The 68670-nt window shown below is 38.2% G+C and overlaps 10 protein-coding genes and 1 non-coding gene across 14 annotated transcripts in view; 3 read left to right on the forward strand and 8 right to left on the reverse strand.

The window, feature by feature from the left end:
- The window catches only part of LOC131769203 (5'-tyrosyl-DNA phosphodiesterase-like), a 2089-nt gene extending 815 nt beyond the window's left edge, over positions 1-1274 (reverse strand). The window contains exon 1 of the mRNA XM_059084962.2: positions 1-1274. This exon is cut by the window's left edge and continues 815 nt beyond it. Coding sequence (XP_058940945.1) covers positions 241-1200 — 960 coding nt within the window. The 5' untranslated portion in view covers positions 1201-1274 and the 3' untranslated portion in view covers positions 1-240.
- A 225-nt stretch (positions 1275-1499) lies between these two features.
- LOC131769267 (bis(5'-adenosyl)-triphosphatase enpp4-like) lies at positions 1500-4242 on the reverse strand. The gene has a single exon (XM_059085003.2). The coding sequence runs from the start codon at positions 4172-4174 to the stop codon at positions 2654-2656; it is 1521 nt and encodes a 506-aa protein (XP_058940986.2). The 5' UTR covers positions 4175-4242; the 3' UTR covers positions 1500-2653.
- Positions 4243-5963: 1721 nt separating this feature from the next.
- Positions 5964-7998, reverse strand: LOC131769075 (translationally-controlled tumor protein-like). Its single transcript, XM_059084814.2, has 3 exons — positions 7934-7998; positions 7378-7451; positions 5964-6581 (listed from the first exon to the last, which is right to left on the reverse strand). The coding sequence occupies exons 1-3, from the start codon at positions 7959-7961 to the stop codon at positions 5964-5966; spliced, it is 720 nt and encodes a 239-aa protein (XP_058940797.2). The 5' UTR covers positions 7962-7998.
- Positions 7999-11159: 3161 nt separating this feature from the next.
- Positions 11160-11238, reverse strand: LOC136282071 (small nucleolar RNA R12). The gene has a single exon (XR_010718074.1). It is a non-coding gene; the product is annotated as a small nucleolar RNA R12 (small nucleolar RNA).
- Positions 11239-16072: 4834 nt separating this feature from the next.
- On the reverse strand, positions 16073-21767 carry LOC131769213 (translationally-controlled tumor protein homolog). The gene is made up of 4 exons (XM_059084968.2): positions 21645-21767; positions 19333-19406; positions 18078-18491; positions 16073-16462 (listed from the first exon to the last, which is right to left on the reverse strand). The coding sequence occupies exons 1-4, from the start codon at positions 21670-21672 to the stop codon at positions 16460-16462; spliced, it is 519 nt and encodes a 172-aa protein (XP_058940951.1). The 5' UTR covers positions 21673-21767; the 3' UTR covers positions 16073-16459.
- Positions 21768-21841: 74 nt separating this feature from the next.
- Positions 21842-35296, forward strand: LOC131769236 (serine-rich adhesin for platelets-like). Of its 4 annotated transcripts, XM_059084983.2 has the most exons (24): positions 21842-21927; positions 22128-22191; positions 22323-22376; positions 23281-23376; positions 23781-23882; positions 23996-24045; positions 24706-24739; positions 25918-25973; positions 26329-26404; positions 26852-26870; positions 26986-27086; positions 27428-27484; positions 27619-27702; positions 28292-28375; positions 28791-28890; positions 29001-29078; positions 29884-29924; positions 30646-30889; positions 31173-31227; positions 31618-31855; positions 32091-32411; positions 32533-34354; positions 34744-34892; positions 35024-35292. In XM_059084983.2, the coding sequence occupies exons 2-24, from the start codon at positions 22135-22137 to the stop codon at positions 35066-35068; spliced, it is 3963 nt and encodes a 1320-aa protein (XP_058940966.2). In that variant the 5' UTR covers positions 21842-21927; positions 22128-22134; the 3' UTR covers positions 35069-35292. The 4 variants fall into 4 exon arrangements, with proteins under 4 accessions (XP_058940966.2, XP_066024895.1, XP_066024896.1 ...); XM_066168798.1 differs by having other exon boundaries at positions 21855-22191; positions 35024-35293; XM_066168799.1 differs by lacking the exon at positions 23781-23882 and having other exon boundaries at positions 21855-22191; positions 35024-35296.
- A 125-nt stretch (positions 35297-35421) lies between these two features.
- On the reverse strand, positions 35422-38513 carry LOC131769612 (uncharacterized). The gene is made up of 3 exons (XM_059085342.2): positions 37911-38513; positions 37072-37116; positions 35422-35977 (listed from the first exon to the last, which is right to left on the reverse strand). The coding sequence occupies exons 1-3, from the start codon at positions 38439-38441 to the stop codon at positions 35867-35869; spliced, it is 687 nt and encodes a 228-aa protein (XP_058941325.2). The 5' UTR covers positions 38442-38513; the 3' UTR covers positions 35422-35866.
- Positions 38514-39787: 1274 nt separating this feature from the next.
- On the reverse strand, positions 39788-54001 carry LOC131769342 (propionyl-CoA carboxylase alpha chain, mitochondrial). Its single transcript, XM_059085068.2, has 26 exons — positions 53920-54001; positions 53354-53431; positions 52720-52767; positions 52552-52620; positions 51648-51761; positions 51207-51260; positions 50428-50559; positions 49960-49996; positions 48808-48886; positions 48553-48655; positions 48230-48256; positions 47844-47911; positions 46863-47083; positions 46263-46336; positions 46021-46095; positions 45581-45649; positions 45147-45222; positions 44642-44752; positions 44251-44353; positions 43737-43842; positions 43018-43116; positions 42885-42935; positions 42520-42585; positions 42011-42085; positions 41371-41448; positions 39788-41139 (listed from the first exon to the last, which is right to left on the reverse strand). Exons 1-26 carry the CDS (start codon positions 53983-53985, stop codon positions 41056-41058), a joined length of 2163 nt encoding a protein of 720 aa, XP_058941051.2. The 5' UTR covers positions 53986-54001; the 3' UTR covers positions 39788-41055.
- A 3116-nt stretch (positions 54002-57117) lies between these two features.
- LOC131769310 (LHFPL tetraspan subfamily member 6 protein) lies at positions 57118-60208 on the reverse strand. Its single transcript, XM_059085039.2, has 2 exons — positions 59598-60208; positions 57118-57790 (listed from the first exon to the last, which is right to left on the reverse strand). Exons 1-2 carry the CDS (start codon positions 59977-59979, stop codon positions 57540-57542), a joined length of 633 nt encoding a protein of 210 aa, XP_058941022.1. The 5' UTR covers positions 59980-60208; the 3' UTR covers positions 57118-57539.
- Positions 60209-62573: 2365 nt separating this feature from the next.
- LOC131769319 (mannose-P-dolichol utilization defect 1 protein-like) lies at positions 62574-66601 on the forward strand. Its single transcript, XM_059085048.2, has 5 exons — positions 62574-62788; positions 62937-63002; positions 63660-63792; positions 64579-64783; positions 65320-66601. Exons 1-5 carry the CDS (start codon positions 62659-62661, stop codon positions 65551-65553), a joined length of 768 nt encoding a protein of 255 aa, XP_058941031.1. The 5' UTR covers positions 62574-62658; the 3' UTR covers positions 65554-66601.
- Positions 66602-67439: 838 nt separating this feature from the next.
- The window catches only part of LOC131769538 (mannose-P-dolichol utilization defect 1 protein-like), a 5168-nt gene continuing 3937 nt past the window's right edge, over positions 67440-68670 (forward strand). The window contains exons 1-2 of the mRNA XM_059085260.2: positions 67440-67608; positions 67911-67976. Coding sequence (XP_058941243.2) covers positions 67512-67608; positions 67911-67976 — 163 coding nt within the window. The 5' untranslated portion in view covers positions 67440-67511. The remainder of the gene's footprint in view (positions 67609-67910; positions 67977-68670) is intronic.

Here is a 68670-nt window from a genome sequence, read left to right on the forward strand (position 1 = left end):
GTTGAGCTTACACAATTAAAACTGCTTCTTTATGTTGAACAATAAAATATATTGTGGCCGAAACATTTTAAGACAGTGCTTGCCTCTGCCCCAGCCCTCACCTAGTACAAGGGTGGAGAACTGTGGCCTGATAAGGGTACCTCTACCAAAAACTCTACAAAGCATCTGCCTTAAGGTGTACCCTGTTTTTTCTTTTCCATCTACATGGGTGAACTACAGATTAATTAACTTTTCCCATCCTCATGGCCTCTTGAAATAAACCCCCTTTTCAGCCTGGGAATTCTTTTTATTGTAACTGGTTTTCTTTGATGCTTCAAGAACAGTAAAAATACCAAAATGATCACTTGGAAGGACACCAGATTTTGTCATTCTATCATCCACAACTGTTACCTCTTTCACTTTAAAGCCTGAAAGTTTGCAAAAGACACGATCCAAGCGATCCTTCAAAGTTGATTCTCTCTCTCTCACAATGAACGGATTTCTCCTCTCGTCCCAAGTGTAACCATTACTGTCTGTATGTCCAGGAATTGCAAGCCACGCGTCAATCCACTGCACAGGAAGAACGACATCACCATCAAATTGACGTTCCAGATTCATATCACCCATCACACAAACATTTTCAAGCGTAGAAAGCATTTTCACGGTCTCCTTTAGATGTTTTTCTCGCAATTTGGAAAATCTGCCAGAATGCTCCAAATGAGTTGTTGCAATCACAAACTTCCGTGTCTTTGGTGCCAAATTGAACTTGATTTCTGCGGTCAAAAGTTCACGCTGATATGGAGAATCTTCAAACGGGTAGGTCTGCCATTTTTCGATCGGAAATCTGCTTAAAATAACTACAAAATACCCAGGGTGTCTTTCAGCATCAGGCGGTGTTAAGTGATATCGAGAAAACCATGGCTGTTTTCGGAGTAATCCTAAGTTTACGCGAGTAACTTCTTGAAAAGTTAAAATATCAGGTTTGAGATCTTGCACGATTTTCCCCAGTGCTTCCATCCTTTCGGCCATTTTGTCCGGAGAAAACCAAATATTAAATGTAAGCATCTTGATTCTGATGGATCCAGCAGGTTTGTGAACAAAATCTGCACTATATTTCCTCCCGAATTTAGGAACACCGAAAAAAGAACGAAGCACAAAAACAGCAATAATCAGTACTGCGAGTATCAGCAATGGTCCACGAGGGATGTAATTCGCCGACATCTTTAGTAGTTCGACCCTTTTTGAGGAGAAAGACTTAGATAAAATGGTTAGGCTAGCTGCTGCAGTCGTGGCAAAAACCCCCAGGCATTCTTGTTTGTTTTCTCAGTCCACTAACCTCTGTTCGACACGGGGACCTGGTAACTGTTCACAGCCTTGTCATTGCGTGACGTAACTTCAGGTTGTTTAAGCTTGTCACGCAAAACGATTCTTCCAATTCTAATTAAAGCCAATTAACAAAAAGATTAAACGACAATTGCTTTAATGATTTGACATTTCTACTGATTGATTTGACATGTACAAATGGTGAAGGAGGGAAATCAATATTTATGTCTCGTTATGATAATACGAAAAAAATACGATATTGAATATTTATTTCAAAATTCTTCAACTCCAGGGAGATTTTTAAGCTTTGACAGGCAGAAAAAGAAGCAAATAAAAAATATACTCCTAACAACAAAAAACAACCACAACCAAAACAGCAATGAAAACTCAAGAGTGGATTTATCTCATTGACAATGTTCATTTTAAAACACTGGTAAATTTATGTGAATTTCAAACTCCAAGACGGGCTGGTAACATTATTAATTTTTTATGTACATTAAGTGTATTTAAATTGGACTAACTTAATATGCTATCAATTTTTCATGTCTATAATAAACGCAACCAACATTGACAATTAAGTTCTATGAAATAGATAGTTACATTTTAATATTATTGATTTATTTCATCCCAGGAAGTCAGACTACAGGTGCGGAAATGTTTTCTAGCTTTCACAATACGAGATAGATGTTCTGACAAAAACATACATGTTTGTTTTCTCAAAAACATGCAATATTTTCATGGTAATCCGACAGTTATTACAACATCAGCAATCAACACTAACTCTTCACTGGCTAGCAAGAATTACACAATTGACAGTTCGAAATGTACAAGTGACAGTTGAATGGTATTACTTACAAACAAAGCCAGCGATTTGACTCGCTTGCTCTATTAAAATGATAATTTTTTCACTCTTTTCATAATGCCCCCTCTATGTACACATATCCTTTTTCAAATTCTACCCTGCTGGCAAGCTTTTTCTATCCAGCCTGTTAAAACACTCTTTACACAAATAAATTATCGGCACCTAAAGAAAATTTAAAATAGTACTGTCAAGTTCATTATTAATCACTGCAAAATTTGCATGATTCATTACCGGTACACCATTTGAAAGCAAAAATTATTTTCCATGATTGTTATTTATTGTCAGTTGTCGATATTTATTCCAAAAGCGCCGATAATCCTGAAAAACGAACTCTGTTTAGATCCAAAAATTATAATCTTTGCGCTAAAGAATATCAGCTCTCTTGCACGTTAATCTTTTTTAACACTCAGGAACACAAACATGAAACGTGTCGCAGTTGTATCTTAATTCTTGAGTGTAAAAGGCGAGGCAATTTTTCTGCGGTTTTAATTACACTGTCACACCTTCGTCGTGATCTTCTTGCAAGGCTTGTGTTTCCTCAGCTTGAATCGCCGGTGTCTCTTCGCTCTCCATCCACGTTTTTTTAGATTCCTTGTCTCGCTTGCACCAGCGTACCGTCAATAAAATCGATGCAACCAGGAACACAACAACCGCAAAACCGACAGTCGCAAACCCGACAATTTTCACAATATTATTCCCATCTTTTTGTTTTGATGTGGAGCTTTCGGTGGTTTCTCTAGTCGTAGTGGGTGTGGCGAAAGGTTCCCCAAAGAGCTGTTTCACCCTGGCCATGGAGCCATTATTCGGTGCAGGTTTAATTCCGAGAATTTCACAGATCATGGGGTAAATATCCAGGAGCTTAAAAGAGTCTGAACTGAAGTTCTTTTTGAACGCCGGTCCGCGAGCGATCAAAAATGGGTACATGTCCTCGTGTTCAGTAGAGTAACCTTGTCCTCCTTTTATCATACCTTCCGTCAAGTTCGTCGACATTTTAGAGCTACGAGCGTACCAACCTTTCTTCATCAATACCAGAACAGAGCCAATTCTTCGATTCTTTTTGAAATGCAGTTTTTCCGGAACATGTTCCTTCCTGTACACTTTGAAACGGTCCAGGTTTCTTTCCCCTTCCTTTAACTTATCGTACACATATCTTTCTTGCCCTGAGTGAGGTTCCAGGGTTAAAAACGCTCCATTTCCCGCCCAAAGTTCGTAACTACTTGCGTTTACAATGTCATCGAAGTTGACAAAATAACTCGTGTTGTATTTTGCCAAACCATGATCGGAAGTAAATATAACGTTAACTTTATCGAGTAAGTTAGCCTTTCGCAGCTTTTCCACGAGATAGCCAACTACAGCAGTGTCGGTTTTCTCAATGGCATTCGCTGTTTTAGGTGAATCAGGCCCGTATGTGTGACCGGTTCTGCCAGGTTCCGCGAAATACATCGCTATAAAGTTTGGAGGCGCCTTCATGGTTAGCCATTTCATAACAAGGTCAATTCTCTCCTTTTCTGACATGAGATTGTCCTTAGAAACGAACGGTTTGGAATATTTCGCATCATCGCTGCTGAAACTGGGCAAATAGCCTCCAATGTTCACATCGTATCCCGGCCAGTAACTCAAGGCGCTTTTAAAACCTTGTTTCTGATTTGACACCCAGATTGGCTCCGCTCCATCCCACCATCTTGTTTCGTTATTACTGCGGAGAAACGTTGCGTTAAAATCCGGATCAAACATCTCGTTCGCAATAATCCCGTGGCTCTCAGGGTACAGACCTGTTACAATTGTGTACAAATTCGGCATGGCAACCGTCGGGAAAACGTTTTCAACGTACTTCGCCTTCACTCCGCCGCCAGCTATAAAGTCAAGATTTGGTGTGGATGCTTTCGACATGAAATCCCAGCGAAAACCGTCTAATGCAATCAAAATAACAGTTGAATTGCTTGCTGCTGTGCTCGACACGAAGCAAATATGCCAAGTGAGGTACACAAACAGCAACCTTTCAGCGAGCATTTTGCAGTCGCAGGACGGTTCACAGGTCTGTCAAAACCTAACCCACGCGTATAACACTTACTCATTAATTCACTTTGCAGAAAACAGCGACGCGCAACAAAAAAAATTTGCATATTTCAGTTGACTATTTCGTTGTGGTCAAAGAATTTGTTAAAGCAGCATGAGAGATGAACAGCTGGGTATGCAAATCATATATCACCTTCATGAAATCAAATCAAATCCATCCCAGAACCCCAGCTGAGTTAATAACTCGACAGATCCTGCAGTTAAAATCGATAAATTCCTTATTTCCTTTCGTATAGTTCATGTTTTTGCTAAATACACTTCCTTCTTCGATAGAGCGAGACATCGCGAAAAAGCGAATTAAATTTTACAAGGTTACGCCACTTGCGTCTGCGCATAGACGTTATGTAATTTTTCAGTTAGACACTCCAGGCATCAATTCCCATACCACTGTTGCTGCAGACTTAAGCACGTATTTTTAGCTTCGCGAGACAAAGGTTGTTTTCTAAAGTCAATCGAATGCAAATTGGTTGTAATTTTATTGCAATCACCTTCCCTGATAGCGCAGACATATATTCCATTAAGGTTCTAGTACATAATTTTCAATGACAAGGCTATCTATGAAGTAAAATGAAAAATCAATATTGCGTGTATACGTGTAGTTTTAGCCAGCTCTCGTACGTACCAAGCCTATATTTTCGCATACTCAAAAAGGGTCTGGGTAAACACACATTTTTACATCAATTTGCATAGTTTACTTCAAAGCCGATTATAAGCACTGAGTTAATTAGCACATGACTTAAACTTTGCAAGGGGTACTAAATCGATCAATGGGCACGGGCACCCTAGCTTAGGTTTGACGGGAGGGGGGCCTGGGGTTGAATTGGTATCATTCGTAAGCGGTTACCAAAAAATGTCTCAGAGAAAATCGGGCAAAAACCCCACCGAAAGATAGGGCAGAGAAAAAAACCTCGCGAAAAAAATCTCAAAATGCGGCTCCAACTGGAAAAACACTGCTCATCATACTTGTCATAATCTTACTCGTCATTTGCGCACGAAACCTAAATTTGAAGATGTTTGTTTGTCACGTGTCACGCCAGTTGACAAATGTCTCGTGGAAAAGATGACAAAACAGTGTCACAATTACTCTTCACTTTATTAGCTTATGAAATGATCGTGCAAAGTGAAAAACAAATAAAATGATTGTTGGAATACGGTGCCTGTATGTCGTCCTCTTGCTAACTTGAATTTGAATTACTGCAAAAAAAATGAAAAGAAGGAAATCTCATTCATTATGGTAGGGAACGTTTCACTGCACATAGATGAATTCAGGAAAATTAAACATAAGTTATCTTTGCTCGGCTGAGATTCTGTGCGTGCAGAATCCAGTCTCCTCAAATCAAAGACTTAAATCAAAGTAACCAACCAGAAAAAAAGGTGATTAAGGAAAAAAACTGGGTCGAGACAACCTCACTCATCGATGTAAACGAAAACCCAATGCAATCGCAGATGACTTTCCACGTGCAATTAAAAATTACTTCAACCAATGACAAGGCCCTTTGGGGTCGGTCATCATTTATCGTAGGGGGGTGGGTGGGTGGGTGTCGAGGGATTCTGGGGGATCACATAGTTTTCAGGGGGTAACGGAGGGGAGATCAATCGTCTCTAACAGAGTTTAAAGGGGTTCTATGGGAAGTTGACCGCCAATGAGGGGACTACAGAGTTTTAAGGGGTTAGTTAAGTAAATTTTATTGTGACATAACCGAGAGCATTCACCCCCTCCCCCTCAAGCGATAATTCTTGCCTGAGGGGGATCGAATCTCCGAGGAAGAATCCTCCAGAATAATAGAAAAGGCGGTCCAAAACGCTCGTCAGCGGACTTATCAATGAAAGTAAAACAGGAATGAAAGTAAAATTCCAAATATACCCCCCGGTAGATGAAAAGGAAATACGACACTCCCGCAAATCTCACCGCTTCCTCCTTGTAAAGACCATCTTTGAAGAACAGCATATAAGGTGTCTCGCCATCTTCACGAAATCCCAAGAAAGCAAGCATTCCTTCGCATTCATAGCCATCGTCCTCCCCGCGATAAAATTTCCAGTTTCCAATTTTAAGAATTCTCTGCACGGCTTTACTAACATTGACTTTGAATGTGGGCACATAATCGGGTCTGGTCTCTTTAATTTTTGTCACTAGCTTTTTTACGTAAGTTTGAATTGCCTTCTCAACGTCTCCTTTTTTCGGCGGAACCTTTAGCGTCTCGTCCTCTTCAAGGTTGCTACCTTTTACAAGGTTGACGACTTTCTGGGTTTGTTTTTCTTCAGTTCCAGAATCTTCCGGCTCCTCTGCGGATTTATTTCCGCCAATTAAATTATCGTCTATCGAATCACCTTCAAGTATGAGCTGAGGAAAGTGAAAAATCCATCTCAATAACAACCCTCATTGGTAATCTTTCATTTCCGCAAATGAGATTGGTGTATTAGTTGCTTTATTTTGTACTAATTATTCTGTAGAGGTGTAATCGGACAGTTGACGGTGATAATAGGACAGTTGGCTGTAATCGGACAGTCTAAGCCGCCAATCATCCTCAGCTAAATCCATCAAACACAGTATTAATTATAATAACCATGGCAACAATCACTTACATTAAAAATTTGGAGAATTTCCAAAATGGAGGGAACTTTTTACTTTAGATTATGTCTCTACAGGAGATATTTTCTCAGATAAATTTATTGTTTTTTCCCTAAGTTGTAATAGTTATGATCGATTGACATATATCAACATTCCTATCCTCGCAGTACGCAGCAAGTTTATCACCACGGACCTAAACGGCTTGGCCTGGTACGAATCTCTTACAGCACAGTGGTAGAGCATGCGCATCCGTAGCACAAATCAAAGGGTCGTTGGTTCGACTCCTTATGGGAGCATTAAGACTTCTTTTTTCTCCGAGTATGATTGGATCATTCACCGAGTAACATCATCTTTCATACAAATATCTTATTGATCCAGTTATGAGCTGGTTGGGCCATTTTTTTTGTTCTTACCGCATTTTCATGTCATTTGTGATCTCTTACTAAACAGACGCAAGGCATCTGGCATAGTATTTGTCAAGGGAAAAACAGTAGCAATTAGAGGCCAAAACTGATGGCACACAGAACCGAGAGCTTTAGTTCAGAAAAGTTTACATTTTGTTTCTTACCTTGCCTTCGACTTCATAGAAGATACCATCGTCTACTTCTTGATATTTGTAAGCGTCTGAAAACATGTCTTTCTCTGTTTAATTAGAGATCATAAAGTTACGTCAAAAAGAAACTCCGCAAGCTGTTAGCACAGCTACATCGTAGCGGCAGTGGTGACACGAGAGAAAAAAATGTCTGCATGGAACCCCTATTATTCGAAAACAATGCTGTTGACCCACAATCTATTGTGGGCCTAAATTCTTTGGTGTTGTGTTTCATGATTTGAATGCATAATAACGAATGGGTTCTACGAAAATCTTAGCATCAAATACTGCCACTGAAATAATTACACAGAGGGTGAGCTGCAATTAAAGAGGTCGCAGAAAAGAGGCCGGAAAAAAATTAGGTTGTAATGCAATTCGAATCCAGGCATTCCTAAAAGTTGGGCACTTTCACCGACAAAGCGACAGAGACAAATGTTGGGAGGACACAAATATTCCACTAGCTGTCCGAAGTCATCTTTAGAGAGCAACTTGATTCATTTCTTTCTCTATGTAAGTTCTGAACAGCACATACCTGTAATTATGTCCTTAAAGAGAATCATGTTTGTTCAATTGCTCAACCACGATGCTAGAAGATTAATACAACGCGTTACACACACAGCGGCAATGGTAATGAAAGAGAAAAAATTTTCTGCATGGACCCCCTTTTCATTCTAAAACAATGCTGTTGGCCTACAATCTATTGTTTTCGCATTTATTTTCTTTGTTGTTGTTTTTTTCTTTCATCCAAGATCTGAATGAGTTCTACGAATATCTTACCATCAAATGCGACCACTGAAATAACTGTAAAGAAGATAAGCTGCAATTAAAGAGAATCATGAACTTCGAAATAGATCTCGCTCACCGTGGAGTCTCTGTGGCTCAGTGGTAGAGCATCGGAGCGCGGAATCAGAAGGCCTGAGTTTCGATTCTTCATGGGGACTCAGAATTTTTTCTTTGTCCCACGTTCGTGACGAGTTGATAATACATCTTTCCCTATTTCTTTCCCGAGCTCAAAACTTACCATCTCCCTTGTTCTATTTACAAAAAAAATTATGTTTGTTCGATTGTTTGCTAATTTGACTGGAAATTTATCCAACAACGATGCTAGAATATTAACACTAGACGTGATTTAAACATTTTAGGCCTTTTTATTATACCCTTGGGATGTAAAAGTGAACGTCAACAATTATTAGCCTGCAGAATAGGCGTGCTTTTTTGGCGTTTTTCAGTCCTGTAAAATGCAAAAAAATTATGCCTTTTCTGCAGGTTTTTATTCGAGAAGCCCTTCGTTTAATTACGAACGAGCCAATTGTAAACGATAAGTAGAGGAAATACATCGATGATATACTGACAAGCACAAAAGGAAATAATAAATTTTGGATAAGAACACTATCGACCATAAATTAACGACAACTGCAAACACCAGGACGCATCCATGTCATTTATGAGATTTAAGTCCGGGGTCGTATTAGAGCTGCTTTTTGTTTGGTTAAGTGAAAAATCTCTCTACAAGTAGCGTAAAATAAGTTCCACTCCCAATTCCAAGAACTTGCCAAACTTTTGCAGATCGCCAAATTTTCGCCAATCTTCAAAGGACCCGACGTCCTGCCTCGGAGGCCTCTAAATTTTGGCAGAACAAACAATCATATTATTTTTTAACCATCTGAGTCAATGCGCCAGAAACGTTCCAAATCAAATTCCTCTTGTTGGGGTTCGGCCATGACATGTAGGGTAGAAGTGCTGGGGCTTCTTGAAGGGTTGCACATGGAAAGGGAACCCAATAAGAGGTATCCAAGGTTGGAATTGGCTGCTGTAGGACCTGGACCCTTTATTATCTCGTCTTCAACTTCATCCCACTAAGGATCTGCACCTATTAGAATGTCAACTGTGAAAGGCGAACCGTTGATGGTAGGATGCCCTAAGATCAGTCTCTCTAGTTGTGGTAAGTCCCTTACATTGGTACCAGTGTACTAACATTGGTACTAGGCAACGAGAGGTGCAGCTATGGTTGGTAAAATAATTGCACGAATGGATATGATCTCCCGTTGAATGGTTTTAAGGTGGACTGTAACAGTGTCAACTTGCTTTAGAGATATGGCTTCTTGTGTTTCAGTTTTTAGAACAAGCTTGACTGCGACATTTGATGTATTAAAGGAGCGTTGAGAACCCTCGTCCGATAGAATATGTGCATTGATATGGTTATTGTGGCTGTTTTAAGTAGAATGGGAGGGTAAAGGGGGTAAGTTTCTAAAGAAACTGTGGTGCTGCGTCAGTGGGAGAGTATAGCAAGTAATTTAGTGTTAACAGCTGAGTTGAAAACGTCAATTAGCCATCGTAAAGGGTAAAAAAGCTGACGTTTCGGGCGTTACCCCTTCGTAAGAGCGATTGGAGGAATTGTAGGTTGTGTGTGGGTTCATATACAGAAAGTGGAGCTACGCCATTGGTGGGAATATGGTGACGAGAAAACAGGAATAAATTAGTTGAATGAAAAGCGTTCGTTGATTCCGTGGTGATTAAGGGTGTCGATTTGGAAGATAAATTTTTGTTCTAGTGTTTTGCGGCTTTCCGAACTGCCTAGATGTAAGGAAAGGCCGCAGACTGCCATATGCTGTTTAGAATTTTTAGGGAGATTAAAGTGTCTAGCGACTGGTTTGGATGCGTCCTTTTCATTTCTTTCTACGTGGCGAAGGTGTTCTCGGAATCGGTCACCTTGTCGTCTTCCTGTTTCGCCGATGTATAATTTATTGCAATAAGTGCAAGTTATGCAGTAAATAACATTGGCGGAAGTACACGTTAAGTGATCAGTGATCTTAATGGATCTCTTGGGTCCCGATATTTTCTCTACGTTATGAATGAAAGAACAAGTTTTGCATTGTGAACGAGCGCATTTGAAAGTTCCAGATTGGTCACTGGTTTGAAATGAACTCCTGACGAAAAAGTTGCCTATGTTTTTGTCACGTTTGAATGAAATAAGTGGGGGTTGCGAAAAGATAGTGCCAGTCTCTCATGTCTCTGAATCGTTTTGGAGTAATTTAAAATTTTTAAGAATGATAGATTTAAGTGTGTGGTTGTGAGCGTGAAATGTAAGAGTAAATGGAATGGGAGGGTGTTTGAAAACATCATTACCATATCAATATGGCGGACGGTCACGTTTTTAGAGCTCTTAGATGCTGGATCATTCTGCTTTATTTCTACGTTTGTTTCTCTGGTGCACTCCTTCCCAAGGCTAATCCTGACCTCGATATATCTGGTGATACTCTTCTCTTCATTTCTCACGGTCTGACGACAGTGAGAATTCAACCTTTTAACCATCGGTCACCGAGCTCGCAACATGCAAAGAATCTCCAGTTGCCGAATTCAAGACTTCTACTCCTTGGATGCCGTTTTGCGATTAATTCCTCTCTTTCCTTACTACTCATTCGTCTCGCAAATGATGTTGAACTTCAACCTGGTCCTGTTGGCTCCTCTAGTTCACATGACATCCTGTCTGATCTTCGGGATTTGTCAACGAAAAATGGGCTTACAATTATTCATTATTCAGCGAACAGGGATAGTCTATGCCAAATGATCGATGATTCCAAGCATATAGACATCATATCCCTCAGTGAGACTCATCTATCGGACAGTGAAGAGGCTCAAGTTCAACTGGATGGCTATACGTTCATTAATAGACCAAGGAAAACAGGCAAAGGTGGAGGTGTGGGAGTTTATATCTCCTCTTCTGTCCCCTTTCATAGAAGACTAGACCTGGAACGCGATGGGATCGAATGTATCTGGATAGAAATTCTATTTCCAAAATCTAAGGGTATCCTTATTGGTTTTATTTATCGCCCCCCGAGTTCTTCAAAGCATCTTTGTGCAGATTTTGAAAATAAACTGGAGTCGATGCTTTCTGCTGTATCATCTGAAAACAAAGAATGCATTTTGACAGGCGATATCAACTGCAACTATTTGGTAAGCTCAGACAACAAAGAACTGAAGGCAATGCTATTGTCTTTTGGCCTTAAACAGCTAATCAAGGATCCCACGAGGGTAACGCAAGTTTCAAAAACACTGATAGATGTGATTTACACAAATCGCCCTCAGAATGTTTATAGTGTTAAAGTCATTCCCGCCGGCTTAAGTGACCATGATATGATTGGTTGTGTCCGGAAGCTGCATAACCATAAATTCCAGCCAAGAACCATCACCTGTCGAAACTATGCTAATTATGATCCTATATCCTTTTGCAATGATTTACGGTCCAATAGTTTCACACCTATCTTTAAATCCTCCTGCGTTAATGAAGCATGGTCTTTTTTGAAAGCCATTCTGAAAGAATGTATTGATAAGCATGCGCCAGCTATAAAGAAGAGGATCAAAGGGAAACTCAGCCCATGGCTTACACAGAAGGTAAAGCAAGAAATGAATACCAAAGATCAGCTTTTGAGAAAAGCGAGAAAGACAAATCGTGAAACTGACTGGTCTTCGTACAAGCGCCAACGAAACAAAGTTAACGGTATGGTAAAAAATTGCAAAAGCAGGTATCACCGTGAACTCTTAGAGGAGACTGTGGGTTCACCTAACAAATTTTGGTCAGCTATTAAAAAACTATACCCTACAAAGTCTACAAAGGAACCAGGAGCAGCTTTTCTCGTTAATGAAGCAGTAGAAACCGACAAAGAGGTTATTGCAAATTTGTTCTGCAAATTCTTCACTGATGTTGCGCGATCTCTAAAAAGAAAGATCTTCCCTCTTTGCAATTTTGTCTGGAAAAGGCCCCTTACAATAGACACCCAGCAGCCGCTAGAGAACTTTGAGTTTAGATCAGTCTCGGAAAAGGTTGTCCTTAATGCATTAAAGAGCCTTAAGAGAAATAAGTCCTCTGGCCTTGACAACTTTCCTTCTGGAATGTTAAAGGACTCTGCTGATATAATAGCCAAGCCTCTCACGCATATAATTAACCTGTCTCTCGCAACAGGGTCTGTACCTACTGACTGGAAAGCGGCTAAAATTGTACCACTTTTTAAATCTGGTTCAATGGCCGAAATCGACAATTATAGGCCTATTTCAATACTTCCTTCAATGTCAAAGATCCTGGAGAAAGTGGTATATAAGCAGCTGATGGCTCATTTTGAACAGAATGGTCTACTTTCTCATTTTCAGTACGGCTTCCGTCGCATGCGCTCTACTGAACTGGCCGTTACTCATCTTACCGATGCTATCAGAAGAGAAGGTGAGAATGGTAACCTGACAGGCTGTGTTTTCATCGATCTATCCAAGGCGTTTGACACCATCAGTCACTCTGGCCTCCTGAGCAAGCTTTCAACTTACGGAGTTCGTGGAACAGAACTCGCATGGTTCACTGATTACCTTTTCTGCAGATCACAAGTTGTCCAATATAAAGGCGTGCTATCAGAACCTCAACCCATTCTCACAGGTGTTCCTCAGGGAAGTATCCTGGGTCCTATCTTATTCATTATCTTTTTCAACGATGTACATAAACCGCTTCAACACTCGAAGATTATCACTTATGCCGACGATTCAGTCATCTATACCTCTTCTAAAGATATTGATACTATACAGAGAAGCCTTAGCGAGGATATGAACAACCTGTGCGAGTGGTTTAAAGACAACGAACTGATCATTAACCTAAAAAAGGACAAGACGGAGTCTATGTTATTTGGAACAGCTAAAAGAATCAACCTTCAAGACAAGGAACTTAAACTTTCTGCTAATGGGTCACTCATCAATAATACCTCTACCTATAAGTACTTAGGTGTTCACCTTGACTCATCACTAAACCTCGCATCACATTTTGACCGAATCTATAAAAAAGCTGCAACCAGAATCAATCTCTTGCGATCAATTCGTCCTTTGATCGACCAAAAGTGTGCAGAATCGATCTATAACACTATGATCGCACCTATCTTTACCTATTGCGGAACACTTGGTCTTAGCTTTCCGGATTACCGAAAGGAAATGATAAAGAACATCGAACGACGAGGCTTTAAAGTTATCGGCAATAGTTCTTTTAATCCCCCATCCGTGAACAATTTGATCAAGCGTAAAAGCTGTCTGTTTGTTTTCGACTGTCTCCTGAATAATGTTTGCACACCCTTTAAGAACTACTTCGAAAGGCTGGTTCATTCTAAGGCCACTAGGAATAACGGTATATCAGTGAAATTACCCAAAGTTCGTTTAGAATTTGGTAAAAAGAGCTTCTATTACCAAGGAGCAAAGACTTTCAACAACCTGCCTGCTGAACTAAGGTCGTTAGATTCGAGACTGAAATTTAAGAACAAATTGCGAGATTATTTTAGTTAAATTCTATCTAAACGTGGTTATAGGTATCCTTTTCAGAGCATTTTTATTTAATTTTTAATTTTTTTTCATTTTATTGTATGCTTTTCTAGACCTTAAGATCAATGATTATATCTTGTTAAATTTTATTTTATTTATTTATTTATTATTTTTGACAGGACCCCAAGGACAACAGTGTTACACACTGATGGGTTTTTCAATCCTGTATAAAAATTCGTTATTATTATTATTATTATTATTTGTTTGCACTGCCAATGTGAATAGGCTCAATTACCAGCCGCTGTTCGGGAATATTAGCCCGCGTTCCTGCCCCTGAACCCACTTCTCTCGGGAAGGAGCGAAGACCGGACACAAGAAAGCAGCGGAAATCGAGCCTACAATGTGTAAGGGTGAGATTGAATGCAATGGAGCCTTATCTGTGACAGGTGGACTTGAAGTCTTGTTTGCAGATGTTAGGTCACTGGTTTTTGCTGTAGGAGGTTTCTCGACATTCTGACAAAGGGCCTTGGCATTACGAACAAAAGAAGCCTCCTTTCCTTATCTGTCACAACATTAAAATCAGTTGAATTGTATTCATCTTTGCAGAGAAGACATGTTATTTGGTGCGTGATTGATCAGAGTTTGGAGGTAGATTTGACCTTGCACTCATGGAAAATGCAGCGGTGGGTGTTATCTAGTGAGCTGTCGATAACTTCAAAATCATTACAACTATTCTTTCCAGCCTCCAAGATATCAAACTCATTTAATATTGCCATGCGTAAACTGTCGAAATGCCACTCCTTGTTTCCGTTCTGTCTTGCTAGATTTCTCTTGATCTCATTCGGTAATTTCTTCTTAATTGAGACAAGAATGTCTTCGTAAGTTTCTGTTTTCTTCCCTAGCATCTCAAGTCCCTGGATGTGAGATTCTATCGAGTCGTAGAAAGCCCTCAAACCACATAATTGATCAAAGGGGGCAAGTTTCTAAAGAAACTGTGGTGCTGCGTCGATGGAAGAGTATAACAGGGTATTTTGGTGTTATCAACTGAGTTGATAACGTAAATTGGCCACCGTAAAGAGCTTTAAAGCTGACGTTTCCAGCATTAGCCCATCGTCTATTGCCCTGACGAAGGGCCAACGCTCGAAACGCCAGCTGTTTACGATGGCCAATTTACGTTGTCAACTCAGTTGATAATGCTCAATTACCCTGCTTAAATGATCAGTTGGAGATGGTAAGTTAAGAAGGGCTTCCATGTGAACGAATCTCTCCTTTAATAATTCAACTCTCTTAAGGGCTTGTCATTCCACTAAACACTAGTTCAGGTAAACGATTAGCTTAAAATGAATGACTCGTACTCACCGGCGGCGATGTCGAGGAATTTAGTGATGAGGTGAGTGAATTACCAGAGTTATCATTACCTGCTACTTCGGCTGTCGAAGGGAACGACTTGTTCATTTTTCCTTTCCTATTTGTGGTGATTCTGGCGAAGGAACGGCGGTATCTTGAGGAGGACATGACGCATGTACATGTTGATTGGCATTCTTGTTTGCGAGCTCGACTATCTTCTCAGTGACGCATACTTTCTCTAAAATAAGTCCATTTAGTTCTCTCTGCTTCAATAACTTCTTTTTCAAGATTTCCAGGCGTTTCCAGCAAATCTATTATTTTGGTACTAAGTTCCTGAAAGGGTTAGCTTCCTCTGTTAAAGCTAAGCGACGCAGGAATCGAATAGAGCAATCTCAGTAGTACCGGTGATTGCCTTTCGTCGCATCATCGATTTTCTGCTTTAGCTTTGTTAGGTGCGACTTGCGTGCTCTCCTCGACGCTAACAGTTTCGTGAATACAAGGGGTAAGTTTCTAAAACCACCAACAGTGGGCTAACTAGAGGCCAAAAATCGGTCGACACACAACCAACAGCTTTTTTGGGGAGCTCTGCCTCGAAACTACCACAAACGGCAGTCAAGCGGTCATGCGTGCGGTGCACACTTCCCTGTGGCCGCAGATCCAGTGCAAACAGTGTACGGGCTGTATTTCCTCGGAGGGACTAAATAACGGGTCATATTGTGTGGCCCTAGAGATGTCTCTTTTCGTATCGCGTATTGATAGCCAGGCAGGAATTTTGGTTGTTTGGATCTAATTTAGCACAGGTTTTTATTGAAATTAGTGCTTCTGAAAATTTTCAACACTCCGCAATCTCCCCGTTTCTCTGGTCCCACCCAAACAAAACGACAACAGAAATGCTCGTAAAAACACAGAAACCAATGTATGCAACTTTTCTCGCAGTGTCTGTTCTCATCCTGCCCCGTGGAACAAGAGAAAGAAGGGAGACACACGCAAACTATAAACACTAACTTGGGCTTCCAATAAAGTCTTCACCACACTGTAAGTATTACTGAGAATGACCATATTTATTGTTTTGTCCTGTCATTGCCAAGCAAGAATGTTACTTACAGTACATTTTAGCGATTCAACCAGTGATTGCTATGAGCAATAAAATTCTTACTCTGCAGAGAAGAAAAGCTCCACCCTACGCCAATTTTTTGATGTTAAAATAATGGCCTGTGACAAGAAAACTTCACTCCTTTACGATGATTTTGGACAGGGTACAAATAAGCTACATCTGATTTAAGGGAAACACAACACAAGTGTACAACACAGTGTTATGATGACAATTATTCTGACTTGTTCAAAATAAAAATTCCTCTTCAAGTGGAAAGAAAACTGAAATTCTCATGCGTTATAGATATATTTGGGTAATCTCCTTGTCTGGATATGGTTACTGCAGGAAATAAAAAGAAAAAAAAAACAGTTTAACATCTTGTTCTGCAACATAGAACATTAAAAGGTACAAGTTAACCCTTTACCTCCCATGAGTGACTAAGAAAGAATTTCTCCTTACAATATCAAAACAATATCAAGCATAGAAGTGCTGAGAATTAAATGAAATATCAGTTAGGAATTATTAGATGATCTAATACCAAATTCTCCAAATTGACATCATAAGAATTGTATGGCAGACAGTAAGGAGAATTACTAATGAGATCTTGGCAGTTAAACGGTTAAGGCAATTCATCAACAGGTAATGACAAGTTGGACAGTTCATGTCAAGCTGTGGAGTCAAGTATCACTCTCTATATGACTAGTTCCACTCAAAACTAAACAAATCCAGGCAGAATAGCTGGAAAGATTGTTTGGGTGAAAGTCTGCACCCAAAATCCAAGGTGTTTAACCCTTTCACTCCTACATGTGACCAAGACAGAATTTCTCCTTACAATATCAATACAATATCAAGCAGGCAGGTGATTAGAATAGAGAAGAATATCAATCATGGGATTATTAGTTGATCCAATACCAAATTCTCTGAACTAATGTCATAAAAATTGTATGGCAGATAGTAAGGAGAATTACTAATTAGATCTTGGGAGTGAAAGGGTTAAATTATCTGTTACACATAGGAAAGGAAACTCTGATCATTCATCCTTGTAGTACTGCAAATTAATCCTTAACCTTTTCACTTCCAAGATTTCTTGAGCAATTCTCCCTACTGTCTGCCATAAAATTCTTCTGATGTTGGTTTGGAAAATTTGGTATGGGATCAACAAATAATCCCCTAATTGATATTTTTCTCAATTACATCCATTTTAAAATCTCTGTTGATCCTTACAATTTGATTGGCTCTCATGAGTGCCATTAATACACAAATTGCACCACATTTTGGTCTTAATTGTATCTTTTCCCAGCCAATGAGAGAGCTTTACTAAAACACAAGCAATCAGATTTCAAGGCTTGTTCAAAGTGACTAAATATAAGATAAAATTCTTGAGGAGTTTTGTGCAACAGTTTATACAAAAAATGGGGAACATTATGAGCTCAGTAACTATTGTGAAAATTACTGCAGTTGACAAATACCTGACAGAGAAAGAATACAAATGCTCAATGATTCACAAGAGAGGTTTTTAAAGCTTGAAGCAAATTCTTGAGGAAAAAGCCCGACTACTTTGGCAACAAGGCAAAGGCAAGTGACCAAACTGGTGAACCACGACTTGAAATAAAGACATTTAACTGCTACTAATTACCAGTAAATCACATGATTTTCTTTGTGCCATTTGGGATAAATCAGCACTCATTAATTTTTCCAGGACTACAAATTGCACCTGCACTATGGGCTTGTGCAATTTGGTTAGCCTTTGATGGTTTCTTGACCAAGACTCAATACAACTGTGGCCATGATCAAGTTCTAAGAGATGGATAGGTTCCCCTTTGGAATCTCAAAATGCTGTTGATGTTACAATTTTTCATATTTTTTCAAGGTTGAGAGACAAAATATCATTTGCATAGTATCTAGAGAAATCTTTTAAAGTTGACCTCTCATATCAAGCAAACAAAAAGCCTACCACTTTCTCTTCAAGAAGTCCATCTTTGAAAAACAGCAAATAGGGGGTTGTTTGATCCTCACGATATCCCAAGATGCAAAGCATTCCGTTTGCCCCTTCAAAGTCAGTCTCTCCACGGTAAAAGTCCCATTCCTCAAAGTTATCGAGAATCCTCTTCACTGCTGGTATAGCTTTTTTCTTGAACGTAGCCACATAGTCTGGCTTGGTCTCGGTAAGTTTTTCCACAAGTTTGGCCACATATGCCTTGATATACTTCTGGTATTTTTTTTTGTCCATGTCTACCCATGCTAATCTGTTTTGGAGGACAATGTCGACCCCACTTGTGGATGCATCGGCAGATTCTTCCTCAAAAGATTCGGCAGACTTGTTCCCACCAATCATAGCATCATCAACTTTGGTGCACTCTGTAGTATGCTAAGGAAGGCATAAAAACTTCACCATCATTCAACACAGAGTAAAAGAAGATGGTACATTTTCAATATAATGGTTTTATAAAGAGAGATTTTATACAGTAACACTTGTAAGTGAGTATTATAGTTTGTCTTGCTTTGAACTGGTACTCGCTTCAGATGAAGCCTTTCACCAAAAAAAATTAAGACAACTTTTTAACTAGCTTTAGTATAATAATTATACTAAAGCAATTATTGCTCTGGTGATTATAAAGATGCATGCACTCTTACTGGTTGAGGATTGCATCATATCTGGTTGTGATTGCCTCGTGCAAAGTGATTACAACAGGAGCATTAAATTTCAAAATGGCAGCCTTGCATTTCTTCAACACTCCACAGGACATGATAATTGTGACAGAGGAAAATACAAGTTTGAAAAGCACAAAAGATGCTAAAAAGTTTGGCATGACACTTTTCAAAGGAGAGCTATGAAGGTTTTGTTGATGGAATTAAGATGTGCCAGCTAAATACTAGTGGAAACTTGCTGCTAATGTCAACTGTTGCAATTATACTAAAACTAATTATTTCTCTCAGGCTCAGTGAAGATTGTTGAATAATCCCCCAGACTATTCTTTAATATTCACTTTGCCTTTGGCAAATAATTGTTAATTAACTCTTAAACCCATAGAAGTGACAAAAAATCTAACAACTCCTTACACTACTGTAGTTAAATCAAATCTTGATGTCACAAGAGTAAAAGAAATGATTGCCGACAACGAAGCTTTTGATTATTAAACATGGTTTGATGATTTTGTAAAAAAAGAAAAAAAAAGAAAAGAAAAAAAAACCAGATCAATTTTACTTACTTTGCCTTCTACTTCAATGAATACACTGTCATCTACTTCTCTCATTTTGCAACTGTCAGTGAACAACTCATCATCTGTAAAAGAGATGGATTATTGACAATGAAGAATTAAAAAATACTGAAACATTCAACACATGATTTTAGTTTCAAAAAAATTTAATTTCCAGGAAGTACTAATACAGTTGCATCCTGATAACTCAAACCTTGGAGGTAAATTAAAAGAATTTTTGAGTAATCAGGAGTATGAGTTGCTGGGAGTTGAAAACAAAGGACTAGAAATAAGAGAAAAACAGTGTTCACTGATTTTTTTTCTACTCATACAGTAAACATTTTCATCAAATTTGATTATAGAGAGAAGTTGAGTGAAAATGGAACACTAAATTACTGCAAAAATCACAATGTAATGTAGATGTTTTGAACTGCAGTACACTGGTACACTGTTTGTTTTGATTTGCCACATATTGACAGACATGGTTTGACCTGGCTCAAGGTTTCAAGAGTAAAAAAATGCTCCAGGTAAGTGGGAGGTTCAATATCTAGGGTTTGAGTTACCATGAGTAAAATCACATTTATAAATGATGAAAATCCAGAGGAAATTGGATTTGGTTTGGGTTTGGGTTTGGCTATGGGTTTACAAGGCTGAAGAAGGATACACAAATCTGAAGTTTAGTGATTGAAAATTCAATTTGTAGCTGAGAAGAACAGTTCACTTAGAATTGTTTACAACACTAATAGCGATTACAGCTTGTGAATAAAAATATGATCAACTTCTGATAGATTAAATGCCTGTCAATCCATCAACCCTTATGACTGAGGACTGATAAGCATCTTATTTCTCCCAACTGCTTCACCCCTGAATCAAAGATTAGGGCTAAAGGAAATTATTGCCACTTCAAAGGCTCTTGATTGCCATACAAATTCTCCATGAAAGTACCATAGGAAATATATTGAAAACATCATGGAGAACTTGCAAGAGCGACCAGGTTTATTATCCACCAAAAAATAAGTTATATAAGAACAAAAAACCATTTGCTTAATTGTGTAGAAATTACAACATATTACAAAACTGAGGACTAAGGCCAATCAGTTGTGTCAGTTTACACATAAATCGGCGTCATGCAAAGTTTCCCCTTTAACCCTGTAACTCCCAGATCAAATTTGTAATTCTCCTAACTATCAACCATGTGATTTTTGTAATGTTAATTCAGAGAACTTAGTATTGGATCAACTAGTTATCCCCAAATTGATATTTTTCTTTATTCTCATCACTTATCTGATTGATATTGTATTGATATTATAAGAAGAAATTCTGTCTTGGTCACTCATGGGAGTTAAAGGGTTAATTTGACAAAATTCCCATTAAAGTAGGTATACAGTTTAAGAATTGCCTGATTCAGCAGGAGAAATCAATTTGATAAAAGGATTTACTGAAATAAGTTGACTGGTTGTTTGACCTGTTTGTTCACATCAATGGCACACAATGTCTCATGTGCTAGAAAATAGAAATCACAATGGAAGTGCCTATAACACAAAAATTTTTTTTTGCAAAAATATTTAGCTTACCATGTGTACAAACGAATTCAGATAAAAGAAAAATTTCAAAAAAATTAAAACTCGGATTTTTGGGGCCCTAAAGTGCTCTTATTTTGTCTAAATAGTGTTACGAAGTAGTTGGTGATAACGCAGAAAACTGTGGAAACTCTCAGTTGAGACTTAGAAATCTCTCATAATTTTGTATCAGTCAGCATTGACATGGTCAAGGAGAACTCACTAAGGGGTAAGGTCCATCATTTCTAATTTTAAATACACCTATGAACCAGAAAATACTAAAAAAAAATCGTGTCATGGGCACTTTACGTAAGCCTGTCTGTCTTTTTAACTTTGATGTTAACTTTAATCTGGAGCATTTATTATCTCTCTACTCTTGAAATCCCCACGTATACGAAGAACAACGACAAAATACGATTAAAAGTTTTCTTTATCGAATGTTCGTGACATTTGAGGCAGGATAAGTAACTTTAACTGCTCTGTGTAGTTTGTGAAATCGTCAGCCATTTTGTTTCTGTTTTTTTCTTCTTCTATGGAATGATTGTACTGTGATTGATAAAAACTCGACTAGGTATAGCCATTAACCTTCATGATACAATTAATGAGCCTATCCAACAAAATTATTCTTGTTTCACAGACTAAAGTCGTGTACCAAAAGATCAGAAATACCGATGAAAGTCAACTCAACATACACTGTTTCTCGGGACAATTCAGGGAAAATAGAACTTTCAAGACAGTCACACGTGGTTGAGACCTAGTACTTACTGGATAGAAGGTCCCTGTAAACAATCATGATGTCGATGGGTCAGGATTTCGCGTTACAGTATAGTGCTGTAAAACCCGAATACAACAGATCGAGCCGAAAAAAGGAAGAATTTTGTGATCTTGCGCAATATATTAACAGCAGTCCCAGTGATCACGGTCAGTATGAGAGGCGAGAAGGACTCGGTAACAACGACAAAATCAAAATGGCGCGCGAATTAAAGCAAATCAGAATTAACGAAATTTAAAGCAGAATGGAGTGATGTAAAAAAATTAGTCAAATCAGGTACTGAAAAATATTTTTTCAAAGTAAAAACTGCAGCTGATTGTTGATTAAGAGCCATCTGGATCTTAAGGATTTAGCCTTTCAACTACCTGTTGGATTGGTTTTGTTTGCAAAACTTTGTTATGGATGGTTGTGGTGTCGATCTATTGTTTAGAATGTATGATCACGTCATTTGCTAAGGAAGTTTTACTCAAAAAAAGGGAGAAAATGAAGAAGCAAGGGAATGAAGGAAGGAAAGTGTTGAAACCAAGTCCCAATGAAGAGGTTTGTTAAAATTAGCGTTAGTCAGTAGTAACGACCAAATACTTCTGTATAGATATAGCTTCCATATGCGTCTGGTAGTTTGATTGTAGACAGAATGTTTAATATCAAATAAACGGAATTTAAATTTTCAGGCGAATATACTCCAAGATGAGAAAGTCAAAAGGAAGAAGCAACGCTTAAAACAGGTACGAGAGTAAGATTGATACTAGTATCAATTTTAGTTGACTTTTTTTTCTTCTAAGTATTCTTTGCTTGACGTTTCACCCTTTAACCCTCAAGAGTGATTCGCATCTAATTTCTCCCAACAATATCACCGCTGAGACACACGTTCAGGTCATGAGAATAAAGAAAATGATCACTTACTAAAGAAGTTCTTGATTGTTAAACAAATTCTCCTCGTCAGCAACTTAGGAATCGTGTAGAGAACAGTATGGAGAATATGCATACTGATGTTAGGGAGTAAAGGGTTAAAACTTTGAGAAAATTTTTTGAATTTGATCAATTAAGAGGACACTACCTCATTAAAGCTTTAACTCCCGAGATCTGATTATTAATTCTCCTCTCTAGCTGCTGTGTTTTCCTTATAAATGACGAGAATTTAGTTTTTGATCAAGATAACTTCTATCTGATAAGTTTGAGTATTCTTACTACCTGTTTGCCGGATAGCATAAGGATATTAGAGAGAAGTTATATTTTAATCTCTTCAGTGAGTTAAGGGTTTAAGTCAACCACTTCTGCTTACTTATGAATGTCAATAACTAATTACAGTTTACAAATATATAATCACAGTTGTAAATATTTGTTTGGGTTAAAAATTAAATTTGACATGACTAAATGACTTGATATAACTCCTCAAAAAAAGTCGCAGGACCAGTAATTCCTTAATTGCAGATTTTAAAAAATTATTTTATATACTAAAAGTGACTTCATCAGGGTTGAAATATGACAATCTGTAAAATATTTTGCTTTTGAGTAGGGTAGGGTCAGGGATTGGGGATCCACAGTAGTAACATACCCTTAAATTCTGTCTCCCTTCCCCCTCCCTCTCCCCCATAGACACTGAATTGATCTTACTTGCTGAATGCCTAGATCAGAGAACAAGAGAAAGCATTTTCTCGTAAAGTGCTAAAGGATGCCAGAAAAAGAAAAAATATTGGGCTGAAACAACTGACCTCTCATCTGAAGGTATGTTACAGAACTTGTGATAGCATTACACAGAACCTTTTCTTAATAAAATGATGAGCTTGTTACGTTGATATTGACAACTATGTCATATTGAGGTTAACCGTGTAACTCTCAAGAATGATGGGCTTGTAGTTTCTCCTTACAGTATCACCCTTGAGTCAAATGTATAGGACAGAAGAATAAAGGAAACAATCACCAATTTAAGAACCTCCTGATTGTTAGACAAATTCTCCCTCTCTATACCATAGGAAAAGTTGACAGAACAGATTGGAGAATTTAAATACTAATCTCAGGGTGTAAAGAGCTGAGCCTTTTTTTGGTATTTTAGCGATGTAATTTTACAAATAAGGCAATTGAACTGCTCAAAATCCTTCAATAATTTTTTTACCATTCACTGAATTAAGGACCAATGGGAGATTGCACAAGAAAAGCGGAAATCAGATTTGGAGAAAAAATATCAAGAAAATGTGGCAGAGTTTGGATTGGGACACAGGACTGCTTCTGAGGTACTTTATAGAAAACAATTCAATTTACAGATTGATTTTTTTCCACATCACTGATAATGATGATGTTTTTAATGAAGAAATTGAGATGATTTAATTTGCTTCTTTTTTTTAAGGATCAAACAAACTATTCTAAACCAGATATGACTGTGGAGGAAAGACAGAGGTACTCTTAGTGTTTGTTGTCAGAAGCTCATTGATAAGTTTTTTTCAGGGAGACTACATGGCTAGGAAATAGCATAAAGGACTCTGAATGAAGGGGACTGGTTTCAAGGCCTCACTGGGTCTTTGTATTGAATTCATCTGCAAATGCTTCACTCTCACCATGTCTCTCTCGACTCAGGAGTATATGGTAGTATGGAAGCTTGATGGATGCTGAAGGGTGGTCTGCTGTGGACCAGCAACCCACCCAAGAGGGGGGGGGAGGGCAGTTGTGGCCCTCTTGACTTCTTACACTTACCTCTTAAACTCTGACCCATGAGTGACTAAGAGAGATTTTCTCCTCACAATATCATTACAGTATCAAGCAGATAAGTGAAGAGAATATAGAAATATATCAGTTAGGAGATTATAAGTCAACTGAATATCAAATTCTCAGCACTAACATGAAAGGAATTGTATAGCACACTATAAAGAGAATTACTGGTGGGATCTTTGGGTCACTTTCTTTATAAGAGAGACTTGCATGAATTCTATGTACTAAATTCTCTATACAAAGAACGTTTCTTCTAAATAATGTATCACTGAATGTCTATTCTTTTTATGAGAGGTCTCTAACTTCATCCAGCCTGATCTAATTTTATTTTGCAATAATTTTATATTTCAGGGCATCAGAGAGGTACAAGAAAGCACTAGAACAGGTGAAGGGTGTAATAGACCAGAGTGCGGCATCTCTTCTTTGGTGGTTTTAAATAATTCTTAACAGTAATAATTGTTTTAATTGTTTTTCGAGACTTGTTTAAAATCAGTAAGGAGGAGGGTAATGGGTGGATAAAGACCACAGATTTGACAAACAGGCTCTGGTCGTTCAAAGATTGGATAACACTATTTACTGGATAAATCTCTATCTGGTGGATAATGCAGTACGTTTTGCTATCTCTTATCTGCTGGATAGCGATTTATCCATTGGATAGAGTTGTCCACCCTTTATACAACTGGTCTCGGGATCACAGATTTTCATGCCCTTTATAAAGGGGAGGGGGGGGGGTCGTGAATAAAATAAAAGAAAATGAGGGAGGGGTAATTGTCTTTAAGCCACTGTGATCAACAGGAGATTTTTATATGTTACATTAGCCCTTTAAATCACATGAGTGACCAATTCAAAATTTCTCCCCATAATATCAATACAATATCAAGCAGACATGTGATGGGAATAAAAAAAATATATCAGTCATGGGATTATTAGTTGATCCAAGACCAAATTCTCTGAAATAATAGGTGATCAGGGGGAAAGTATGGCAGACATTAAAGAGATGTACTAAACAATGAGATGTTGGAAGTTAAAACAGTTAAAATAAGAGCCAATAATTTTGAATCTTTTGTCCTCTCCTTTCCAATGAGAAGATCACTTGTATATTCTTTGCATTTTCCAGATCAATTTTTTAACTTATTTTTCTAAGTAAATGAAATGTTAATCATCTGACTGGTTTTCATGAATTGAAAAGCTAAAAATATAATCAGTAAAAGTCTTTTGTGATAGTGTAGTCTGATCATCTGGGTGAGTGTAGTCCTGAGAAGGACTGTTGTCATAGTGATGACTGACATTGTGACCACCTGAGCGGAAGTCATCATCAGAGTGATGATGATGACTCTGACGACTCCTCCTCAGGTTGTCAAAAGGTCAGTCACCACTACTGACAACAGTCCTTCTGAGGACTACTCTCACCTGGAAAATCAGGTGATAATATCGCATGTGATGTCACAGTGAAAGTCATTATGTACTATTAATGGTCCTTAGTGAAAATTAACGACATGTGATTCCTACCTGCATGTGGCAATCAACATTCCAATGAAGAGTAATGATATCCTTAATTTTTAGCTCATGTATGAAAGGGACAAGATGACTCAGCCAGAGAGAGAACGCTTGGAAGGGAGGTAATAATCTACCTGTGATTTGCAATATATGTGTTTTGAACAAGGCTTTTGATTCTTGTAATTATTACTTTGATCCATATTTAATTTAACCCCCTCTGATGTTCCCAAACATTTTTCTACTATAAAATTTTTTTTAAGCTTCTTTCTCTCTCCCCCTTTCCCTCCCTCCCTCCCTTCCCCTCTTCCTGTCCATCCTCCTCTCCCTCCCCCTCCCTCTCCCTCTCCCTCCTCCTCTCCTATGTGTTATCCCACAGGGTGTATTTTAATTGATGAAAGAAACTTTTCATGGTGTCATATTGTTTGGTCACTTAAATTATTGTCAGTTATAAAAATTTTATTTTCTTTCTCCTTCTAGGAAGCTAGCCTTGGAGATTGAACGTCAGCGAGCAGCAAGGATTGCGTCTTTACCTCCAGTAGTTGATCCCATTAAGGTACAGGAACCTTTGTGTACCAAAGACCTTGAAATTCACTCAAATTTTTGATTAGTGTGAGTCACCGGTAATTTGTCTTGAGTTCTGGATCAAAGCTAAAATTATGGAGTAAGCACTCAATTAAAATAAAATGAACCAACTTATTATCAAGTAATCTAATGATTGCTGAGGGAGTGTGAATTTTTCAGAATACAAATTAAAACTATTCAAGCAGCTTGTATTAAGTTTTCAGTCATGAAAATAAAAGCCTTAAATCATTATCAGTATATATTTTTGTACATGGGTCCACAATAATATCATTCTATTAAGCAGCTAATTAAAAGATAAATGTCTGTCTGAGATGAAAACTTAAAAATATGTTGTCTCATGGCTGTTGAAGAACTTAAATTATTGATAATAAAGAAATTACTTTTAAAATTAAGAAGTTCCACTATACATTTTTTTCAGGACTTAAGTCAGGAGAAAGGTGCAGGAGAAAGTTTGTTTGTTTGTGGTTCTCAATATTTCATCCATTCTTTTCAAATTTGTATATTCATGGTTTTTATTTGACAATGTTTTTCTCAAACTTGTTATTTACCAAGACCTACCACATTCTAACAAGAAGAAACTTGACAACTTTGGTACATCACGTTTTCACTTGAAACCTGCTGTTCATGTAGAGCGAGATCTGGATCTAAGTCAGGTAAACATTGTCATGATTAACAACAATTTATTTTTTCAAGAGGCAAGCGTGAGGTGAGTGCAAAAAGTGAGTCATGGGTGAAGGAAGAAGGGTAAAAAAATTATTTTGCACTCCTCATATGGCTTGCACTTGCTACTGTGCGCCTGAAAAATGCAAAAAAAATAGGCCTGTTCTGTAGGATACCATTTTTCGAAGTTGAGGAGGCAGAGCAATCTGCCTTTGAATAATTCTCGTACCAATGGGATTTCTCATCACTTTAAGTAATTAATTATATTCTAAAGGGGAAAACTTTACTCTACTGAATCAGATTGCTTTAACATCTAAATGTTTTACTCCCTCAGGAAGATGCTAGAGAAGCTGCAAAAGATGAAGAAGAAAGAATTCAAACAATCATAGAGGTTTTTATTCCAGTGTTTAAATTTTCATCTACTGAGAGTCAAACAAAAATCACTGTGACATTGAAATCTTCCCCAAAAAATTGGGAGTGTTTTTCATAATGCTTCATTCTGTGTCTTGTTTTCTTTTGCGGTAGGAGGTTCAACGAGGTAAAGCTGAACAAAATGAGAAGGCCAGACTAAGACACAAACATGCTTTGGCTCAGCTACAGTTGGAAGAAGTGAGAACTTACTTAAAACACTTTTTGCTTTTGAGAATTGTTACCAGGAGACATCTCTATTCATTCACTGAGACTCAGACTTTGGTCCCAACCAAACAAGCACTCTTACAACCTTTGCAGAGTGCACCAAAATATTCATTGGATGGTCCAAGTGACTAACCAAGCACATCTTTGTGATGACTTGTCTATGGAACACATACAGTTTTGCCACAATTGGCAGTAATGTTGCTATCTGATTGGACAATTTGCTATTGTCAAACAGAGTGCAGACAACGCTGCTCATGCCAACTTGTCACACAATGGTTATACACTAAAAGAATCGTTTTAATAGATGTTGATATTGTCAGTGGTAAAAAACAAATTGACAGTGATTTAACATGGTCTGTATTCATATCAACAACAATATTCGTCATCACAGTGGTCAAAATTTGTTGCAGACTCATGAGGAACAGTAACAAATTATTTTTGTAGATAAGAGTACAGACCACACTTGACCACTGTTGATTTGTTGAGATCATTTACTGATCACCAAACAGCAACATTGCAGAATTTATTGATTTGTTTGCATTACTGGTATGTGTTTTGGTAGGACCATGAAAGGTTGATGAAAGAACTGGAGAGTTTGGAGAGACATGATCGCCAGCGAAGGCAAGAAGCTGTGGCTCGGATCCCTGTAAGTGTTCCTGATCAAATATTATGATATTGTTGTAAACTTCCTGAATTTTCTTTAACACTCTAATGAGTGACCAAGACAGATTTTCTCCTTACAATATCAATACCACATCAGGCAGGCAGGTAATGAGAATAAAGGAAAATATAAATTAGGGGATTATTATTGATCCAATACCAAATTCTCCAAACTAGCATCTTAAGAATTGTATAGCAGACAGTAAGGAGAATTGCAATGGAATCTTGGGAGTGAAAGGGTTTAAAACCAAGTTTTCTGAAACAAAAGTCAGAACACTTATGGTCACTGGTTGAACTACATTTCACATAGCCGGGTATGCTTTGCAAGCAGTGCATGGTTTGCCTTCATGCTACTCCACAAAGGAGAAGTTTCTTTGGATGACAAATTTGTATCCCTGTAGGTGCGCATATTTCAACCTCCACATAAAAGGTTGGAGGATGCAGAGGATCGCCAAAGAGACTTAGAGCAAGCATTTGAAGACATGTACATGATGCACACAGGTTGGAGTCATTGATTTCAACATTAATTTTTTTTGTGTTTGAGTGTGTGAAAGTTTCTGGGTGCTTTTTGTTCTGCAGAGTATTTACATTGTGATTTTGATGCTTCCTAGGTTACACAGGTGATCTGACTGTTGCACTGGAACCTCCTGAGCATCTAAGACCCTCATCAGTAGATAGCCTTCTATCTGGTGAGTGTTACTGAGAATGGTTTGATTACAGGTGGTCGGAGTAATTGTTACTGTTGTTCATGAAGTCTGATTGTGCGCTTGAGATTGGTTCTCAGAAAGACTTTTTTTGGTAAGTGACTGATATTTTGACAACTTGGGCAGATTTTATCTTCGGATTCAAGCAAGGAGTTGCTTGTCAGTTGGGTGTTTGTTGCTGTAATGTCCTGGATAGACAAACAAACTAGATAGAATCACTTAACCTCACTGACAGATCAAAACTGACTAATCATGAGTAGCATGATGTCCTAGAATCTAACAGCCAAGGACATCATTACAAAACTAACCAATCAACTCCTGACTTGAATCTAATGAGGACTCTCAGGTGGGTTGTCAAAATTTCAGTCACTGCTACAGAAAATAATTCATTTTGTCACCTGGTAAGCTCAGGTTGTAGACCGCCAGAGTGTTGCATGGGAGATGAAGGGTTCAAGCCTCAGACTGGACCAACACTTAGGGTCTTGAAATAACTGAGAAGAATGTGCCTCCTCTGCTATGACTAATACAAATGGTCAGATGTTCTAGTCTTCTCATATAAGGATGATAATTCATAGGCCCTATCTCCTGCATATTCAAACTTGTAAACTGCTTAATTTAGTCTAGCTAAAGAGCATCATAGCACAGTATTATAGATAATGCACTTTATAAATGCCTTATCACAATCATCTCAAGACCATCTCATTCTGATGATCAGACAACAAGACCAAGTGAGTTTCCCTTTCATATCTAAATTGTAAAAGAATTGAAAACAGTGTTCATGTTTTTGCAGAGAGTGATCAAGGATCTGCTGAACCAGTAGGAGCCAAAAAGGTGTGATTAATGAAAATCAATGAAAAGCTATGATGTTTAATCTTAGTTTTAGCTCATCATTTGTAACAGAGACCAGGTCTCATATCTAAGACCATGTCTCTGCTACTTTTCTTGATGAGGTGTTACTTATTCCAAGATGCTTGTTTTTTTTTTCTTCCCCAGAAAGTATTCTATGAAAAATTTTCCTCCATATAATTAGAGCATTGTAAGAAATAATGAGAGGTGTGTCTCAATAGTGAGATTTACAGTAGCCTAATGCTCAGTGAACTGGACTTCAGTTGAGGGGTCTGGGTTTGAGACCTGGCTGGATCATGTGAGTAAGACACTTTACTCTCCCCATGCCTCTCTTAACACAGGGGTGTAAATGGGTACTGGCAATTTGTCAAAGAAGCCTGATGAAATGCTGGGGGGTAACCTTGCAATGGACTGACATCTCATCCAGTGCATGTTCCAACAAGTTTCATGTTTTTCATTGCCATTGTAATTCTTTAAAAATTCTAATTTAACTTTGTACACATTAGCCTTCAACCCCTCTGCTGAAATTTCAAATAATCTCACTCAGAGTGGGTATATAATATCCTGTTCCACCTTACCTAAGGGCCATTCAGCCAAAATCCTACATGGTCACTTCTACAGTTCTTTAATTAAGTTGTGTACCTTGTTGTTCGTCTCCCAAGTAATCAATAGCAAACATTCATATGCTCACCAACTGTTCCAACAGCCAACACAACCCCCTGATGCAGTTGTTCCTGATGAGAGCTCAGGAGGAGCAGAACATGGTGGTGAGCCTGAAGCTGGGCCTAAAATTGCACCCCCAGGTTATGGTGCCCCAAAGGGGCCTTCTGAAGGTGTACCCCCTACAGATCCATTGGGACGACTTTTAAAAAGGATTGAGAGGCAGCGTGACCAGTGGAAGGAAAGGCAGCTTCCAGAAGGAAGGCAACCTCCTGGTGCCGGAGAAACAGGTTGGAATAATGTGGACTAAATTAAATTTTATAAATGCATTTTGTAAGGTTGAACGTTGTTGTGGCAGCTACTACAAGTGCATTTTTTGTAAAGAGATGGCAGGATAAGAAGTCAAGATTTGGTTGTAATGAGTTGAAATTTTCCTTCTTTTATTAGTTAGCATGATCTGTGATTTATGTCATGTTTGATAGGGCTGTTGTAATTTACTGAATGAGATACTAAAAACCATTTTTGTCAGCAATTAATGCCTTTTTGATTTCTACTCTGTATATATACCACTAGGAATTCCTCATTCAGTTACCTCAACAATGCTGCCCCAAAGAACCCAGGAATTCAGGTATGATTGCCGAATCAAAGATTGAAATGCTTTGAAAATAGAGTTGATTATGAACCATATTCTCCTAAGGCATCATGAAACAGAAAACATGCCAGAATCATTTGGGAGAATTTGGATCCTTTACCTGAGGTTTAGAGATGTGGGAGCTGACATGCAATCAGTGTTCCCTTAATTGGTGTTAATTGTGGAAGTCATCAATGGGCAAACCGTTTCTTTTTAATTAATGAATTCTGTTGTGAATTTTACTGTGATAAAAAGTCTAGTCTACTTTGTAGATATTATTCAAGTTTGTCACCCAATGTATTGCGTGACAAAGCCAAAAAATGGCTCAGAAGACCAAAAAATGCCTAACTACTGGGTCTCTAATCTGAGATGAATATTTTTACGCAGGATCCCAGACACCATACCATTTCCTGCTGCCCCAGAACAAATCGCCGAAGCTGAATTTTCAGGAGGAGAGGAAGAGGAAGCAGAACCTGGAAGGACTGATGCAACTGAAATGGAAACACGGCAGCCAATGCCAGGGATGGAGCATGAAATAGACAGAGTCAACCCACCAGCAAGTGGTGCACGGACATTGCTCCATCCATTGGAAGCTGCACAACGATCTCGCACCACCACCCCTATGGTAAGAGGGGTATGAATCCTTTAGAAAGGGGAGGCTCAGAGGGCTCATTGTGGTTTTGTAGTTAAGCCCTAACATAGAAGAAATTAATTTTCAACATCAAAGCCTGACTGGAGCTGGTAACCTGTGGTTTGTTAACAATTTTTTGCAGTTAGCACCAGGTGGTTTCATTATAAAAAGGACTGCATCTTGTGTTACACTTGAGTAACAGCTCTTTGTTTCTCTCATTTTATTTTAGCCAACAGCACAACTCAGCCAACAAGAAGCTCTTCTAGAGCAACAGAAACTCAAACTACAACTGCAACAGCAAAATCTTCTTCAGCAGCAACTAGAGCAACAACTGCAAGCCTACCAGAGGCAACTTGCTGATATTTATGGACATGTGGATATGCCCGAAGGTCTATCAGTGCCTGAAGGTCTATCAGTGCCTGAAGGTCTATCAGTACCTGAAGGTCTATCAGTGCCTGAAGGTCTATCAGTGCCTGATCAAAGGCTCTCTCCAGAAGTACCATTCACTCATAGCCCCCCTTATGACAATGACCCATTTCTGACAAACAGTGTAAGTCTATTACTTGAAGCCTATTACATTTAGCCTTGACCAACTCTGGAAAGGGAGTCTGACCTGTAATTGCAAAAGTAAGACGTTTGGTGAAGCTTTCAATTGTCTTCTTTCATTTCAGGGAGCAGTGGACACAGGAGGCAGGTCATTCCATGTCCAAACCCCACACAATTCAGTACCTCAAACAGAAGAGCCCAAAAGTCCTTCAACAGATGGCTCTCCATTGCTTTCTGATGCCCTCGAGTCCTCAACACTAGAGAGTATCACCTCAGATGAATCTGGAATGTCCTCAGATTTCCAAAGAACATTACAAGCAGCACGCTTAACAGCGGAAAAGGCTGCCCAGTTTCGGACGACAGAAAGGGAGATTTTACAGGAGCATGACAAGGCACAATTGGATGACTTCCCCTCCGATAGAGGTCAAATGTATTTAAGAAAGGACACAATGTCTGGTAGAGCATCAAGCCTTCAATCTGAGGAGCTTGTTAATGTTTCAACTCCGTCAACTCTTTCACTTAGTGTGACGTTATCTTCTGATCTAAGTGTGACAGCTGCTGTGTCACAGACCTCCCACTCTGGTCAACCCTTTCTTGACACAAGGCGTGTATTTCCACCCACCTCCCAAGGTTGGTCACAATACTCTGATGTCAAGGACGCTACAAGCATTGCTGCTGCCACATCATTGCTCAGTAATGTAAAGGCCTCACAAGGCATAGGTTTTTCTCAGCCATCATCAGCAAATGTACAGCAATTTTCTGTGTTGTCTTCAAGAACTGAGCCATCCAGTCACTTTTCAAGGGCTGTGACACCACCAGTTTTGAGCAGTGGGCTAGCAAAAAATTTCCCTGACACAATTTCTGCTTTCCAACCAATCACTCGTTCTGGTTATTCTCCAGGGTATTTAGACTTCTACCAGCAAAAGATGGAAGAAGAACGACAGCTCTTCGAAGCTCAAAGAACTCGTGTTCAGCGTCACAGTGACTTGTATAAGAAAAGGACCCCAGGTGGTTTAGGTACTGAAATGTACCAGGCCAAAGGAAGTGCGAGCAACAGTGTGCCTTTTATAGGGCCCCTCCCAAAAACAAGCCCTTCACTATGGGAACAGCCTGTCAGGGCTCATACCAACTTGGGTAGGAACATAGAGGACACAAACAAAGAGAATTTGGGTTTTGTAGCAAATTCTACAGCATTTCAGGGACAGGACAGACTACATGCTATTTCACAAAGGCTTGGTGCCTTTGAAAAATCACTGACTACTGCACCTAATTCTACAGTTGTTACCTCATCCAGTTACACCCAGAAGCCTTTGTTCACAAGCGGAGACTGGAGTCATGGCTCTAGCACGGAGTATTTGTCCCTTCCACATGAATCTGAAGGTCCAAATGCTCGAGGCAGCATAGGCTCGACATTTTCCACCTTGTCTGAGCTCACAGAAATGATGACACGCTTGACATCCACAAGTGATGAAGCTGAGAGCACATCATCCAAGGCTCAGGGAGCATCAGGTGCCCTAGAGGTACATTCTTTTGGTACCCATGGGAGACGAATTGGCCAAGTCCCAGAAAGAACTTCAATAAAGGGACCTGACTCATCAGTTGGCCTGACATCTTTCACTCCCTTAGAAAGGAACGTTAATTTAAGGGGCTTATCTGGGGAAGGGCCTTTAGCTTCAAGCGCTGTAAGCAATTTAGGAGCAAAAGGGCCTTTGAATGCAGCACTTACTCATGTTGCTTCTGAGAAAAGCACATCATCATCAGGTACCGTGGAACACTCTCTGAGTTCACAAGGGTCACACCTGACCAGGGGCTCAGACGGGAAACAATGGTTTGTACTTTCTCGATCACATACTATGTCATCTGGAGGTGGAATGTTAGAGAAGGGTGGTGGCATCCCAGAGGAGGGTGGTGCTGATAATGTGTTCTCTGACGCTAATGAAGGAAAAAGTAAGTCTGTAATCTGTCCAGGAAGAATTTAAAATTTTAGAAAAAATGAAAAGTGTTGGGAACACTCTTACCTCAATTTTATCAATGACAAAGGTTGCGTTTGGTCTTTGCAGGCCTTCATCTAATGAAGTTGAAACATTTTATTTAGGGGTTCTCTTAATCACTCAGATGAAAGGCTAGCGCCTGAAATATCAGCTTTAGAAACTCTCTACAATGGCCAATTTCCATTATCAATTACGTTGATAAAACCAAATCATCTTGTAATCCCTTGCCAACCCTGTGCCACAGTTTCTTTAAAAACTTACCCCTTTATTCAGTTTTCTCTAACCTTGAAGCAGATAACATTCAAATAGATATGACATAAAGTATTGTCTCCTTTTTGTAACAAGGTCACTTATTAGGCAGAACAGAGACTGGGTCAGAGGCATCAATTTCCTCAGGAAGTCTGTCCTCTGCCACGCTGCATTCTGGTACCACTGAGGAACTTAATGAAACATCACCCACAAACAGCGAGCCACAGGGACAAACACATTCAATGGTAGGCTTTCTTCACAGGGCTTTACTGTGGAAAGTGTTTTTCAGTCCAACAATGTGCTCTCTGTCTAACCAATCAGAGCAAACTTCAAAGAAAAATTACTGATTTATCACATCTTGTCTCTTTATTTTCAGGTATTTTCTTCCTCCCCTGAGACTCATGGTGAATCCTCTCCATAACCTGGTCACACTTAGGAACCAAAAGACATCTCAGGTGTTGGTCAAACGTTCAAAATATTTTTGGGAAATTATGGAAATGGAATGGGGAAGGCTTTGACAAAGATCATCAAAATAAACTAATTTTAAAAAAATGGTCTCGTTATGTTTTCTGTACCCACAAAGCATTTGTAGAGTAACTCATTCTATACAGTGCTATCAGCTTGGATTTTTTTTAAAATAATGGATTGTGCTTGAAAAGAAATCTTGGAGCTCTCCTCTAGGCAAGTTATCTAACTTAACAGGGGTATAAATAATGGGGAACAGTCTTGAATATGTTAAGTTAAGGTTAGGAAGTATTTGTACAAAAAAGAAGGTAATTCAGTCTTTAATAATTCAGGATAGATTAAGTGCCTGTTATTAACCACATTTCTTGCCTCCCAAATCATCCTCAAGAAATTTTTATGAGATGTGGCTCTTCTGCAGCTTGTGTTTCCCAAAATGTGTTCACTCTCTTGATCTGTACATTTAAATAATCAAATCTTTATAAAATGTCTGTCTTTTAAAATTCTGAATGTAATGGAAGCTGCATCCTTTTGAAACTTACTGTTCATAATTTTAGAAAAATTAATATATTGAAGAACAAAACTAAAGGTCAATTTCCCTTATCCAGAAGGCACAAATAATAAATAAAAGGAACCTGCATCTTTTGAAACAAGCTGTTCATATCTTTACCAATGAAGTCTTCTTAAGAAAAATGAATGAAATGAAGAACAAAACTGAAAATAAATTTAACTCAACCAAAAAAACACAAGTAATAAATTATTGCTGTGTAGGTAACACTCCACTGCTAATATTCAAGGTTTCCCCAGTGAGTTTAAATGTACCAGAGTTTGAGTATTCAGAAAATCTTTCATCCAATGTCAGTGATGTCTGAAACCAAACAAAATTAAATTTTTTCCAGATGACTATTTTTCAGTAAGATAGGGGAAAAGCTTGAAATTATTTTTTTAGTAATTAAGTTGTTAATAAAATATACTAAGAAAATTGGATTCAAACAATGGTAGCTTCTAACTTTAGAAATGGTCTGTCACTAACTAGAGTCATTATGTTGTGTTATTGGGCCAAAGACTACTCACTTGGTGCCTGCTTAACTTTGTGGTAGAAAGAGGCAGTGACAGTTTTTATAGTTTGAAGAAATTAGAAGTGATTTTGGATGTTAGTCCATCAAAAATGAGCTGTCTTATTTCTCTGTCAGTTCACCTGTACCAATTTAAACTCCTAAGAGTGGCACTGGGAGAGTTATGTGTCCTGTCAAAGACGACAGTGACCCTGTCTGGCCTTGAACCTAAACCTTGAAAGTGGAATCCAGCCCACTTCTCACTCATCCACCAGACACACATAAAAATATGGTCCAAACTTCTCAAATTTGGCTTGAATCCCACCTTTAGGCCACAGTATCCTCTATTAATATAAGTCAAAACTATAACAAAATTCTCAAACATGGTTGGTTATCACTAACCTCATTTGAGCATTAATAGGACAGTGTGCACGTCATGCTTGTAATCAGACAGTAATAGCACAGTTGCTTAGGGTTAGTACACATCATGGGCACTTGCTGTTGTTGTGCAATTTGCCAAGTTAACAATTTTTTTTATTAATAAGTAAATTTTTAACCGATGTCAAATTTTGTCATAGTTTTGATTAACTGGTAACAGGACTTCGTGTCATCCAGTTCAGTCTGAAATCCTATTTGTGACTTTGTCAATCACTTGAATGATTACAGACTGAATTTGACTCCGCTCAGCCCTATTACCATTAATAGGCCACTGAATAGGCCACTTTGCTTTGAGTAGACTTTACACACCTTTCACTAATTACTATGATCAGTAGATGTGACAAATTAATTATTTGTTTTATGCTACAGAAACCAAGATAAGCTCTGCCTGAATAGGCCACTTGCTTTCAGTACAGACTTTACATACCTTTCACCAATTATGATCAGTAGATATGATGAATTAACTTACCGCAGGTGAAGGAAATTTTAAGTTCTCATCCTTTAATATAGAAACCTAAAGAAAAGGATACCAAAATAAAGGTTTCTACACCAGAAATATTTATGGATTGGTTACGAAACAATTGATCTTGATTGATATCAAACCAAAGTGTTAGCAGTTTCTCAATTCTGCTATTTTAGCAAGCTTGTGTAAAACATCTTGAATACATTAATTATAACCAAAGTAAAGATATGCTTTTGGGAGATGAAGAATGAACTCTTTTACTTCTAAGAGTGACTATCTTTGAATTTTTCCCTAGAGTATCACCACTGAATCAATAATTGTGGTTGCAAGCTAACAAAGCTTTTGATTGTTAGAGAAATTCTCCTTCATTACCAATGGAATAGTATTGAAAACAGTGTGGAGAATATGCATGCTGATGTTAGGCTGTAAAGCATTATAATCATCTTAGAATGTTCAGTTTTGATAAACAAACATATTCCTGGCTATTAACTTTGATCAGAAACAGCTGACATTAGAACTGCAACTGTTATATCCTGTGGTGCATAGATGAAGTTATGAATAGAAGATCCTGTGTTGCATAGAGAATCAAACACAATTCCCTGTGTACGTAAATCCGTGTATTAAGTGGAGCTTTGTTAGGGTAAAATTTCCGCACAGCCCCATACTATTGTTAAACAAATCTGTTTTCCCAAGGGCAATGTATTGTTTTTGTCGTTGTTTTCTCTATCCAAGAACTGAATGCATAATGTAGTATGGGGCTGTGCAGAAATTTTTACCCTTTATTAGTGTATCTGATTGGGTTTAACAGTAATAGACTTAAGGACTAAATGAAAACGAAATTTTACCTTTTTGGATGTAGAGTAATCCCCTTCAGCGATCGATGCTTTCTCATGTTGACGAAACAGTTGAAGTTCTTCGTTAGTTGCCTTCCACATGCCGTAGTATTTCCGCGCAAGTGACAGATATTTCGCTGCGTTTTTCCTCTCTGCTTCCATAGTTTCCAGAAGATCGGCTTCCATTTTTAAAGCCCGCTCCGTGACAAGTTTTTCAAACCTACGCACCTTATTTTCGTTCTTTTCTTCCTTAATTCTTTGTTTCCTTCGTTTCTGTTGACGCCTTCGTGCCACGCGTCTGTTTTTCCGTCTCTGTTCTACTGATAAATCAGGAGCTAATGCTCCTTCGCTTTTTTTCTCGCCATCGAATGCATCTAGAGGAGCACTAGTGTCTTTCATTTCTTGTTCCTTGGCTCCTTCGCTTTTTTCGTAGCAATCGGAAGCAATCGAAGGAGTGCTTTTGTCTTTCATTTCTTGTTCCTTTGCTCTTTCACTTTCTCCGTTGCAAGCGGAAGCACTTAATGAATTACTTGTGTCTTTCATTTCTTGTTTCCCTGTTTTTGTGACGGTTGACTTTGCTTTAATCAACCAAGCTGGAATCACTGACGAGGACGCCATTATTGTGATGTCATGTTCGCGCCAAATATTGATTTCACCGTGAGAAGACTGGCGGCAAAGATACGATATAATATGTACGGGAGGGGAGGGTACAGAATGCTGAGAATTTTCTTTTGCTTGTTATGTAGGGCCACGTCGCACTGAAGTGAATTCAAATATTGACCAAATGAACGCGAATCAAAAATTAGCAAAAACTTTCGCATTTCCTTGCCACGCAAGAGCGGATCTTCTCTCCTGTTGGTCCTTAACGTTTAGTTGACGCTTGTGTTACATATAGCTCCGATACTTTGATGAAAGAATCTCTCGTTGAAGTCATACATGTCCTCAAAATTGCTGCCAATAAAAGCGGCGCCCAAAATTCATATCCCTTGAAATAAAAAGGGTGAGTTGGGCTTGGAAAATCCTGCCATCGCACGCCAAAGACAACTGAGCGGACTAAAGAAATCTTTCACGATGAAACTTTTATTCCAATATATTTTGCATAACATAACAGCTAGATGGTTAAAAAGAGACATGATTGTTTGTGGTGCCAAAATTTGAAGCCTCCGAGGTAGGACATCGATTCTTTTGAAGATTGGCGAAAATTGTGAGCGACTCGGAAACATTTGGCAAGTTTTTTCAAATGTTGGTCGCACTTATTTTACGCTATCTGTCGACAGATTTTTAACTTCAACAACAAACAACAAAAATTCGAATGCGACCCGTGCTTTAGACAAGTGGTTTTTTTTTGTTTCTGTTTTTTTTTTCCTATGTTTCGTTTTGTTGTTGTTTTTTTTTCTCAGATTTGCAACAAAGATCGAAAAAAGTATCATCTGGTTAGGATAGTTCCCCACAGAAACTGTACCGACACATGTTTCTCGAAAATGTTTTATCAGTATTATTCACGTTCACGCAACATAGCTTTATCCAATACGTCTGGTATTCTCATTCGCCATTGGTCAAAACGCATCACGCGAAAGAATATTCCCCAGCTTTAAATAGGACACAAATTTCTGAAATCAGACACTAATGTCTAAAATCGGGCAGTTGTGTCTAAAATTGGACATTAGTGTCCGAAATCAGACACTAATGTCCAAAATCGGACATTGGTGTCTAAGATCTAACTCTGGTGTCTAAAATCGGACACAAGTGTCCAAAATCAGACACTGGTGTTCAAAATTGGACATTCGTGTCCAAAATTGGACATTCGTGTCCAAAATTGGATACTAGTACGAAACAAGTTTCATCATGATAGGATAGTTCTCTACAATAACAGTACCGACACGTTTCTTGAAAAGCTCTTATCCATTTTATTCACCTCCATGCTGTAAAGCCATATTCAATACGTCTGAGATTTTAAAATGAGTTTTCCTTCTTCTAAAAGTGCATAAACCACAGTCCATTTTAGGAACGGAGTGTTGAGTTCTGACTGTTTCTTTACATTTGCAAAATAGATCATGGTAATATGACCGAGTGGAGTCCAATTAGGTCTGTAACCGTTCTAGTGATTTGTTTATCACGAGTACGACTAGTCACAATTGGACGACACCAAGTCCTGTCACCAATTTAATCAAAACTGTTTTGATCCTGTCCACAGAATTCGAGAGTGTTGATGGTATTTTTTGATTGAAAAATTAATTAAAATCTTCGAACGTTGTAACAAAGATTGACCAAAAATTTCATGTTCTGATGCACCATAGAGAGGTAGTAATTAAGACTTCGATAGATGTTCCAAAATGTGTTACAACATCGCCATAATATGTTCAAGAAAATTCTCACACACTTTCAGGAAAAAACATTTAGAACCTCCAGCAATGCGTATTAAATTACATAAGAACTCAAATCAATTACATCCGAACACAAAGTTTAGCTGAAATTATGACTTGATACAACGTCAACCTTCACCAAACCATTAATTAAAATTTTTCACGTACGATATAAGGCGTGTTTAAGTGAATTGCTCGTAGATGCAGAAGTCATTTGCGCGTGCATGTGCAGGTGTCATCTGCGTGCAAGCGTTGAAGTCACACGCGTAAGTGAGTTGGGCGTGCTTGCAGAAGTTACCCACGCGTGCATGCAGAGGTCACGTGCACGTGGAGTTCTTTACGCGTGCACGCAAGGGTCAGTTGCACGTTCGGGCAGAAGTAAATCTTGTGAATGCTCCCGGAAGTCACTTACGCAAGTACACACACGCATATGTAAGCTGTATGTGCACGCTAAAGTCAATTGTGCATGCACATGGAAGTCACCTAGGAGTTCATACGGAGATCAAACGCGCACGCACGCCTATGATTACCCGCACGCGCCCCATAAGGACGCCAGTTCATTTGCATGTACATATAATAAGCATACACGAGCTCCCTACTTCATTAGTAGGCCAGCAATTGTAGCTTCACAGGAGTCATTTTCACGGGCTCAAAGAAGTCAGTTCATTTTGTCATTGGCATTTCCGAGCAGAAGTCGACGAGACTTTGCGCGGAAGTCACTTCCACGAGCTCATAAAAAGTCACTTGACCCGAAAATTGTGATAACCTTTCCCTCCTAGAATAGAATTGCCGTCTCAGTGGTCGGGGTGATGTTCAATTTCAACCATAATATCTCCTTCACCAACTTTGTCTCCGGCTTTAAAATTCACCTTTTTTACCTGTACAACAAAATAAAATAAGCTCAGAATTCTTAACGCTCCATGGCTTCTTTCCTTTCTTTTTTAGCCGTGTACAAGGCCATGTTGGAAAAAATGGGAAAAATCTTTTCGCTCCAGACTTAACTCGCCTCTAGGTGGAAGGGGATCACCCTCAGGCCCTGGATCAGAGCTTAAAATAAAAATTGATGACAAATTTGAAATAATATCATTATCTTTCCATCATTTACTTACAGTTCCAGAAAGTCCTGCATGCAAACTGTTCTGCATCTTCATTGCCTCCACTACGGTCAACTCCTGTCCTTCATGAACCTGACAAAAAATAACGGACATAGAGAATGAGTTATATTTTAAATTCATTTGACGCCAACTAATATATGGTCAACTTTTGGTGGCCCAGATTCAAGATGCATGTACGGTTAAACTGAAATCATATTTGGAACTACGAGCATGTGAACGCCGATGTGACTTGCATTATTTGAGTTCTGTTCCACAAATGCTTCACAGCCACTTGAAATCTACCCGTCTTTAGGACGAACTTGTTTCTTTCACGAGCATCTGAACGTGCATGTGTAAGTGACATCTGCGTGCAAGCCAAGAAGTCGCACGCCGAAGTCAGTCGCACGTGTTTGTAGAAGTTATCCTTGCGAATGCGTGCACGCAGAGGTCACCTGCGTGTGCACGTAGAGGTTACTTGTACGTGCTTGTCAATCAACAATTTCTTGGCTTACCATGCAAAAAGAAGGGGCAGGAACGTTCTTGTGAACTTGTCACGTAGACTATTTTTTGGCCCTCGCGCGGACGAAGAGGCAGGGAGATTACGTGACAAAGAATCCAAAAATTTTATATTGTGAATTTGCAATGCATGTCTTACCGTGTCACCGACGTTGACAGCCACTGATACAACTGTGCCAGGCATGGGTGACTTGAGGAATGGGGACATGTCCTCCTGGATAAGAGAAAGTATACATTAAAAGATTTTCTTATCTTCCATCAAAATTGAATTTACCAGTGATAAATTAAAGTTACTTAAACGAGATCAAAAGCCAAGTCAAGGTAACTAAGAAAAATTTCGAGCAAATCAACTAACGAGAGGAAGTGGAGGCCGAACGAGTGGGTTCAAAGAATGGCAGGTCAAATAAAGTCAGATTGATAACGGCAAGTCGAACAAAAGTCAACTGAAAAGTCATTTCACACATCTGAATAGGCAAAGTCAAGTCAACCACGTAAACTCAAATCTTATTGGGACTTCTTTCTTTCTCAAGAGTTAACGCTTTTTTCAGTGATCAAAGCGCTTCACCACATAATATAAAAGATAAAAAGGTGTTTTCAAGTAATTAGTTTGTCTCAGAATTCCTTCCCGCTCATAAGATTTCACCAAACCTCTTGTTTCTCTGGCATGTACTTCATGTACTCGTACTGATCCTTCGTGTGCACTCGTAGCTTGTACTGCAAAAACAAAACGTGACTTACAACGGTGTACAAGAACGTCTTTACAACTGTCGCATCAGTCTCCTAAATTTTCCTAATGAGGACAATGATAATCTTCTTTGATTGTAAATATATGAAAAATTCAGGCCTGTACAGGATTTGAACCAAAGATCTCTCTTGTTTTTCGACCCTTATTTTCACTGCTGCCGAAGTACTGTTCACTACTGCGAAGACGCTTCCATATTCGATAATCTTCTTTACACGCAGTTCCTCCGTCGGGTAAATTTTCTTAACTTGTATTAAACTGATGCCCTTACTGTTGTTCCATAGTGCTGGATTGCGAAGAGATTTCCTTCTTTCTTTAAAGTCTACAGAAGAAGACAAGGAAAAGTCATTCATTGTTGATAGGTTATTGGGCAACTGATAGTATAAAATTAACCCCAATTTTACCTGTAACAAAACATCATTTCCATTTATCTTGGCTCCGAATACCGGATCTGACAGTCCAGAGGATGTGTTGAAATCCACTTGCTTTCCATCTATGCTGACCTACAACGCAGCCAGAATTAAGAAAATCTTAGCCTATGTCAAGTTTTATTAAGACAGGAACGGCAAGTAAATTTCACTTCCACCTTCGCCATCGTCTGTCCGTCTAAAATCCCCAACAAGTATTGTTAGGTATCCTGTGATCCCGGTGTGTGAATCACACAAGTAAACAAGTCTCTCCTCCTCAAGGCTGGCCATTTTACAATTCATTTATTCACAGTTCATTATAGATGTCTGGCATCCTAGTTCTGTCCCACAAAACTTAACCATTACCCTAATTTCATTTAGTTTCACGTTTGTTCAAAGTAAACTGAATACTCTTTCATCCACACCATTCACTCTTTAATCAAACTCTTCAGAAGATTCCTGTTCTTTTGGGAATTTTACTCGACAAAACTTAGCATTCAATTAGTACAAACGGCTCCTCATTGCGCTCCTTTCCATAATCGGTTAGAGATGAAACTCGCAAAGCAACATCACATTGAAATTTAAATTATAATTACACAGGAAACAGGAAGGAGTAAAATGCACGAAGGGCAAAATTCTTCCACCATGGTGACCAAAATTTTGGGTGTTGTTTTAATCTACGCATAGTTTTGACAAGAAGACCTTTTCAGGCTAACCTCGAAATTTCCGTCTTCCTTGGCCTGTATCATAACTGGATAATCAGCTTTCTGCAGAGTAATTACCAGGTCCCACGCAGATGGTTTCTTGCTCACAGCATTGAGCCTAAAAACAAAATAAAATGATTGTTAAAAACAGCAATTTTCATGTGACCAGCACTCCAAGCTGCTACCGTTTTGTTAGCTCGAGGAACGAAAAAAAATCTCGGGGAGTTACTTTGCGGGGGACGTTTTCGAAAGCGGTTACGGAAAACTTTTCGAAAACAGGCGCGTTTCATCACGCGAAAAAAAAAACCCAAAGGGAAACACGCTTTACACTGATAAGACTCCAAACGAAGATCCTCAAAAATGCGACCCAACAAAAACTGAAAACTCACACACATGAAAATCGTACACGTAACAATACTGACGTTAAGGTCTCAGAGCGCGCGTGCAGAAGTCGCGCGTGCGTAGCGTACGTCACACCAGTTCGGTTCTGTCTTCTTTATTTCCCAATCTTATTCCCATAACTCACTTGCTTTGGTTCTTGAAGGCCATCGCTTTTCTTGCTCTTTGCACGAAGAAATAGGCTGTCGTGGCCAGCAGTTCATCTCTTTCTTCATCAGTCAACTGATGACCTGATGTTGAATAAAAACCAGATTTAACAAATTCAACAACGATTCGTGGCCAATTTCTTCAAACAGCCACAATTGTGCTACCTCCCTTGAAAAGGATAAAACTCCACCGCTAGTAAGGTTACTATCCCTGCTCTGCAAGTTCCCTGAGAATTTTCTGAAAGCCATAACCGTTAATATCCTTTTTTGTGGAGAAACACCGTGAAAGTAAACTGTCTGAAACGAAATTATAGCGCAATGACCCTGACGCCAAATGTTTTTTTGTTAGTTAGTTTTTCTTACGCGATTCACCTTTAAATCCACTTGGATACTCTTCAGGAAGAAACTTCGTGGTGATAGTTCCGAGGCGGAATTTGGGATGGTTAAGAACATCACGGAGAAGTGAAACATTGTATGTAACACCTAGAGAATATCAGAGAACAAAAATGTGGTTAATTTTGAGCTAAGTTGTGAACTAATGAAGGAGCGTGGGATTCTGATTCCCTTTGAGAAACTGAATTCCAAATATTCGGATCACGCGCTGCTTTTTTTAGTTTTTTTCTTCATGGGCGACAATTTTTTCTCAAGCTCTTGACGACATAAGGTTCTCGCGATCAAGCTTGAGGATAAACCCTTGTGTGAGACCAGCAGCTGTTTATCATGTTGTGCACGATGATTCTGACTTGTAAGTCTGTGGATAACACCAAACGTGTGAAGCTACCGAGCAGTTCTTTGATATTGTGCTGTTTACTTTGCTGTGCAAGGTAGTTCTAGTTGCGCATAAAACCCTGCGGTTTGACCGTTATTTCACCGTTACCTCTGATAACATAAGAATCCAACGCCTTGTTCATCAGATCAAGCGCTTCATTTCTGGTGGGCGAATGAGTAACCAGCTAAAATATGGATAAGAGACATTTTTTTGGTTAAGAAATCACAAAAACTGCCCGCAAGGATAGGATATTATTTGATAGAAATAAGGACACAGAAAGGTGACAAATAGCGCATCAATCGCATTGGCTTAAGGGAGGGGTGGGTACTTTGTGCGCGGTTGCTCAGATACTCACATTGAACACAAATTTACCCTAAAATCGCCAAGGAATGTTGGATCAATATCAGTATCTGGGCAACTGCCCACCTACCCCTCCCCTAACCCAACATTAACCCTAACTTGTCATCAATTGACTGTTGTTGGGTTAGGGGAGGGGTAGGTGGGCAGTTGCCCAGATACTGATATTGATCCGAAATGTTTACCTTCGATATCATGGAGTCGTAATAAATGCTTATTTCACTGCCTTCAATGATACCACTGTCACAGCGAACCTAACAAAACAGAGAGGAACACTGTTAGCCGAGTCAATTTGAGTAAGAGCACTCAGGGTCTTAAAATAAGTGAGGGGAATGTGCTGCCTTTGTTACGACATGCGCAAATCGTTAGGCATTCCAGTTCTCGGATGAGAACGATAAACCGTTGTCCTGTCTCCCGTATGCTCCCAGTACTGGTCAGCAGGGGAAGTAAAAGAATCCACATACTTCTCGCAAATAGTAAGGAACGTAACTCCCTGTGTTAAGGTCTGGCCTTGTTATTGTTCATATAAGCCTCCATTTAAACCAGCTTTAAAGCTGAACTGGGCCGCTGTCTGATATTGCAAATAAATAATTTTTTTTTTTGATGTTCGAGTAAAATTACTTACATTTGGTAGATGAGTTGGTTCAATATACTTGTACAGCCTTCCAATGGATGGCAAACCAAAATTCTTGTATGGATCCTAGACAATAAACGGTCAAAGTTAAGCTTGTGATCACTGATTATTTTCTCCTTGCCCATATTAATGTGTGATTAAGGTGATACTCAGAGAATTTTTAAATGCATCAGGTAATGATTTTCACCCTGGATAACACAGCTAAAGACAGAGGAACTTTCCAAATACCTCACCTCAGCGTACACACGGCACTCAACAGCCCAGCCATTGATGGGAATATCAGCCTGCGTGATGTTAAGCGGATGATCTGAAAGACGTCACACGAAACAAGATCAAAAGAAACTTAGCTTGACTTTGTTCTCAACGATGAAATGCAAATCCGCACCAAAAATTTATTGTAAAGGTATCTATTCACGTCAAAGCATGTCAGTTTAGGGAATTTAATGCATCCCCGCAAAAAATGTACAGTGGTTTCAAAATAATTAGGGACAAAGAGACCTCCAATTTTTTTGGGAGCTCTGAGCTGCTTGGGGAAATTTTAAAAATTTAGACTCGAGCAGTTTCATTCCCCTGCAATTTGAGGTCTATCCCAAATTAAGTATGCTATGAGAACAGTGACGATTATGTTAAGGTTACAAGTGGGGCAAGTAACCCACTACCTGGCTGCTAAATGAAACTCCTAAATGAATATTGAGCTAAAAAGTACAGCAAGCCTTCTTTTGAGAAAAGTGTTTCTTGCAGTTCACCAGCCAGAATCAGTTATTCATGTCTCATCTGCAAGTTATAACTTCATTTCATTTCCCTTTTCTTTTCATACAACAGGATTCTCATACCTGCTGCTACTCTGATCATGTGTTCTACAAGATCAACTCCAGCTACCATCTCAGTGATGGGGTGTTCCACCTGCAGACGAGTGTTCATTTCTAGGAAATAAAAGTTCTTCTGTGAGTCAACCAAACACTCCACAGTGCCGGCCGAGTCATATCCAACTTCTTTGGCCAGTGCAACAGCTTGTTCACCCATTGCTTTTCTCATGTCAGGATCCACAAATGGGCTAAAAGAAAAAAAAAACATTTTGATACATTAGATTGCAACAAAATATTTAAGACAGTATGTTCAATAGTTTTTGCAAATGGTGACAAATTTGTAGAAACAGAAGAGGGTAATGATGCACTGAAATTGAAAGAAGGTATAAGGGCAAGCTTAACCCTCTAACTCCCACAAGTGACCAAGACAGAATTTCTCTTTACAATATGAGATACAATATCAACCAGACAAGTGATGAGAATAAAGAAAAATATCAATTTGGGGATAATTAGTTGATCCAATACTAAATTCTCTGAACTAATATTAAAGAATTGTATGGTTGACAGTAAGGAGAATTTACAAATTTGATCTGGGAGTTAAAGGGTTAAGAGAGTCAAAGAGTTAAACTGTAACACTTTAGAGGCAGCTGAGAGCATTTGTAAGGATGTTGTATTTTCACAGAAGCTTCAAGAGGTTGCCAGCTTCATTTCAAAACACCATATTTCATTTGACAAACTGCATGATAGATATACCGTGGCAAATCTAGAAGGAAGGTGTAAGTTGTCCACAACCCCCTCCTCCTAAAAACCAGTGAATTTCTTACTACTTGTCTACAAAGAAAATTCTTGGAATGACAGGATCACACATTACCTACTGATAGTTGTCGAGAAATACTTCCAGGCTAGAGTGCAAAAAAATTGGTGTTTTATCCATCAAAGTTTGAGCACCCCCATCAAAATTTCTTGGATCCACCTCTAATACATATAAAACAGAAACTTTAATTTTACCTAGGAGATTCTTCTATGACTTTCTGGTTCCGTCTCTGGATAGAACATTCTCTTTCATTCACATAAACCTATGTGTAACGCATAAAATTAGAAACTTTGATCCAATATTCTGCACCGTTACACAAACCCAATTCACAAATGCTTAAAAAAGCAATTAGTTAAGTCTATTGCTTAGGGGTTGAGGCAAAGTGAAAGGAAATTTCTGGGCCAGTTAGGAACAAAAGACCATTACAAGTACACCAATTTGTTGCTAACCTGTTTATGACATTTCATGATATGTTAAACATGCAGTGCATAAAAAGCTGGTGAATAGGGGCTCATAGTACTAATGGACAGAAATTATTCAAGTTTAACAGTTACAGTAAATTATACAAATTAAAACTTACAGCATTCCCATACTTGTCTCCAAGAACCTAAGGAAAAGGATTTAAAAAAAAAAAAAGAATGAAACCAAATTTGTTAAAAAACTTTGTACTCTGGACCAGCAAAATAAATTTGAGCAACATTCCACACATTCATGTGGTGAATCATTACTACTCATTTAATCAGTATACTGATTACCCAGTTAATATAGCACAAAAAGATGATTTTAACATAATTATTCACACAAGGGAGCATGCATATCTTTAGTTTTGCTGAGATGAATAATGAAGGATATTTATAGTTTGCCAATCAGAGCATAATAATTTATGTTACCAGCACTCTGTACCTGAATCTCAATATGCCTTGGATTGTCAATAAACTTTTCCACTAACAAACGGTCATCTCCAAAACTGGATCTTGCTTCTTGGGATGAGAGTCGAAACCCTTCTCTGATAGAAAAACAGTATGTCTTTCAGATCTTATGATCATATTCACAGCTTTATCATATTCACTTTGAAATCACTGGCGATCCTTGCAATCTAATTGCCTCCAACAGTGTGGTAACAGAATTAAATAGAAAGGAAGAAACTACATTTCCTACTTTGTTTCCTCATCATTCCAAGCAATTCTCATTCCTTTGCCACCTCCACCAGCGGAAGCCTTGATCATGACTGGATAACCTACAGATTGATGATGACTATTAAGTGAAGCCCACAAGCAATCAAGAGGGGTATACTGCCTATAAGCCGGCTATAATTTCAAATAAAGTTCTAATTGAGTCATGATTTTAGACCATTAAAAGATCCCTAGGTTTCTTTAAAAGGCTTGTTTGAGGAAAACACACCTTCAAATATTTTCCTAAAGTTTGTTATAAGCCTTTTCTGACATTGTTCAAAAAGATCTGTATCAACCAGAATTTGCATCACTATTTATTGTTAACCCTTTAACTCCCATTTGTGACCAAGACAGAAGTTCTCTTTACAATATCCATACAATATCAACCAGATGAGTGATGAGAATAAAGAAAAATATCAATTTGGGGATAATTAGTTGATCCAAAACTAAATTCTCTGAGCTAACATTATAAGAATTGTATGGTTGACAGTAAGGAGAATTACAAATTTGATCTTAGAGTTAAAGGGTTAAGCAACTGCTACATAATTTCACATTTTTTTCTTTCTGTTGTAATTGTAATGTTCTGTCTGTTTCATTAAGTTTTTGTGTGAGGTTATGAAAGAATTACAAAATGCCAAAAATATTTATTTCTTGCCAGTATGCGCATTGTTTTCACCAGATAATTCTCACTGCCAGATGATTTCAACTACATCAGTCTTTGTGTTACTTTTTGCTAGCACCATGTTGCTTTCATTTAAAAAATTTCCTACTGGACCTGGTTATGCCACAAATTGTAAGCTTGTTCCTATTTCATTAACTTTTTTGTGGTTGTTCTTAATTTTGTTATATTTTCTTGGTTAAATATTTGTATTCATCATTTATTTTCAGTCTAATCACATATATGCATCTACACCTATACAAATCTTTACATCTAAATACACATCCATCTGGCAAATTAATTGAAGGAGCATTCACTTTGTGACATTCAATGTGTAGTATTTATCTACAAAATCAATTTTTAGAGGAGACATGTACATGTACCCTGTTGAAACCACTTGAAAACTTAATTTATAAAATAGCAACTACACTCCATCTAGATATTAGCCTTCCCAATTTGTGTTCTGAGTTTGTAACATACCTATCTCGTTTGCTATTCTGACTGCATCTTCATCATTCTAAAAAAACACCAAACCAAAAATATTACAAATTCAGATAACTCCAGTGTTTTCTATAACTTGGGATTTTATTTGATAACATTTGGAAAAATCAGAAAGAAATTCTACTTTGAGAAACCTTTGTTGGATTGCTACACTGTCTTACTGTATTAAATGTGTTTCTGTAATAAATATCCATAGCTTGAAACAATCTTTGACCCTTAAACCTTTTGAAGTAAATACCATATAATTCTCCTGCAGTATCACCTCTAAATCAGAAATTACAGTCACAAGAGTACAGGAAATGAATCCCAACTAGAAGAGGCTAGATTGTTTAACAGAGTTTCCTAATCAGTGCCATAGAAAATTTATAGAGAAAATTAAGGAGAATATTAATAAGCAAAATAATATTGGGGTATACAGGATTAATTTGTGAAGCAACATGGTCTCACCTTTACAACTCCTTCAAATCCAGGAATAATATTGACTCCAGCCTTCTTGCCAATCAGTTTACTTTGAATTTTATCACCCATGGCTTGAATTGCTGCAGCATTTGGTCCAATGAAGGTGATACCAGCTTTTTCCTAAACAGCACATTCAAATAGTTATCATCTATTTAAAAAAATATTTGAAACGTTAATAGTTAAATGAAATGAAAATTGGGCAACATGCGACAGAAAACATTATTATAAATAAACTGTCTGAGGTAAACAAAGATAGAAAAAATAACCCTGTGACCAATTTTTTCTGTTTTTATTATAAGTAAGGGAAAACTTTGTAAACAAATTTATCAGAGAAAAAAAATTTTTCATTGCAAATGATAGTTATTATTATAATCCAAAAATTTTTTCTCATGCACAATTGGTTTTAATGCATTGTGTGACCAAATATCCCCCAGTTTCAGCTGGAAAATTCAAGATGACAGAGCTTTGTGTGGTCGTACAGTGGAAGGAGCATGTGTTTTTGTTCATAAACTGTACCAGAGAAAACTGGATAGTGAACATCCCATGCAGTGAATGGCAAGCTGTTCATAAACATTTTCCCTGCATGTTAAAAAATATTTGAAGGATATCAAACACAATTGCCTCCATTGTTGTGTCAAATAGAGGCTATTCTTTATTTATCAAGCCTTCACCTTTTGCAGAATGAATAATTTCACTGCTTATGAATGAATTTTTGTCTCAAATTAATTTTCTACATGGCTAGCAATCTGAGGGTAAGTTACGCTTACCAGCATTGCAACAAACTTGCCATTTTCTGATAGAAAACCATATCCTGGATGAACCTGCAAGCAGTTGCAAATAATGAGTCCAAAAACATTTAATCTATGCTACATAAGGAGAATATACAGAAACAGATGGAGCGTTCTTATCATAGAATATTATATCACAATTCAAGGCAGCTAAAAGGAAGGATTACATGTAACCCTTTTACCTCTAAGATTGATAAGCATTGAACTTCTCCTAACAATATCACACCTGAATCAAACATCAAGATCAGGAGAAAAAAAGGAAATGAAAACAAAGTCATGAAGCTCTTGATTGTTGAACAAATTCTCCTTGCAATGCCATAGAAAATGTATAGAGAACAGCAAGGAGAAGTTGTATAGTGATGCTAGTGTATAAAAGGTTAAGATCTTTAGTAGTTAAGGGCTAAGATGTTCATTGTCTACCGCTTGTGCTCCTGTTGTGTGTAAGGCTTCCATGATCGCATCCATGTTGAGATAACTTTGATTTGTTGGAGGAGGACCAACACAGAACGATTCATCTGCCGTTTTGACATGCAGCTAAAATGGAAAATAATTTAAAGTTAAATAACAAAGTTGAAGTCATTTTGTTTTAACCTGTAACTCTTTAAATCCCAAGATCTAATTGTCAATTCTCCTCTCTGGCTACTGCAGAATTCCTTGTGTATTAGTTGCGAGAATTTAGAGTTAGATTAAGACAACAACTTCTACCTGATAAGTTTGGGTATTCTCATTACCTGTTTGCTGGACAATGCTTGGGTATCATAGCCAGAAGTCGCATGTTAATCACTTCTGTGAGTTAAAAGGTTTAACTCCCATGAGTGATCAAGATGGAACTTCTCATAATATCATCACAATAACAAGCAGACAAGTGATGGGAATAAAGAAAAATATCAATAATGAATTTAAGTTTTATTGGCTGATCTAACACCTAATTCTCCAAAATTAAATCACCAGAATTGTATGGCAGACAGTAAGGAGAATTACAATTGAGATCTTGGGAGTTAAAGGGCAAACAGAGATTTTCAGTTCAAAGCCAGTTACCTGTAACTGATTGCTGCTTAAAAAGCCTGGAAAGGCCTTCTTTAATTTCCATCAGTTAAGGTTTTATCTAATACAATTCCTGCGGTCCTTTTTTTGGAGCTATAACTATTTCACAATTGGTAGCTACTCATGAAGAAAAGGCTATTGTTAAATCTTCTTTTCAAAATGCTAACTTTTGCTTGAGTTTGTATTATGATTATTTGAGATAATTGGTATTATTTAGTCTAATTTGTCCAACAAATAAAGACATAGGAGTAAGGAAAAAGTATTTTGATAGTAAACTCACAGCATTTGCATCTGCTTCACTATAGATAGCAACAGTTTTAATTCCAAGACGTTTACATGTTTTCATGACCTAAAATTAAAAGAAAGAAAAAAGGAAATTCATGTACAGTGTCAAGATGTAATAAAAGTGTAAACTTAGATTACATGCTCCCAGACATATGTTACATACCCTACAGGCAATCTCTCCTCTGTTGGCGATAAGAATCTTGTCAAAAAGCTGCAAGATAATGGCAATCTTAGAGTGAGAGATTGGAACATCTCTGTCAAATAGTTTTTCCAAAGATATCTCATTATCATCATCATCATCATCACTGTCATCATTATCACTGTCATCATCATCATCATTATCCTGATTACAATACAATGCATTCAACCCTTAAACTCTCAGAAGTGATTAACCCTTAACACTCTAACATCAGCATGCATATTCTCTCTACTTTCTCTATACATTTCTTAAGGTTCTAAAAAGGAGAATTTGTTTAACAATCAAGAGCTTCTTTAGTTGCTGATCATTCCCCTCATTCTCATGACCTTAATGTTTTACTCAGGGGTGATCTTGTAAGGAGAAATTAGATGCCAGTCACTCTTGGGGGTTAATTAAGGAAAGGATTAAGGGGAGAATTAACAGCTAGATCATGGGAATGAAAGAGTTAATATCACTTGTCACATCATATGCAAGACATCAAGTAGATCCATCATGATCATAAATAATTTACCAACAATATAATCACAAGAGGTATAAATAAAGTTCTCCAATGATAAATAGTCTGCATTTGCATCTTTAAGCTGGATTTAAAACACACCTGTTCATTCCGTGCCGCTGATGTTTGCAAACCCCTAAACCATGTCTGTGGATATCTTTTGAACCAGGCTGCTCGTTGCTGTGAAATTAAATTATACTGATTATTCATCCATTTATAGTAACATCTATGTGAATTATTTTCACTAAAAATGTTGAAATAAACTGTAAAATTTCTTGAATATGAAACAGTATGCAGTTTCAGCTAGGAAAGGGGTACAGCAAAAGGGGTACACCCAAAGGTGACCCCTATTTCAGTCCTTCACCCCTTTTGTTAGCAGAGAAAATCGGGAAGAGCTGTTGTGAATATCTAAACAAATATTTTAAGAGTAGAAAATAAAGATTATGACTTGCCACATTTTTCTTTAACATTCAAATTATGCGTAAATTTAATTTCAGTAAAATGCACAAAAACACTTAGAAAGCCATCTAAATAATTACAGAGTAAAAATAGCGCAACGTGCAAACTGCCACGACGGAAGAGAAAAATCTGACTTGATCATGACAAAAAAGCTTTTTAACTCGAGGGCACAAGTTTAAAATTAAAAAAACATTAAATATGTTACAAACCTTGCAAAATTTACAAGATCCTTGTAATAAAGAAGAGATTCCAGATCCTACACTTTTTCCAGCCATCTTCAAACGTGACTGAAACAGCTGAGCCTGAAATCTATCTCTTCAGCGGGTCAAATGCTACTGTCCGCGAGAGACTGGAGCAAAGTCAGGAACAGCGTTGTATTTCGTTTTCAGGCGAAAAGTGCGTTTATTTCTCCGATTTTTATCGTCTGGAGCTGACTATAAGTAATATTTTGCCTTGATTTTCGCATATTTGAATATCTGAATATTTTAGTGAACGTGTCATGTAGACTTTGCTTCAAGTCTTTCAAGGAGTTTGCACTTATTGATGTTTGCACGTGCTAGTATTCCGATTCTGTAGATTATTGTAACTTATCAGTTGCGTTTTATTTCGTTTCTAGTTATTCGAGGATCATGATCATTCCTATTCGCTGCTTTACGTGTGGGAAAGTGATTGGGAATAAGTGGGAAACCTACCTCGGCTTCCTACAAGCAGAATATACAGAAGGGTAAATATTTAGTGTATGTGATTTGACGCAGTAAGAAAAAGCAAATACAGTTCCGGGTTTCTTAGCTTCTTGTCTGAACTGGAGTCGCAAAAATGCCACTAAATGGTCTCTTTAGACTCCCTGCAACAGTTTCTCATTGAAAAAGTTCACCATTAGACTTAAAGTCGAGCAAGCTTACAAATATACTGAAATAATTTCAAAATTATTAAAGCAAAACTGAGAATTTGCGAAGCAGAGTTCAGGTTGATTTTGTTTTTATATGACAAGTCAGTTACTTCCATTATTGAATTGTTGACTCCCATGCTTGATAATTTTAAGAATGAAGTGTAACATCAAGTAGTATTAACCCTTTACACCCTAACATCAGTATGTAAATTCTCCATACTGTTCTCTATACATTTTCTAAGTTGCTGACAAGGAGAATTTGTTCAATCAAGAGCTCCATTAGTTGATGATCATTTCCTTTATTCTCATGACCTTTATGTGTGATTCAGGGGTGATACTCTAAGGAGAATTAAGATGTTAGTCTCTTTGGGGTCAAAGGATGAAGCCCTCTTAAGAATCTTCCCATTCTCATCTGATGTCTTGACTTTGCATTCATTTGATATTGCTGGGAGAAATTACTTCTTGATCACCCTTTAAGTTCAAAGTTTAACACTCCTTTTTTGTCCCATCAGAGATGCTCTTGATGCTCTGGGTCTTAAAAGATACTGTTGTAGAAGGATGCTTCTTTCACATGTGGATCTCATTGAAAAATTATTGAATTATGCTCCGCTGGAAAAATAAACTCTGCTGCAATTTTGCATTGGTCAACAATGGAAGCTGTGATGGTGCATGCTTACTACTGCAATCTAGATGCAAGCTTCTTGTGTGTACATGAGATGCAATATTGTCACTTGCTTTGTCTTACAAATTACAAGTCTGTTTAACCTATGATACTGAACTTTCTCTCTGTTTGTGACAGTGTGCTAGGCTTAGTTTTCATATGTGCCAGAGAACAATTAAGCAGTTGGAAATTGAAACATACAGATAGATTTCTTGGAACTTTTTCAAAGCATTGGTCCAATTTGTCTCCTTTTGTTATACTTTGTTGTTCTGTTATTTTTGTTACATAGCCTGTGAACTTAGTCTAATGCACCAAAGAAAGTGAAAAGCATTTTATGAAAAATCTAACTTAATATAGCCTTTGTTGTGGGGGCTTTCTTTTTACATTAGGAAATCTTCAGTTTGTTTCTTGTGTTTTCAAGGTTTGACAAAAATGAGTAAACCTCACGAGAACCTTTTTGTAATTGTCTCTTCAAACTCCTCAACATTTGCTTTCAACTTAGTTGTGAGAATTTGAGGTTACATTAAGATAAATCCTCTTTCTGAGAAGTATGTCAATTCTTAGAGCCTCTACTGGATTATGTTTCATTGATATTTTAAAGAGAACTACACATTAGTCATTTCTGCAAGTACTGCTATAAGGCAAAGAATACAGTGTACAGTATGCCTTTCTAGTTTGGATTATAATAAACCACTATTTAGAGTTCTATAGTTGATGGAGAGGGAAAGAAGAAGGTTTACTAAAGGTGGGGCTCATAGTGTTCTCCAGATACTTTTTTGGTGGTCATCCATGCAAAACCACTAGCTGGCAGAAGATAAAAATTTATTTCAAATCAAGACAGCTTTTTGGCTGCTTTGACCATTTATAGTTTCTGGAACTTCAGGAGGAAGTAGCCAGTGAAAACATAATCTTTCAGTGCTTCTGGAGAACACTTGGCTCACAGAAAATGTAAATAAGGGGTATAAGAGGGAGAAGTGGGCAGGGGAAGGGATTGTGAGAGTGGTTATGGTGTTTGAACCACGCTTTTGGACGTAAACAATCACCCATCTTGTTTTCAAGGTTATTATAGTCTAAATTTGATTATCATGATTATTTATTGAATTCTCATGACCCATCGGAGAGTCTTCATTATGTATCTTATTAAGAGAAATTTGATTTTAATCATTCTTGCTTTTAATTTGACTGATTATTTAGTTCAGAAGAGCTGTCAGATGAATTTGCGATTTTCGTGTGGCAAATTGTCAGCAACGTCTGATGTCTGTCAGTGCTTCATGAGAACACTGGGCTCGCAGGAAACTTAAAGTTGTAAATAAGGGGCATAACAAAAAGAAGAGGAGAGGGGAGGGGGTTGTTAGGTGTTTGAACCAGGCTTTGAGCTTTTATTTCCAATAATACCTCAGCTGTTCCGGACCCAAGGGTCCTGCCTATTCACGTGACTCCACCCTCGAAACAAAATCACTCGCGAATTTCGTGCAGGCCACTCACAGAGCATGTTACAAAGGCTGATTAGTCTTGAAAGAGCGTTCGGCGATCCAGCCCTTGGTGAACGAGATTTGAAGAAAATGGGCGTTGGCATACTCTCTTTTGCTACTTATAATGTAGGTGGCATGATCTCTAACCTATGCCTAATATGAGAAAATGGTCACACTCCATACTAATTACAGCGAAATGTGTGAGGCCTATTCCAGGCGTTCAGCAAATTTCCGTGCGAAATAGTAAATGACACGATAGTACAGGCGGAGCGAATAACGAGAGAGGCTTGGGTAGGGTCGCGCAAAAAGCGACCCGACCCAAGCCTCGCTCGTTTTTTCACTGGTCTGAACTACATGGGAACGCACGTTGATGAGGGGAAGAAAAATAAAGGGAATTAATACGCTTGGAAAAACCACTTGTTTAATGGTGAATCTACAATTGGTTCAATAAGGCAGCTTGCCATTCTGACAGTCACTGAGTCACTCTTCTGATAAAATGTAAGGTGTTGTATACACTCGAATCAATAGGAGAGAACTACCGTCTAGGCGACTAATCTTACATAAAACTGAACCTTCACATGTGGAAGACACTGCATTTCCTTCTACTCTTCGGTACATCTTCGTAATATAATCGGAACGTCTTCGGGAATTTCTGGACTTCCTTGGGTATGATAAGCTATGTTCACGAAAATGCTCGCCTTCTGAGCATAATACTCACGTCATTGACGTAAAATGCAGTCAGGTGTTCATCCAGAGTTTTTTTTTTCGTCGTTAGAGAGATGCTACAAATAGTTGCCTATCATCGAACTACATGATGAAACTGTCTGATCGCTCGATACTCGTTCTAGAATAGATCGGCTTTTTCTGTTTCCCAGCTCGAGTGGACAAAACAGCACAAATAAAAGCCGAACCAGTTCCTACCACGAACAAAAAGAAAGCCCAGCTGAGTTTACAATGGCCGAGCCTGTAAAAATTTGCTTCTTTTCCACAAGCTTGCTTAAATTCAACACTTCCCCAGCCTGAAGGGTAAATACCAAAACCAATCGCCAGAAGAAAGCCTGTGGATTAAAATGAAGAAATAGATAAATTAATACTTAGTAAGAACAAGGTAAGATAGTGAGGAAAAGCTTCACTTGAGCATGAGTTTATCCAGATTTCTGACGCATGAAGCAACTAGGGGTTTCACTACTCCCCCTGGGAAGGGGTGTTAGTCCATTACAACTTACCCCCCCCCCTCCCACGACATTTAGCTGGTACCCATTTATGTTCTGGGTGGGGGGTGGAGAGAGGCATCGGGAGAGTGGGGTGTAGAGTGCCACGCCCAAGAACACGCCATTATGACCCAGCCAGGTCTCGACGCCAGACCTCTCGATAAAAGCAAGATTGAAAACAGGAGATTGAAAAAAGTTGAGTTATTTTAGTGTGACTTTACCTTCCCTCCCTAAAGAGCAATGGAGAGAGGAAGGAAAGAACAAGACCGTGGTGTTTTGGGGAATTATCCTTAAAGTACCGAAGAGTTTATGGTTCTTATTATCCATTCATAGGTTAAGTAGCTCGAACACTGGGAAGGTTTCGCGCCACGACAGCGCGGTGTCGATCACAAATCAGATCTACCCTTGAGCCTGGATGTGTGTCAAGTCACAGCATCTCAATAACTGTTTGATTCAAGTTTCCTGGGGTTCTGTATTACTCCTAACCGACGATAATGTCATTCCTTTCTAAATGCGTCTCTGGGAATTCGAAGAAATAGGTAAAAAATAATTTATCTCCAGCTATGTTTTGAATTCACTAATTACTTCCTAGAACGTTATGTTGAATAAATTGCTACTTTGCGTATTATTTTACAGGGAGAGAGAAAAAAGAACGATTACAAATCTATTAACGTTAGATATTTGACCTTTCCCCGGCGACCTTTTAATTGAAACTCAAACTCGTTAATCGGTTCCTTCCCTTTGTGTACAAACAGACACGGCACGAATTTTCATCTGAATTGAATAGATCACTATTTTTTATATTACCGTTGCGAAAACAATATACACTCTCTTAATGGAGCCAGCATACTTTTGTTTATCAGATGAAATTAAGAACACCACAACAGAGCTTTGTTTTTGAATCAAAAAGTTTCCTTTTCAACACAGCAGTAGGTAATTTTCTTGCGGTCAAATTATTGACCCGAGCATATTTCATTTATTACTCACGAACGAAGGAAATTAATTGAATCTGTTTTGACGTTTCAAGTAAATACTCAACCCAAATTTTACCTAGATAGTTCCATCAATGTTCATTGCGATTGGAACCGGATTCAATTTGTAGTTTTGTGAAATGTAACCTTGGTAATCGTCATTGTGTCAATTTGTCGATTCATCGCGGCTACTTTGTTATTAATAGTCATGAGAGCGAAACTGCAATTTACCTCGATTCATTAGAAAGTAGTAGGTGTAATTCTTTTGAACGGAATGTTAACTTTGGAAAGTACTTTCTTTTCACGGAATAGCACTTAGAAATTATCGAGGAAAGTATTCCCAAAATATTTGCACAAGTGCTATAATAGCGTTGTTCAACTTTGTAGACTTTAATTTTGTGATTAATTGAGAGGTGAGAGACGGATAATTTGCAACACCGACAACTTAAGCAATTTTCAGGTCAGCGAAGAAAACTAAGTGATAAATCGTTTCAAATTTAACGTGGCTCGGTAAAGAATCCCTTTAAATTCGAAATTTCAACCAGAAAGTTTCGAAAGAAAGTAAACAAACTATTGCGAGGTGTTATATTTAGGAGCTAGGAGCTGCTTGGTAAATATACTCGACACCCTTGTAATGAGATCAGCTTTTGGCGCATTGATTTTAGTCTCAAATTTTTACTCACCAGCCATTACTTGCAGTGCTCCTCCGACCCGAGCCGAAGTCCTCGTGAGAATGTCTTTACAACAGCAGGAAAATATAGCTGTGAAGGCTACAACAAGTAGGAATCCACAACCGATTCCTATCATCACTGTGCTGGCTTTCCATGCTTCCGAAGGAATGTCTTGAAAACTTGCATATCGGCCACAGGCTCGCACAAGGACTGAGAGCCCGTTTGCTTGTTTTTCTAAGAAATTACATCGACGAAACACGCCTAAGTAAACTGTTGTGTTGTATATCTGTCCCTGTATCCAATAAGGAAGGAAAAAACCCGTAGAAGCCGCGAGCGCGCTCAGAACGGAGAAAATCACCCAAAAGAAGCCAGTTAATGTCAAATTGTTCGACATGACAATATTTCGCTAGTTTAAGTTGGGTTAAGAGTTAAAACCTATGTTTACGAATTGCCACTCCAAATTCTTGAAATCCTGTCGTCTACGCGAATTTTTCGCTGCGTGTTGGCAGATGAAACAGCTGGAAATTCCGGGGTCTTTTACGACTTTAAATATATCCGTCCAAATTGAATGGATTCATTCCAAGTAAACAGTACCAGGGGAGAATTTGTCTGTAACCTACACCTTAGAGATGATGACAATATTTGAACATCAAAGATTACGCGATACTTAATTTATTGTCTCTCCAACAAACAACATCGGATGCGAGTAATTTGAGAGTTCTCAAGTAATAGAGTTTCTTTATCATGAAAGCGAAAGATGCGATTATGGTAATACAACATGCTCAGGTGTGAAGTGCTGTGCAAGTTTTTGCGGTTGATTGCGCCAGGAAAATGAAAAATATAAAGCCACTGTTTTGCTCAGTTGTGAGAATATTGAATTAGCCAATAAATTTAATAAAACTGTCGAATAATAACTTGTGTTTCCGGTACAGAACATAATTTTCACGGCGGTCGCTATCACGGAAAAATCTTGCGTGAATTCTCTCGTCAAAAAAGTTAGTACAATCTTCTGCTTATGGAAACAGTAACTGTTGATAGAGATATTGCTAGAGAGCTTGTAGAACTGATCCTATTGCACAAAACTTTTGCAACTCAGAATATTGTCTTACAAATTAACAGGTTACACAAACATTTAAGAAATAAAAGAACGAGATTGTTTTTGAACGTAAACAATCCCCCATCTTCTTGTTTTTGAGGTTAATTCGGATATCATGATTATTTCTTAAATTCTCATAACCCATAGTGGAATTTTGATTCTGTATCTCATTAAGAGAAGTTCAATTTTAATCAATCTTGCTTTTAATTTGACTGATTATTTAGTTCAGAAAAGCCGTCAGATGAAATTGCGATTTTCGTGTGGCAAATTGTCAGCGATATCTTCGCCTCCAGAGGAAATCCAAAGTTATGAAAGCAGTGAATTGTTTACAAGATATAAGGATTATCAGCTCCGCGGCACGATTTCTCGTCTTTCCGGCGTGGCTGGAGCTGTGTTATCTCGAGCTTACGATTTCTATCGAGGATAATCCGTTCAATTACTTCATAATAGATTCGCAGAACAGATAAAATATTCCTGATAACCAAAATCGCTCTGAAGATATTAAGTTTCTATCGGAAAAACTAATTTGAATTGTTAATGGTTGCTGTTGGTCCCCAAACTTCCACAAACATCTCCTTAAGATAGGTCATTGCTGAGCTGACTAGATCAGAGGTCACCTCAAGCTCACTTAAAAAAATATGAAGTGTGATTAACTGCCTGTTCTGAGAAGATTGTCAGTAATAAAAGGGATTTGTGAGGTTGATCTTAGTAACCAGGTAAATTTTTAAACAGCTTAACATTTCCACTGCAAATTAATCAGAGGTAGTACAATAGTTGTCAACTCTCGCCCCCGCTATGACGAACAGAGACTAAATCTTCGCGCACAGCAACAGCAAAACAAATACCGGATCCGGTATTACCTACCACAGCCATGACGTAATTGGACACTTCGCGTGACTCCAAACCAGCATTGCTAGCGTGGTGTACCTATCCCTCCCCTAACCCAACAACAGTCAACTAATAACAATTTACGGTTAAAGTTGGGTTAGGGAAGGGGTAGTTACAAGGTGCGCAGTTGCTCAGATACTGACGTCGATTCGTTGCTTAACTAATGTTACAACTAAGAATTTGCTTTCTGTTTTCTGAAAATGTACACATTGGCAAAGTACTTTTATCCCTGCGTCCTTAAGTCAATGTGTGCACCCCATCTAAGAAGAAACTGGAAAGTCCTAATGAGCGTGACGGTGTACGTTGTTTGTTCCTCTTCACTCTTTAACCCTTAAAAGTGATTAGCATCTAATTTCTCCTTACAGAATCGCCACTGAATCAAACATGAAGGTTATGAGAAGAAAGGAAATGATCGCTTGCTGAAGAAGTTCTTGATCGTTAAACACGTTCTCCTTATTATCGTAGGAAACGCAAGGCGAACAGTGTGGAGAATATGCACATTGATGTCAAGTGATAATAACCATTTCTGTCATCTCCTTGCACTGTCGCTTTTTCTGACCCAAAATAAGAAATTAAGGTTACTCTTGCTTAGAGTTGACTGTGTAGTGCAACTTCGGTTTGTTTCATTCAAATTGTACTCTTCTTTTACGTATGTGCTATTATCGGCCGAGTTATAGGGTCAGAAGTACGTTCACTGCTGTCTAATCTGACTAATGTTTTACATTCGAAGTTAGACTGGGCTGAATTAAGGGAATTCTATCGTTCCTATGGTTTGGAAGATGATTATAGTCTTCTCATAAAATAAACAGGCTTTCTTCTAATACACTTTACGTGCTTATTTCTGTAGTGTGTACTTTGGCAACAGAGCCTTTCAACCTTAGTTTGAACTTTGTAACAAACAAGATTTTCTAAATTTGCCAGGTAGCTGAAGAAGGATTAGCAAATCGGAAGTTAAGTGATTGAAAATTCGAGTTGTAGCTGAGAAGAACAGCTCACTGAAAAGTGTCTATTTTCCTTTTCACATTCTTTTTATTTTTAGGACAAACGGAGCAAGAGTTTTAGGACGACAGTTCAGGGATTTTTACATGCATGACTAACTATAGTTTTGACGTGGACGCTAAGATGGCGATAGGCGAGTTTTTCTTCACTCCTCTAGTGCTGTTGATTGTTCCAAAATACTGCCACGATGAATTCTTTATCAACTTCAACTTCTTCCATGGTATGCTAAGCTCATACGCTGACAGATCGTTGCTTGTATCATGGTTTTGAAACCTTGAGATCTTTTTTTATTTCGGTATAGAATAGTCTGTAGATCTTTTTTGTGTGTCAATATTTCAAGATATCTTGTTGATTTTTTGTTGTTGCAGCTGCTTGCCTGAAGATTGCAATCAGCAAGTGCTTGGGTTATGGAATTGTCGTTGGATCGGCAATGAGTAAGTTGTTTGGAAATTTTCACTCGAAATTTTAGAAATTATATTATTTTCAGAAATAAAAATGATTGATCGATCGAACTTATGTTAAATTGGGGACTGTTGAAGCAATGCCATGCTGAGAATTTCTTGTGATAAGTATAACAGATCTTGCAGCCTATGTGAAAATGGTCCTTTTAGTGTGAGCGATCGCGTGATATCCCCTCCCCCCACATCAAGCAGGGAACACCTCGTGGTGCAAAGAACCTAAGGGCGCAGACTGGAAGCGGAATACCCACCCACCTTTAAAAAAGTCAGATTAAGAGCAAGAGTCGATTTTTGCTGAAATTTTGCCAAACGATCAATACATAGAGTATGGCACAACTTGAAGAGATCGTGCATGTATAGAGCCATTCTTGGCTACGTGAGCCATGTGCATTACGACTAAACCTATTAAGGTCACAGATGCTTAATTGATTTTCAACTGCTGCATGCAATGCTTTGACGCAAGCTTCTGCAGCAAGCCCCCCCCCCCCCCCCCACTACAAAACATACCTATGCATATATCAGTTCTTCCCAGCAGCCTTGCCGAATGGTGCATGATGGTGAAATTTAAAAAGATACAGGCCAATACACTGTGCTAAACTAAGATGGTATCATCAACAAATTTACTTTTCACAGTCAAAATTCCCCAGATTATCAAGGTTATACAAGCCTCTAGTGTGGAAGGTCTCAGTTTAACAGCTTTCATACTTGAGTTGGTAGCTTTGACCACTTCTGGAACGTACAGCTATGCCAAGTCTTTCCCTTTTAGGTAAGTTTTAATCTAATGAATGAAGAGTAATCCAAGTTTGTACTAGCTTATTAGGGAGGTATGACTAAATGGGTAAAACGTGCACAGTAGGGCTGAATAGGAATTTTTGATCTGTGGACAAATCCAGATTGCAGTGGGTGTTCTCTTTCCAAAAAAAAACATTCAAAAACATTGATTTATGGTGCAGCAGAACAGTACATTGAACCATTTACACCTAGAATGGATTGACATGTAGTTTCTCCTCAGAATTGTGATGCATTATTCAGCAATCAGGTGTGATGAGAAAAGATACTTTTATCAGATGGAGGGTGTTATCTTGATGGGACAACAAATTCTCCAGACTAATCTACCGGGAGATCTGTGGCAGTTAGAGGGGAGAATTGATAATCAGATCTTTACTTTGAGAGAGAATTTTTTTGTTTTCATTTAAGTGAATAAGGCCTCCTCTGTACTTATGGACTACCAAAAAAGGGGAGGGGAGGGGAGGGGAGGAGAGTTGGAGATGTGTTTTTGCAACATTTTAATTGACTGGCTTGAAAGGATAGACTCAGTTACCAGCTGCTGTTTGTGGAATTTTGATGTGGGTTTAGTGAGCAAGAGTGATCAAATTAGGCCTAAATCAAGAGGTGCATGGATATAACTCTTAAATTGGCTTCTGATACACCTCTAGATTCTCCTTCTAAATTATTCTAATATCTATACATTATCCAATAAACAGGTAAAGAGAATTCAGTTCAAGGGTTAAAATAGATTTCTCTTAATCCATGGTCTCTCCTTCCTTTTCAGTGCTTGGGGTGAAAATTTCTTCATGTCAATTCAGGGCTGTCTGTTGATCTTGATGTACTTTTACTACACCAGCCGACCTTTGGCAGGTGTTGTTTTCCCAGTGTTGTATGGAGGAATTGTTTATGTTCTAGCATCTGGCCTGACTCCAATGTCAGTGTTAACTAAATTTGCTTCATTTAACATTGGTCTTCTTGCAACAAGTAGGGTGAGTTGCAGGACATTATTGATGCTTTTTTTTTCTTCTTGAATAGATTTAACTCTTTTGTTGCTCATAGTTGTGGTAACAGTCATTTATTTTGCCAGAGTCTGAATCAAGAAGCTCATGTCTTATCCCTGGGTGGAGTCATCATATCTTTACTTTCTTGCTATTTTTCTGTTTTTTCTGTCATCCTTAGATGATCTACTAACTAAAGGGTTTGTCATTCATCATTAAGATTGCATTGTGCACCAAGAGATGTACTACTCTAATGCTAGATTCCAGTTTTAGAGGTCTGGGATCAAGTCCTGGCCAAGTCATTGTGTTGAGTTCTTGCACGAGACACTTAACTCTCCCAGAGCCCCTCTCTATCCAGGAGTACAAATGGGTATGGGCAAACTGCCATGGACATTTTACCAAATGCTGGAGTTAGAAGGGATGAAAAAGAAACTTTGAATGGACTAGCACACTATTCAGAGAAGAAGAAGAGTAGAAATTTTTGTAATTGTTTCATGTCACTGTACTGATGTTGAATTCCTCTTCAGCTCATACAGATAGTCACTAATTTCCGTAATGGCCACACAGGGCAACTATCATTCATCATGGTTCTCTTGTTGACCTTGGGAGCCGTGGCGCGCATCTTCACCACTATACAAGAGACTGGCGACAAGGTCATGCTTGTGACCTTTCTTGTGTCAGTTACGCTGAATGCCACTCTCACCTTCCAAGTTCTCTACTACTGGAATGTCAAGCCTGACTTGAAGAAGAAGGAAGCCTAAAGACTTGTCTTTTGATGTGTAACATATACTCATACATTTTTAATCCTGTACACCTTAACATCAGTGTGCATATTCTCCATACTGTTCTCTTTACATTTCCTAAGGTGCTGACAAGGAGAATTTGTTTTAAAATCAAGAGCTTCTTTAGTTTGTGATCATTTCCTTTAATTTCGTCCCTTTAAACCTTAAACTCCCAGAAGTGATGAACATTTAACTTCTCCCAATAACATTCACATATTAGTCAGCAAAAAGGTAATGAGAATACTCAAAATTATCAGGTAGAAGTTATTATTTTGATATAACAGTAGATTCTAGTAACTAATTTACGGAGAGATGTGTGTGTAGGAGTTAGAGGGGAGAATTGACAATCAGATTTTGCACATTAAGGGTTAACATCTGATTCAGGGGTGACATTGTAAGGAGGAAGTAGATGCTAGTTACTCTTAGGGATCAAAAGGTTAAAACTGTGGATGAGGTATCTTCAATAAAATCACTGCTGCACTTATCCCAGCATTAAAAGGATGTGGAAGATGTGAGATGGAAAAATTTTCGGTAATAAAATGAGTTTTTTTTCTGATATTTGGGAAGGAATTTGATAACTCACAAAGCAATGTTTTTGTGTTTCATCCCTTTGGTCTTTCTGAGGGAAGTTGTGGTAGTCCTCAAGCATGAGCCCTGGATGCAAATAAATTGCTTACTTTCCATTTTCTTAGATGAACAATTTAACTTGTCTATTCATATTAATTTTACATACCCCTTACTACTTGCAAAGCTTTATTTACAACAACACCTCTTTTGTCTTCGAAGGTTAAGTTATTTCCTCAGTCTATTCTACTGTAAATTCTACTCTAATTTTGCTTTAAGGGTGAAAAAAAAATGTGGTAGTTTAGTTACATACAAAGTGAGTTTGCAATGCAGACAGTGTTTAATTCTAAATTTGCATCGTACATGGTGATATTTTCACATTTAATTGTTGTGTATGAAAACATTTTGAATGGATTTATCAGAATGATTTACATCATTAATAAAAGTGATTCCCATGACTGAACGTGTGAATTGTGTTCCATGTCTCTGTTAACCCCTCAACCCCCACAAGTGACCAAGACAGAAATTCTCCTTACAATATCACTTCAATATCAACCAGATGAGTAATGAGAATAAAAAAATATCAATTTGGGGATAATTGGTCGATCCAATACTAAATTCTCTGAACTAACATTATAAGAATTGTATGGCTGACAGTAAGGAGAATGACAAATTTTATCTGGGAGTTAAAGGGTTAAATCTTTACACCCCAACATCAGCATGCATATATTCCATACTGTTCTAAATACATTTCTTATGGTACTAACAGTAGAATTTGTCAAATGATTAAGAGCTTCTTGAGTTCATGATCATTCCCTTTATTCTCATGACCTTGATGTTTGATCCAAGGGTGATACTGTTGGAAGAAACTAGATGCTGATCACTCATAAGGGGTAAATAGCTCCTTGGAAAGATAGTAAGAGAGGGTATTATTGAGGTCACCCTAACAGCACTCAGCCAGGTTTGAACTGTGTGGAATAGATCATGCAGATTCTTCTAAGGACATTCGTAATGCTATGCTCATAACTTGAGATTGAGAGACAAAAAGAGGGATAGTTGTTTAAAAGCATTTAGGTATTTCTTGCTGCATCAACTGATGGAGAAAGAAAACTTTATTCCTATGAAGACATTTTATTTATCAGTCTTATCAAGAATTGTTGAGAATGGAGTTATGTACAGAAGACTGGGAAAAAAAAATAATTGTATCTGTCAAATCTTCAATTTTGAGGGATTTCTGGGCCACTGGTATGTCACGCAATCTTCATGAAATGCACGAAATGTATTGGGTATTCATCTTTGACCAGCGGTAGAGGAGCAGGGAGGCGCGAGAAAGTGAAAGAAGAAAGTCTTGTGGAAGAAATATTCCATTCCAAATGGCAGTAGGCGAGTTCTTTTTCACTCCGTTGGTTCTCTTCATTGTTCCAAAATATTGCCACGATGAATTTTTCGTCAACTTTAACTTTTTCCACGGTAAGCTAGGTGTTTGGCTATCCAATTAAAGATATATCTATTAAATTAAAGTCTATTAAAATGTCATTCAGAAGTGATAGGGAAGTGTTAGGGAAGTGATAGGGAAGTACATTTTGTGACATTAAGCTCGAATGAAATGTTAAAACAAATGCTGGTTAGCAATCGTGCAACATGTAACTGATCTGTCAAAGTCTCTTCGATATTCACTGGCGATTTCGTGGTTACTCTCTATCACCGCTTCCCAAGATGATGAGACGACGATCGATCCATATTTTTTATTTTTCCTTTCATTTTCTTCACAGTTGCTTGTCTGAAGATTGCACTCAGCAAATGCCTTGGATATATCATCGTGCTTTTAGCTCCGATCAGTGAGTCAAAAATTCTTATACTTTTACACGAGGCCTAATAGTTGTTTACCAGAACGCTGCATGCTTGAGTGACTTTCCAAGAAGTTAACTAAATCATAAATCACGCAATGGGGTTCTCCTTTCGTCACGCGATGCGAAATGTCTTGGAGAAGAATCCAAGGAAGGGTAGCGGGTATTCCTTTCCTATATAAGCTATAAAGACATAAACTGTTCCAGGGGGATTGGCCTATGAGTCATTTTGGTATGAAAAGGTTGTATATTATGACTGAGTTCGATCAGAAAGGGACCAGGAGAGTATTCAAACATATTTATCATCTGAACTCAAACGAGTGATAGGAAGAGAGTTGCAGAACAAAATATATCATTCGAGCTGTAATTTTGGAGGTAATTCTCCAATCCTTAACTCCAGCTTTGATGTGAAGCCCATTTGCGCCATAACAAAGCGCATTGGTTCCAAAACCAAGAAATTTTTTCAGTAAACAGGTTCCAAACTCAAAGAAGTTTTGATTTTGGAGGCCACGTTAAAAAATTAATGAAGAAAATGACATGTTTCGGCCTAAATTAGTGTCTTTTAGAGTGTCAGGAATTAAAGATATAGGCAGCACATTCATACAAAAGTTTTTAAAGTGTCACCCTCCAGAGAAACACCATAACAGTAAAAAGACGTTTTACTAATACCCAATCGTTTTTGGAC

Source organism: Pocillopora verrucosa, chromosome 6, assembly GCF_036669915.1.
Source record: "Pocillopora verrucosa isolate sample1 chromosome 6, ASM3666991v2, whole genome shotgun sequence".
NCBI classification, from domain to species: Eukaryota; Metazoa; Cnidaria; class Anthozoa; order Scleractinia; family Pocilloporidae; genus Pocillopora; species Pocillopora verrucosa.

Coding starts and splice junctions, on each gene's coding strand:
- LOC131769267 (XM_059085003.2), bottom strand. CDS start 4,174: ATGCTCGCTGAAAGGTTGCTGTTTGTGTACCTCACTTGGCATATTTGC.
- LOC131769075 (XM_059084814.2), bottom strand. CDS start 7,961: ATGATTCTCTTTAAGGACATAATTACAG. Junction 7,452..7,933: donor CTTTAAGGACATAATTACAG/GTATGTGCTGTT, acceptor CTAATTAAACAG/AGAAAGACATGTTTTCAGAC. Junction 6,582..7,377: donor TCTATGAAGTCGAAGGCAAG/GTAAGAAACAAA, acceptor CACTTTCCTCAG/CTCATACTTGAAGGTGATTC.
- LOC131769213 (XM_059084968.2), bottom strand. CDS start 21,672: ATGATTGTTTACAGGGACCTTCTATCCA. Junction 19,407..21,644: donor TTACAGGGACCTTCTATCCA/GTAAGTACTAGG, acceptor TCTCTTTTACAG/ATGATGAGTTGTTCACTGAC. Junction 18,492..19,332: donor TCATTGAAGTAGAAGGCAAA/GTAAGTAAAATT, acceptor TGCCTTCCTTAG/CATACTACAGAGTGCACCAA.
- LOC131769236 (XM_066168798.1), top strand. CDS start 22,054: ATGGTTGTGGTGTCGATCTATTGTTTAGAATGTATGATCACGTCATTT. Junction 23,883..23,995: donor GACACAGGACTGCTTCTGAG/GTACTTTATAGA, acceptor CTTTTTTTTAAG/GATCAAACAAACTATTCTAA. Junction 29,079..29,883: donor AGTAGATAGCCTTCTATCTG/GTGAGTGTTACT, acceptor ATGTTTTTGCAG/AGAGTGATCAAGGATCTGCT.
- LOC131769612 (XM_059085342.2), bottom strand. CDS start 38,441: ATGAAAGACACAAGTAATTCATTAAGTGCTTCCGCTTGCAACGGAGAA. Junction 37,117..37,910: donor ATTACTCTACATCCAAAAAG/GTAAAATTTCGT, acceptor CCTTTTCTTTAG/GTTTCTATATTAAAGGATGA. Junction 35,978..37,071: donor TAAAATTTCCTTCACCTGCG/GTAAGTTAATTC, acceptor GTTTGGTTTCAG/ACATCACTGACATTGGATGA.
- LOC131769342 (XM_059085068.2), bottom strand. CDS start 53,985: ATGGCTGGAAAAAGTGTAGGATCTGGAATCTCTTCTTTATTACAAGGA. Junction 47,084..47,843: donor GTCATAGAAGAATCTCCTAG/GTAAAATTAAAG, acceptor TTTTTCTTTTAG/CCCATTTGTGGATCCTGACA. Junction 46,096..46,262: donor AGTGCCGTGTGTACGCTGAG/GTGAGGTATTTG, acceptor TTTATTGTCTAG/GATCCATACAAGAATTTTGG.
- LOC131769310 (XM_059085039.2), bottom strand. CDS start 59,979: ATGTCGAACAATTTGACATTAACTGGCTTCTTTTGGGTGATTTTCTCC. Junction 57,791..59,597: donor AGCACTGCAAGTAATGGCTG/GTGAGTAAAAAT, acceptor TTTAATCCACAG/GCTTTCTTCTGGCGATTGGT.
- LOC131769319 (XM_059085048.2), top strand. CDS start 62,659: ATGACTAACTATAGTTTTGACGTGGACGCTAAGATGGCGATAGGCGAG. Junction 63,003..63,659: donor TGTCGTTGGATCGGCAATGA/GTAAGTTGTTTG, acceptor TACTTTTCACAG/TCAAAATTCCCCAGATTATC. Junction 63,793..64,578: donor GCCAAGTCTTTCCCTTTTAG/GTAAGTTTTAAT, acceptor CTTCCTTTTCAG/TGCTTGGGGTGAAAATTTCT.